The following is a 71,259-nucleotide window of genomic DNA, read 5'->3' on the forward strand; positions in this document are numbered from 1 at the left end:
TCACTTCCATACTATCAGGATTTCCATAGGTTCCCCATGGGTCGCTGAGATACCACAGATATGCCATGAGACAGCAGAGCCTTTCTGGAGGGCAGGTGGCAGCCTGCAGGACACCACAGGGTAACAGCCAGATGATTGTGAGGATTTAAGAGGGAATTTCCTTAAGGGACAGTCAACTCATTTCCCTGTACTGCATTTGCTGGAGCTCCACAGGACAGAATGGGGCTGTGGAGACCTCACTCCTTTGGAAATCCTTCTTTTCCACTACTTGTAGCTTTGGTGCCTGAACTGCAGCTGAATACTCCCAACCACAGGAAGCAGAGAGCAAGAACAGGAGCAGCATGGACAGGAGAAGGATTAAGGGGCAACACCATGACCCTGTTGCCAAGGGAGGCAAGGAGAGGGACAGAGAAGCATTCTGGAAAACCTTCGCTTTACCGGCAGGGTATGGCACCTTGCAGAGGGGGACATTGCAGCACTGCCCCTCTCAGCCCTTTGGTGGGGAGGCACCAAAGAGATGCCCCTCTCCTCTGCCACAGCTCTGGCTGCAGAGTTCAGCCAGAGTCCCATGTCCTGCAGTTCCTTCTCCTTCCATGCCCATCTCTGCTGCCTGGAGCTGTTCCTGCTGGCAGCTCTTTCTCTGTCCCAGTGTCTTGTCCCTGTCACTGCTCAAAGATCCCCTGTCACCCTCTGGGTGCTCAGTTCTGCCCTACAGAAACCTCTGGCAATGTCCAGGGCCAGCTCTGTGGTTGCAGGTTGGAATGAGCAGGTCACATAAAGTCCTGGGATGCTGCAAAGAAGATGCTGATGCTGCCTTTAGGCTAAAGTGGGGATGAAGCAGCTCACTGATGTTTATCACAGACCTTTTAATCTCTCAGAGAGAAGGTTTACGACTCCCAGCTCATTGCCAAAACAGAAAACTTGTTCCTTCATTCTCCCTGTCAAAATTAGGACAGTGAAAGTGCAGAGACCTGAAGGAAAGCTCCTTCTCCTTCAAGCAGCTCTTCTCTTGCTTTTCCTCTTGAAAGGACCCCTCAGACATGTCCTGCGCATGTGCTGGAGCTGTGAGCAGAACCTGACCCCTGCAGCACCCCTCAAAGGCAGAAAGAACCTGCCCTGCCAGGGATCTCTCTTCCCACCCAAAGCTTCTCCCCACAGCACCGCAGGGAGCTCCCTGGAGAGGCTGTGTGCTGACCCTCACAGGTGGCAGAGTCACTGCCCTGGGCAAACAGCACCATGAGGTACAGGGACACTGCTCTGAATCACAGCCCCAGGCAGACCTTGGTGCACTCCCTGCCTTCACAGCCCTACAGCCCTGTGCTCAAGTGACATACCCAAGAGAAGCATACCCTGATCCTCTGACCATGTGTCAGGGAATCGCTGCCCTGAAGCATCTCCTAGTCCTGCTATGTCCTGCTTACCCCAGGAGAGAGACCATTAAAAATCCTATGAGCTGTGGTTTGGCTGGGATGCAGACCCCCTCTAGGAACCTCAGCAGCATTGCCCTGCAGACAGAGACTCACTGTTTCAAGGGCTGGGAAGATTCCCCCACAATGAGCTCTGCTCCCGCTCCACACTGCCGTTCCCCTCTCGCTGCCTTCTCTCCTCCCCTGTCCGCAGCAGCAGGCAGTGCCCGCAGCCCTGCTGCTCTTGGCACAGGAGCTGCTCCTGCACTCGGCTGTCTCTGGGCAGTGCTGCCAGGCTGCCACGAGCTGCCTCCGTCCCAGGAGCCTGGCCCTGCTCAGGAGCAGAGGAACAGCTGAACTCACCAATTTCTCTGTCCCTCGTGCCCCCTCCTCCTGGGAAAAGTGCACTTCAATAAACTAAAAAAATCACCTGTTGTCCTTTGCTAACAAGTGGAGAGAGAGAGATTCTACTATTTCAATTTATTTCATCAGAGAATGAAGATCTATCAAAATTGGAAATGTCTCACTCTGCAAGGCTCATTTCACATCCCTTAACTAGACAGGAGACTGAGGAGTGAACAAGTAGGGAAGTCATTGACACAGGGTTTAGGTGCTGATTCAGAAATATCAATCTGGGCTGTACCTGCTTAGATGTGAGTCGGAAGTCATATTCAGATCCCTCCTGTAAACTTCACAAATACAGAAATGGTGGGATTGCCCTTGCCAAAATTGAAGTGAGCAGAGCACAGAGATCTGCCCACGAAGTCCTCGTCAAAGCTCCACCACAATCACTGGAGATGCAGGGTGAGAGTCAGCAGTTCCCACAGAAACACCTGGTGACAGCAGAAGAGACTGAGGAGGTCCAAGGCGTGTGTCAGTGCCTGCTTGCTCTGATGGAGCTACTAGGAGACCTGCATGATCCTAGAGCACGAGTTGGGGAATTGGCCATCTTGGCCATCTGAAATGACCCCAGATGACAACTACGACAACAGCCACACTCCCCATGAAGCTGAGGTATGGGAAGATTGCAGGATTAACCAACAGCTCTTGTAATTCAATGCAGAGTCTTGATTTGATGTCACAGAAAAGTGCTGGCAGGGTCTTATCTGATGCCTGGGGTGTCCAGCACAACCACACGTCTCTAGCAGATACAGCAGGTCACCTACAGGAAAACCATGTCCCTTGGAGTGATTGCTGGGCAAGTGCCCCAGGGCATCCTGCATTTCCATCCTGTACACAAACAAAGACATTCCAGCACTGGCTGTAGAGAAAGGCCATCCCGTCTACATCCAGGGTGCTGCATAAATGGGAGGCACCCCGGCCCCGCCACGTCTCTGCTCCAGGCCCTGCACTCTCAAACCCTTCTAGCTCTCCTCCCCTGAACTACCCTTCATCCCACCACATGACATGAACAGGCAATGGGCTAATGAGGAACCCTGGGTGGCTGCACCGAAGGCTGTCAAGGCCCATGGACATCTTCAGTGGCACCTTGTTCTTCCTGAACCAGCATCAGCTACAGGAGAGAGTGCCCGTTGGTCTGCTTTGTGCGAGAGGAAATGCCCATGGCCAGGAATAGGTGTTCCCTCACTGGAGAAGCTCCAGCCTGGCTATCTTGGCCCAGGTCTCCTTCCCTACCATCCTCATGCTCTCTGTGCAGGTCCCATCCCTGCTGCCGCCCACCTCTCCCTCCAGCCCCACTGCTCACCTCCCTTGTGCGCTCCTGCACTCCAGGGATCCTGTCCATGGATGAGGAACAGCTGTTCACCTGCTGCTCCTTCTCCATCTCCATCTCCAGGACTCGCTCTGGGGACAGCCCTGCACGGCCAGAGTGTTTCCAGCCTGTCTTCTACACAGACAGACGCGTCCTCACAGCCCATGTCACAGCCCTGTCCTCTGATCAGCTGCTCACACTGAGGGGACCTCACAGGCCCTTGGCTAGGGCTGGTTCTGCTGCTGGACAATCCCGCACGGGGCAGCAGTGACCTCACAATGTGCCCTGGAACCTTCAGCTGGCTCTGGCCTACCAGCAGCAGGGACAGAGGTGACGTCACAAGAAACCTCAGCAACCCAGAGCTTCCTGATAGCATCGCGTCTACAGTGAAGGATGTGACCCCACAGTCACCATCAGAGCCAAATCCATGCTTTTGGCCTATCAGGATCAGGCACAGCAGTGACCTCACTATTAATATCCAGGCCATGTCCCTGCTGCTGGCCTATCAGGGACTGGCACAGCAGTGACCTCACTAACAACATTCAGGCCATGGGCCTGCTGCTGGCCTACCAGGTCCCAAGGCAGAAAGGCCAACACAACCAACATCCAAACCATGGGCGTTTTCTGCCTGGTCTCCACTGGACACTGAGGTGACATCACAACAGCCTGTGGGAGCTAAGAGCCCCCTCTGGCCTATCCAGAGCAATAGGTGTCCTCAGAGTCACAAGTTTGGGTCTATCAGCTACTCAGGCAGAAAGGACCTCGGAGTACAAACAGCAGCCATGGCCCTGCTGCTGGCATGTCACGTTCTCACACAGAAGGGACCCTGTCATTGGTCCCAGGAACATGGGCAAGGTTGTTCTCCAGGGTGTGCTTGCTCCTGCAGTGCTTTCCCAGGAGAGGGTCTAGGGAAGAGCAGTGCCCTGGCCCCAGACACAAGTCACCACCTGTGGAGGTCAGCCTAAGGTCAGTAGCAAAGAATGTCCCCTCGGCATATGGGGGCTGAGCAGGAGAGGCAGGAGCTGCAGCCACCTGGCCAGCACATGATCAAGGAACTCACTGGACAGCCTCACGTGTGGTCAGCGCCTGATCATCTGGTTGATGGGTTGGTTGGGTTTGGGGCTTAACATGCTGCCAGGCAGGGCGGGGGCTGTCTCTGGGGTCAGAAGCTCTATAAATTGTGTTTAAATAAAGGTCTTTGGTTTCACAACACCAAAAACCATGGTTGCTTCAGACACTGCAAATGGTGCCCAAAGTTGGGGCAAGAACACAGAGGAAGCTCACAAAGCCTGAACCCGGCAACACAGCCCAGCTGAACCAGGAACGGAGCAGGAAGAACTCCGGTGTGCACCCATCGCCTAATTAGAGGACAGCAGCCTGGGAACCACGGGAGGCGGAATGTCTCAAGGGCAGAAACGCAGCCTGGATGCGCTGCAGCACATGGTGCACGAAGAGAACCGGCAGGTTTCCAGGAAGGATTTAGTCAGTCTACTAGAGTGGATTCGGGAGAAGGTACCTACTTTCCCGAAGGAAGGCACACTCCAGCGAGAGGTGTAGGAAGAACTCGGAAAGCGCCTTAAGGAGGCAATGGTGGATGGTGATACAGCCGCAGTAAAACATGTGAGCACCTGGTGGCAGATCATGGTCGCCTTGAAAACGGCCTGGGATCTTCAGGGGGACAAAAGCAATCAGCCACGTGCAGCAGCACCATCAGCACCACCATATGCTGAGGCGGCTGATCCTCCATGCAACCATCCGTTTGACCCAGGCCCCAGAGACCCGGAGAAGGAACATGATTTACAGCCCCAGACCCACATAAGGAGGTTACAAAAGGGGATCAAGGGTCGAATCACTGGAAATGGTTAGCAGAGAGGAGGTTCAGCGGGGGAACTTAGAAATATTAACAGTTATGCCGGTCATGTGCGCGTCGGCGGTGCATTTCACTGAGAAAAACCAAATCCCGCCTTAACAGGGAGAGGCATGGAAAGTGTTTTCAATGTGGAGAGAATGGCCATCTCAAGAAAAACTGCCCCAAAGGCCGGGAGGCGGAGGCAAGCCAGCTCCAGCTCGCTTATTCACGTGCCATATGGGTCATTGACAGATCCACTTCGAGTGCTGGAATGGATCTTTTTACCTCATGGACAGTCAAAAAGAAATTATCACCGCAACAGAAGAATATGCACAGTTAATTCAGAAAGCAACAATGCGCTTAAGAATATTAAACAGCAGCGATCCAAGATTCATTTATCTTCCTGCAACCAAGGAAAATTTGCAATGGTTATTAGCAGAACATTTAATCATGCAGGTGGCTTTAGCAGACTTTGCAGGACAGATGAACATTCACTATCCCCTGCATAGGTTATGGTCAGAACTTCCTAACATTCCCTTATTAGCAAGGTGTCTTTGGCAGCATACTCCCCTTTCAGGTATGACTGTCTTCACAGATGGATCAGGACAAACTAAAAAGGCTGCCATTGCCTGGAAAACGTCAGCGGACGCAGAGCGGCAAACTGAGGTTCAAGTACCAGGCTCCACACAGCTGGTGGACTGGTAGCTGCAACCATGGCTTTTTAAAAATTCACAACTCTAAATCTTAATGTTGGAAGAGATTCCTTAAATGTCGAAGGCCTGGTGAAGCGCTTGGAGGGAGCTACACTTTGAGAGATTGCCAATCCTTTGCTGATGGCCCAATTGTGAAATTTATGGACTTTGTTAAATCACTGAGCCAATCCCTGCTTTATTACTCACGCATGGTCACATACTGGGGAGAAAAGTCGGGATGTGTGTAAGCACTGGTTAAAATGTTTTGCGGTCACGGATGTTCCAAAAATGATAAAAACAGACAATGGGCCTGTGTATGTTGCTATGCAAACCCAGGACTTCCTTAAACAATGGGGCGTTCAACATATCTTCGATATTCCTCATTCTCCTACTGGGCAGGCAGTTATTGAACACTCGCACCAGACCCTAAAAAATATGTTCATTAAACAGAGAGGGGGAGCTCAGAGAGATGGCCCCCAAGAAAGATTGGATAAAGCTTTATATGTATTTAATTTTTTAAATCGTAATATAGCAGGTGAGGGCTGAGTTACTCAACACTTCGGCCAACAGTCAGAAAATTTACAGCCAAGATCCCAAGTTACCATAAAAGATCTAGTTACAGGGAAGTGGGAAGGTCCAAAAGACTTAGTAACTTGGGTAAGGGGTTATGCTTTTGTTTTGACACACGGGAAACCAAGACGGGTCCCTTCACGATGTGTACGGCCCTGGCTTTCCTCAGCAGCTGTGCAAACTTTGTCCCAAACTGGGTCAAACAGCCAAGAAACATATGGGTAACGTTAGCCATGTCAACAACAGACAATCCCTTTCAAACATGTTTAATAGGAGTATTTTCTTGGTTAAGACAGTTTGGGCTTTGGAAAAAACAAATTGTAAAGTTTTTGATTATTGGGTTAATTGTATTTTGCTTGCTGTTAATTGTCTACTTTGTCTGTTATCATGTGTACAATGGTTAATTGTATGATCAATCAATCAAGTGATGACCGCTCAAATAAAAACTAAATAAGGAAGGGGGAGATGTGGAGGTCAGCCTAAGGTCAGTAGCAAAGAATGTCCTGTGGGCAGGTGGGGGGCTGAGCAGGAAAGGCGGGAGCTGCAGCCCCATGGCCAGCGCATGATCAAGAAGCTCCTTGGACGGCCTCGTGCATGACCAGTGCATGATCATCTTGTTCATTGGTTTGTGGGGTTTCTGGGCTCCACGTGCTGCCAGGCAGGATGGAGGCTGTCTCGAGGGTCAGGAGCTCGATAAGTTGCATTTAAGTTAAGGTCTTTGGTTTCACAACACCGAAGTCTGTGAATCCTTCATATGCTGCAGATTTTCCATTGTCCATCTTTTCCCTGCTGTCTCCCATGCAATTAATGTGGCTTTCCAGGAAAATCCTGCTGCTCTATGCCCTCCACAAGGTATTTGTGCACAGCATGAAGATCTCTCCTGGCCTTCTCTGGTCTAGGCTGAACAAACATCCCTCTTCCAGCCTCTTCTTACCTGCCTCATTCTCCAGCCCCTGACCAACTTCTCGTCCCTGTGCTGAACTCCCTCCCGTTTGTTCATTTCGTTCCAGAATTGGAGAGCCCAAATGGGATCTGGTATAGAGACATGGTGTCCACTGTGCCAAAAAGAGCGATAGAACACGCATGTGTTCTATCTGGCCGTGCTCTCCCAGATAAATACCCGTGAGAATGACCGAACTATGGCACAGGGACCCAAAAGGCCTCCCCTTGCTGACCACTAAGGCACTGAGATGAGATGTGGGTGCCCTTGGCCACCACCAGGACATACCCCTGGGAGTCCCTATGGCAACGGCCAGGGCTTTGTGATGGGGGTGGCATCATGTCCCCAAGGCCATTGTGATGGGGCGATGCCCATGGCAACCAAGGCTGTGTTGGGCCAGAGCACCACCCTCAGGGTCGCACTCTGAGGAGAGCAGCTCCAGCAGAAGGAGCAGCTCGTGTTGGTCCCCAGAGCAACAAGTCCCTGGGTGCAGCGAGTGCCCTGGAGATGGAGAAGGAGAGGCAGGCGAACGCCTGCTCCCAGCCCAGCAATGGGCGTCCTCCCAGGTGCAAAGCGCACAAGGAAGGTGAGTGCTGGGGCTGGAGGGGGAGGCTGACAGCAGGGATGGGAGCTGCATGGAGAGCACAAGCATGGGGGGCCAAGCCAGTCAGATCTCACCTCCTCTGGCCAGGGGCTGCCTCTTGCTGGCTGTGGGGATTTTCTTGAACACAAAGCATGACTGGGATGCTCCAAAGCTCATATGGATCCTGGGAGCCCTGTGTGGAGAGTCAGAGATCCTCTTTGGACCACGTGTAGCTGGGCTGTTCTTGACCATGAGCTTCCCTTCGACATGGGACTGGGGCTTCCTGTGTCTCAGGGGCTGCTTGTAGCAACACAACCCTCTCCATCAGGTGCCTCCTTCTCCCTGCAGGTGGGCAAGCGGGAGCCGCACGCAGCGAGGCGGCGCAGGTGGACCCTGACTTTGTCCCCACAAAAGGACAGGCGGCCTTTGCTGTCTGACCCCCAGGCCTTTGAAGATGCTGATCAGGCCATCGCAAAGGTACCGAGCTGAGCAGTGAGGTCGGCAAAGGCCCTGCCTGACCGCTGCCCTTCTCAAGACGACTCCTGTGAGGCCCAGGGAGACCCTACCCAGCAAGGCTGGGCTAAGAGCGGAGGTGCCACATCTGCCTCCCAAACCACCGCGCGCTGCCAGGGCAGCCAGCCAGGCACATGGAGGCCTGGAGGCTTCTGCATGTAAAACACCAGGGTCTACAGGGAAAAAGAAGCTGCCTGCTCCAGAAAAGCCTTGCAGAGCTTCTGCCAGGTGCAGGACCAAGGCCATCGATACGGAAGATGTGGCCAGGAGACTGGTGGACATAGTGATGGAGGGATTAGAGACAGTGGCAATAACTTGCAGGGAAGCTGCTGCCAGGGAACCCTCGGGGGCTGCTGGGGGTGCTGTGATGTCTCTGGAGTGCAGGAAGAGACTGGAAGAGTCCATGTCTCTTGATTTGCCTGCCCTTCAAAAAGCCAAGCGAGATGCTGGTGTTCCCCACCGGGCAATTCCAGAGCATGGCCACTGCTTGCCTGAGGCCAGACCTGGGCCTTGTGTGCTGGGAAAAACAAGGATGGTGCCAGAAGTGTGGTGCTTAGCCCAGTGTGTCCTTGATGCAGAGGCAGGTGTAGGCTGAGGACCCTCTGTTTAGGTGTGCAGGTAGTGGCGTGCTGCAGTGCTCTGCTCCAGAGCCCAGCCTACCACCCCAGGGTCCTGCTGGGACAGCAGAGGGAGGACTGTTGTTTTCCCTGTTCTCTCCTTGGAGGATCCTGGTGCGACCCAGGGGTTCTCACAGTTTCATGGTTTCTGTCAGCTGATGTTCAGGCTTGCAGTTTCTGATCATCTTGATGATTATCTGCGTCTTTGAGATTTGAGTCACTCTGGTGGAGTAAGTTATCTTAGAATCATAGAACCATAGAATCATAGAATACTTAGGGTTGGAAGGGACCTCTAGAGATCATCTAGTCCAACCCCCCTGCATACGCAGGGACACCTAGAGCACGTGGCACAGGACTGCATCCAAGCGGGTTTTGAAGATCTCCAGCGAAGGAGACTCCACAACCTCTCTGGGCAGCCTGTTCCAGTGCTCTGTCACCCTCACTGTTAAGAAATTTTTCCTTAAGTTCCTATGGAATTTTTGGTGTTTCAGTTTCCGGCCATTTCCTCAAGTCCTATCAGTGGCCACCACTGAAAAGAGACCATCACCATCCTCTGCACTCCCTCCCTTGAGGTATTTATATACACTGACTAGATCCCCTCTCAGCCTTCTCTTCTCCAGGCTGAACAGGCCCAGCTCCCTCAGCCTCTCCTCATAGGGCAGATGTTCCAGGCCCCTGATCATCCTTGTGGCCCTGCGCTGGACTCTCTGCAGCAGCTCCACATCCCTCTTGTCCTGTGGAGCCCAGAACTGGACACAGTACTCCAGATGCGGCCTCACCAGGGCTGAGTAGAGGGGCAGGATCACCTCCCTCGACCTGCTGGAGACGCTCTTCTTAATGCAGCCCAGGATTCCATTGGCCTTCTTGGCCACGAGGGCACACTGCTGCCTCATGGTCAACTTATCATCCACCATGACACCCAGGTCTTTCTCCGCAGAGCTGCTTTCCAGAAGGTCAGTTCCCAGCCTGTACTGGTGTCTGGGGTTATTCCTCCCCAGGTGCAGAACCTTGCACTTGGCCTTGTTGAATTGCATGAGGTTTTTCACCGCCCAGTTGTCCAGTCTGTCCGGGTCCCTCTGGATGGCAGCGCAGCCCTCTGGGGTATCAGCTACTCCTTCCAGTTTTGTGTCATCAGCAAACTTGCTGAGGGAGCACTCCGTGCCTTCATCCAGGTCATTGATGAATAAATTGAACAGGACTGGACCAAGGACTGGCCCCTGGGGGACCCCGCTAGCTACAGGCCTCCAACTAGACTCTGCACCGCTGATCACCACTCTCTGGGCCCTGCCATCCAGCCAGTTCCTAATCCACCTCACTGTCCACTCATCTATCCCACACTGCCGGAGCTTGCCCAGGAGGATGTTGTGAGGGACTCCTTTTAAGGCTTTCTGTTGAAGCTAGATCCTCATTACATAGAATCATAGAATCATAGAATCATAGAATCATAGAATGCTTAGGGTTGGAAGGGACCTCTAGAGATCATCTAGTCCAACCCCCCTGCATACGCAGGGACACCTAAAGCACGTGGCACAGGACTGCATCCAAGCGGGTTTTGAAGATCTCCAGAGAAGGAGACTCCACAACCTCTCTGGGCAGCCTGTTCCAGTGCTCTGTCACCCTCACTGTTAAGAAATTTTTCCTTAAGTTCCTATGGAATTTTTGATGTTTCAGTTTCCGGCCATTTCCTCTAGTCCTATCAGTGGCCACCACTGAAAAGAGACCATGACCGTCCTCTGCACTCCCTCCCTTGAGGTATTTATATACACTGATTAGATCCCCTCTCAGCCTTCTCTTCTCCAGGCTGAACAGGCCCAGCTCTCTCAGCCTCTCCTCATAGGGCAGATGTTCCAGGCCCCTGATCATCCTTGTAGCCCTGCGCTGGACTCTCTCCAGCAGCTCCACATCCCTCTTGTACTGTGGAGCCCAGAACTGGACACAATACTCCAGATGCGGCCTCACCAGGGCTGAGTAGAGGGGCAGGATCACCTCCCTCGACCTGCTAGAGATGCTCTTCTTAATGCAGCCCAGGATCCCATTGGCCTTCTTGGCCACGAGGGCACACTGCTGCCTCATGGTCAACTTGTCGTCCACCATGACACCCAGGTCTTTCTCCGCAGGGCTGCTCTCCACAAGCTCGGTCCCCAGCCTGTACTGGTGTCTGGGGTTATTCCTCCCCAGGTGCAGGACCTTGCACTTGGCCTTGTTGAATTGCATGAGGTTTTTCACCGCCCAGTTGTCCAGTCTGTCCGGGTCCCTCTGGATGGCAGCACAGCCCTCTGGGGTATCGGCTACTCCTCCCAGTTTGGTATCATCAGCAAACTTGCTGAGGGAGCACTCTGTGCCTTCATCCAGGTCATTGATGAATAAATTGAACAGGACTGGACCAAGGACTGACCCCTGGGGGACCCCGCTAGCTACAGGCCTCCAACTAGACTCTGCACCGCTGATCACCACTCTCTGGGCCCTGCCATCCAGCCAGTTCCTAATCCATCTCACTGTCCACTCATCTATCCCACACTTCTGGAGCTTGCCCAGGAGGATGTTGTGAGGGACGGTGTCAAAAGCCTTGGTGAAGTCGAGATAGACGACATCCACCGCTCTCCCCTCGTCTATCCAGCCGGTCATTTCATCATAGAAGGCTATCAGGTTAGTCAGGCAAGATTTTCCCTTGGTGAATCCATGCTGACTACTCTTGAGCACCTTCTTGTCCTCCATGTGCCTGGAGACAACAGCCAGTATGAGCCGTTCCATCACTTTTCCGGGGACGGAGGTGAGGCTGACTGGCCTGTAGTTGCCTGGGTCCTCCTTCTTGCCTTTTTTGAAGACTGGCGTGACATTGGCCTTCTTCCAGTCTTCCGGCACCTCCCCCGTTCTCCAGGATCTTTCAAAGATGATGGAGAGCGGCTTAGCTATGGCATCTGCCAGCTCCCGCAGCACTCTGGGGTGCATCCCATCAGGGCCCATGGATTTGTGGGTATCGAGGTTCCTTAGGTGCTCTCTGACCCAATCTTCCTCTACCCAGGGCAAGTCTTCCTCTCCACCAGCTTCTTCTCTTGCCTCTAGGGCCTGGGGCTCTAAAGGGCTGCCCCAGGCTGAACAGGCCCAGCTCCCTCAGCCTCTCCTCATAGGGCAGATGTTCCAGGCCCCTGATCATCCTTGTGGCCCTGCGCTGGACTCTCTGCAGCAGCTCCACATCCCTCTTGTCCTGTGGAGCCCAGAACTGGACACAGTACTCCAGATGCGGCCTCACCAGGGCTGAGTAGAGGGGCAGGATCACCTCCCTCGACCTGCTGGAGACGCTCTTCTTAACGCACCCCAGGATCCCATTGGCCTTCTTGGCCACGAGGGCACACTGCTGCCTCATGGTCAACTTATCATCCACCATGACACCCAGGTCTTTCTCCGCAGAGCTGCTTTCCAGAAGGTCAGTTCCCAGCCTGTACTGGTGTCTGGGGTTATTCCTCCCCAGGTGCAGAACCTTGCACTTGGCCTTGTTGAATTGCATGAGGTTTTTCACCGCCCAGTTGTCCAGTCTGTCCGGGTCCCTCTGGATGGCAGCGCAGCCCTCTGGGGTATCAGCTACTCCTTCCAGTTTTGTGTCATCAGCAAACTTCCTGAGGGAGCACTCCGTGCCTTCATCCAGGTCATTGATGAATAAATTGAACAGGACTGGACCAAGGACTGGCCCCTGGGGGACCCCGCTAGCTACAGGCCTCCAACTAGACTCTGCACCGCTGATCACCACTCTCTGGGCCCTGCCATCCAGCCAGTTCCTAATCCACCTCACTCTCCACTCATCTATCCCACACTGCCGGAGCTTGCCCAGGAGGATGTTGTGAGGGACTCCTTTTAAGGCTTTCTGTTGAAGCTAGATCCTCATTACATCTTCCCATCGCAGACCCTAATCCATTGTTATCCCTCATACAAACTGGTAGTTAAACAAAGCAGTCAGAGCCATTTCTGCACTTTGTGGATACGCAGACACTTGCAGACAGAGAGATGCCCCCTCACAAGAATCAGGCCTCTCAGGGTGATGGATGGTTCTGCGATACCTGTTCTTGGTCAGTGGTGGAGGCAGCAGCTTGAAATCCACAGGTCCCTTTGGAAAGAGTCTCCGAATAGCGGATTCCTTGAGCCTGCTTTTAGGGAGCCATCTGGAGGTAGGGATCCAACACCCTGCTGAAGACACTTCCCAGTAGAGGTGTTGTCTTTAGGCCTTTTCCAGAGAAGTTTATATTATCTCTGAGGATAGGAGGATACCTGAGAACCTCTCCGGGTCCTCGTGCCATATTTTGCCCGCGATCCTGGATTTGTATTTGGGAGAACACAACCAGGAGGGCCACTGACACATTCTACCTCTGTTTTTGGCACAGTGGGGACCATGCCTGTACACCAGATCCCATTTGGTCTCTCCAGTTCTGCACAAGCACTAACAAGTGAGAGGGAGTCCAGCACAGGGACAAGAAGATGGCCAGGGGCTGGAGTTTGTGCAGAAAAGGAGATGGTGGGAGATCAAGGGTTGTTCAGCGTAGACCAGAGAAGTCCAAGGAGGATCTTCATGTTGTGCACAACTCCCTTGAGGAGGGCTCAGAGCAGGTGGATATTCCTGGAGAGTGACAATAATGTCAGGTGAGGGAACAGTGAGTGAAAAAAAAGGACAAAGGGGAAATTCTTCTTAGTTGTTAGGAACCAATCTTTTTGTGTATGAGCATGACCAAACTCTGGCACAGGATCTAGAGAGATTCTCAGATCTCCATCCTTGGAGATAACCCAAAGTTCAATGGAAAAAGCCCCAAGGACCTGCCTACTGTGACCTGCCTTCAGTAGGGCACTGGATCCCCTGCTGCAGCCTCAAGGAATCTACTCTTCTGAAAAAGGCTGTACAGGCTCTTTGCTTTTAAAAGTCCTCAGGAGGGTTAATTGGTATGTGGTGAGATAGAGATGATATGTCAGAAAAGAGCAAACATGTCCTTAACATGTGTCTTCCCTCCAGAGGACTTGAGACGGGACGTTGGTTCCTACTAGGTTCCAAAACCATGGGTCAGGCCAAGTGGAAAATCTGAGGAAGTTTCTTCAAACCCTATGAATTTTGCCCAGCTTGCTTTCATCTGACCCCGAGGAAAGCCATTTCTGTTTTGCACCTTAGTTATGCTTTGGGGTTTTCCATTACACCTCCAAGCAGTGTTTCTCCCCTGGGTATAGTTCCTGGCACCTATTTCTCTTTGGGACCTGTAGAGTCCTGGCACCCTTCATCTCCCACACTTTTGATCCTGAGTGTCTCAGGACAGGGCCACACACTGCATCACTGCTGTCCAGGCTCCCATATGGAGCCTGTAAGGCACTGCCGTGCCTCAGGAGCTGATTTTTGACTTGTTCACAAGTCGGTGAGATGACCATCTCCCAGCAGCCCTACTGCTGAAGCTTCCAACAACCAACATGCCTCTTCCTGTAGTGTTTGCACAGTCCTGGAGCAAATCTTGAAGAAGGGGGATGGCATCCCTGTTGGGGCCTTAGTAAGAATATATAAGAAAGTGGAGTTTGTGGGGAACTGGACCGACGCCTAGCAACTGAACACCTGGAGGAGAACCAATCAGCTGGGAGCCTGTAGCCAATGAGTGCTGCTCCTCAGCGCATGCCCACCTGCACCGGTATAAAGCCCTGCTACAGACAACAGCAGAGGGGAGTTGACCTCACTTTGTGTGGAGGTGTTGTTTGCTCTGGCTTGTGGGGAGGGCCCTGGCACTTGGCGCAAGAGTGACCCTCGACATCTGGTGACCCCGACGTGATTGTGCGAGAACGCAAGGGATCTTACTGGAGAAAAGCGGATTGTGACCACGACCTGGTGAGTCAGAATGGGAATTGGCGCATCTAGAGTGAAAGTTGCTGCAACAGCAATGGAACATGATATTGTTGAATGCTTCGTAAGGCTTGCTCAAAAAACTAAGATTGAGGTCTCGAAAACCGAGCTAACTGATTTATTACTATTTTGTAAGAAGAGAAAAATCATAGAAGAAGCTTCCCAAGCATATAAATTTGAATCATGGGAGCGAGTAGGAAGAGAACTATGGGACAGTGTACAATTAGGCTCGGAGGAAGCGTGGCGCCTCACAAAGACATTTCGTCTAATATGGCCTATGTTTGAGCGGTTAGTTGCTATTGCGTTCTGGGAAGCGCTCCATGGAGAAGAAGAGGAAAACGGGTCTGAAAGTTCTGAATGTGCTAACAATACTGAGCCAATTCAGTATAAGAAAATAGATAATAAGAGAAAGGTAACCTCACCTAAACAGGCATGTCCGGTAACTTTGGCCGAACGAGAAGTATGGGGCGGAGTGGATGAGTATCTCCCCCCATGGGAGGGGGAGGAGCGACCACCCCCCACAGCACCTGAATGGGAAAAGCGACCACCTCCCACAGCGCCCGAATGGGAGGGGGAAAAGCGACCAACCCCCACAGCGCCCGAGATGGAAGTGGACCCAGTTAAAGTACCGATCCCAGATGGATCGGACGATGATAATGCCGTGGTTCAAAAAATGCGACAAGAACTTCGGGGACAGGCAGAGAGAATGACAGAATTATTAGAACAAATGCGGCGATTAGACGGTGGGTCCAAGGCCAGAGATGTGAAGGCAGCATATAAGGCTGCCCATAGGGCTATAGTCGAAGGGTTGGAAAATGTAGACAAACAATTGGAGCAGTGGGAGGCACGAAAAGATGCTCCTAAGATTCAAAAGAAAGCAGCTGGAGGAAGTGACCCAGCTGAAGAAGGATTGTTGCCGGAGCTCCCAGCCACTGCAGGTGGAAGTAATGATGAGGGAATGCCACCTGTTGATCCAACATTCAATGCGGGAGCACGGTATAAAGGACTCATAGAGAATGCTCAATTACAAGGAGAATTTGTATTAACACCACTAGCAGCTCCTGTAGTAATGGGAGCCCAGGGCCCCAGGTGGGAACCTCTCGATTGGAAATTTGTTCAAGGCATACAAAAAACAGTAATGCAGTATGGGCATGACAATAAGTTGGTGAGAAATCAGGTCTCCGCTCTGTTTAAATATTCCCATATGGTACCTGCGGATAGCAGAGCGATAATGGAGCTCCTGCTTTCCTCTACCGCTTATATGCTTTGGTTAGCAAAATGGCAGGAGAGATTAGAGGAAAAACAATTGGAGAATCTAAATCGCAGTATGGACGATCCATTAAGGGTTGCCACCCTTGATCAACTGATGGGCAATGGGCGTTACCGGGCAACCGAGGCCCAGGCAGCGCTCCACCCCAGGATACTACAGCAATCAAAAAATGCAGCGCTAGCCACTTTTCTTGCACTACCACAAATAGGAACGCCACAGTTGCCATACACCAAAATAACGCAAAAGCCGAATGAGTCTTTTTTCAACTTTGTTGATCGACTGAAGGAAGCCCTGGATATGGCACCTAATGTGCCTGCGGAAATGAAAGCAATATTGGCAAAGGATCTAGCAGTTCAAAACGCAAACCAAACTTGCAAGCAACTGTTAGCTACTTTGCCACCAGGAGCTTCAATTGTCCAAATGATAGAGACCTGTGCCCGAGCGCCATTGATGGAGGAAGAACAAAAAGCAAAAATACATAGTGCGGCTTTGGCCGCAGCAATTAAAGGAGAAAGAATGTCTAGAAAGGAAGACAAGAGATTTCATGGGACATGTTTCCTATGTGGTCGATTAGGACACATGAGGAGGAAGTGTCCTAACAGATTCAGGATGGAGGATATGGGCCCGAGAGGATTCAATGGGACCTGTGCCAGATGCCAGAGGTTCGGGCATAAGGCAGCGGAGTGCCGATCACGGTTCCGCAAGAACGGCACGCCGATACAGGGAAACGAGAGCCGCCACGTTGCGAGGGACGCGGCGAACAAGTATTCCCCAGACAATGGCTGCCTCCACGAACTCTCCGCCGCAACCCGCGGAAGCACAGGAGTCAACCTCTCTGTGGCAAAATTCACAGTGATTAGAGACTGACGTGCACATATTAGAATTGATGTGCACTGGTCCCCTGGGGAGGAGCTGAGAGCCAGCGACCCCCCCCAGCCGCCGCCCTCTTCTCCTTCTCCCGCCCCCCCCAAGCTGCAGTGTTGCCGGGAGCAGGCCAGGGCGGGCGGACAAACCGGGCAGGATAATGAGCAGCGGATGGAAGAGCAGATTTGTGGTCCTCTCGGAGGTGGCAGTGAGGTGCAACTTAGCACGGGAAAATGAGTGAGCTTGACCAGTTATGCCAGGAGGCCGAGCAACTGAAAAACCAAATCAGGGATGCTAGGAAAGCATGTGCTAACGCCACCTTGACTCGGATCACAGCCAACATTGACCCTGTGGGGAGAATTCAAATGCGTACTAGAAGAACACTCCGGGGACACTTGGCTAAAATTTACGCAATGCACTGGGGGACTAATTCCAGGCTTCTAGTCAGTGCTTCCCAGGATGGCAAGCTTATAATCTGGGACAGCTATGTCTCCTCCTAGCTGGTTATGATGACTTCAACTGCAATGTCTGGGATACACTGAAAGCTGATAGAGCAGGTGTCCTTGCCGGTCATGATAACCGTGTCAGTTGCTTAGGTGTGACTGATGATGGAATGGCAGTGGCAACAGGATCGTGGGACAGCTTCCTCAAGGTCTGGAACTGAAAAGAGCGGCAGACTCCGTGACTGGAAGAACTTTCCAGCGGTTGAAAACTAAAAATGATAGCATATCCAGTCTGACCATACTAACTTGGACCCCCATCCTCCCCAGCTCCAAAGGGCAAGATTTTTTCCTTCCCCTGTTGCTGAAATGAAGAGCACAATTACCTTTCCAAGAAGAATTTCTGTGGTTGTAAGCAAAATGAAATTGTGTATTCCTTTGGGACCATTTTCTTTTGTCTTGGGAATTTAAAAATGAAACATTATCATAAAAGTGTGACCAGAATGATCACACTTGTGTTTGCAACTATGTTGCTTTGTTTTTGTTTATAATATTTTGATGCATGATATTGGCAACTTTTGTTTTTTGTAAAAAGAGGGGAAATGCTGAGGATTACAGCTATGTTAATTTGTTTTTTGTAAATGTTGCAATGTTTATTGCTAATTTTTCTTTTTTGGAAAAAAGAGGGGGAGATGTTGGGGCCTTAGTAAGAATATATAAGAAAGTGGAGTTTGTGGGGAACTGGACTGACGCCTAGCAACCGAACACCTGGAGGAGAACCAATCAGCTGGGAGCCTGTAGCCAATGAGTGCTGCTCCTCAGCGCATGCCCACCTGCACCGGTATAAAGCCCTGCTACAGACAACAGCAGAGGGGAGTTGACCTCACTTTGTGTGGAGGTGTTGTTTGCTCTGGCTTGTGGGGAGGGCCCTGGCACTTGGCGCAAGAGTGACCCTCGACAATCCCTCTTGAAGCTTTCAGATATGTGGCATTCCAGACACTGAAAAGCAAAGCACACCTTTCCTCCTTTCTTTCAGTTGCATATTCAGCCTCTAGCATCCTGTCTTTGGCACAGGAAGGCCCATTCTGGACCCAGGGGTCACTACCCATTCTCTCTGCTGTCTCCTCTGTGTCTGCTCAGTCTGCTCAATGCACTAGGGTCATGGGAAGTATTGGTTTAGGGAGCTCCCCTGAAGCCATGAGAAGCTGCAGAGCTCAAGGCCTGATGGAGGAAGTCTGGGACGTGGCTGTTCCCGCTGCCTGCTCCTGCTCCCATCTTAAGGGTCCAGGAGGGTCCAGTGCTTTTGATGTTGGTGGGTTGGGTTTCCTTTGACAGCCCCAAGTCCTTCTTTGGGTTGCTGTGTGCAGCCAGGAAAATCCTTCTTCTCCAGGGTCTTGCATCAGGGCCTTTTCCCTATTTTTGTAGAGAAGCTAAGGCAGGTCTGGGATCTCCAAAAGCAGCATGGCCCACATCATGACCCAGAACCCCCAGGAGCTGTGTGGCTCTCCCATTCTCACATGTCCTGCTTAAACTGACAATTTCTGACACCATCTTTACAGGATACGAGTTGGCCATTGTAGAACCACAGTATTGTGACTCCCCCGGTTACTCTTTGTTCACTCCGGGACCCAGCTGCTGGTTTGCACTTCAAGGAGTTTAAAGGTTGCTCTGTCTTTCAAGAAGGCTGTTCCTTGTAGCAAGGGAATCTCATTGTTGACATGTTGGACTTAGCCTACACTCAAAGAGCACAATTATTATTTATGAAATTATTTCATGCTTTATTTCTGTTTCTTTGCAATTAAGAAAAATCCTGTGTTTATTTGCAGCTGGTTCTCTAAGGAACTCTCTAAGGAAAGCAGTTGGCAGTTGCAGCAGATGAGCTCTAACTTTCAGTTGCTAATTTCAGTAGAGCAGAGAAGCTTCTAACAAGAGTGATGGAAGTCCCAGGTGGCTGATGTGAGGAATGGCAGGTTGGGGAGGGAAGGAAGAGTGTCCATACAGTGCTTGAGGTCTGGGACACTGGTTCTCCTAGATGTCCAGACTTCATTGGGAGTCATTCTGGATTGATTCCAATTCCAGAATATTGCTGTCGATTACTCTGAAAGCTGGATGTTAATAGTAACAATAAAAACCTGTAAAATCAGAAATCCTTGTATATTATTGATGTCTCCACCTTTCAGCTACAGTCCCCAAACCTCTCCAATTAGTCATGCAAGCCTAGACAAAAATTGCAGGGAGGGACATAGTTTGTGAGAGCTTTTTGCATTTTAATGAGCCCCATGGTATATTTCATGCTGAATCCATGGACCTCAGTTACTGAGAGGAGAATTCAAAGTCAAGATCAACCCCCAACATTTTGTTGAGTTTTAATGGGTCCCACTGATAGAATCATAGAATCATAGAATGCTTAGGGTTGGAAGGGACCTCTAGAGATCATCTAGTCCAACCCCCCTGCATACGCAGGGACACCTAAAGCACGTGGCACAGGACTGCATCCAAGCGGGTTTTGAAGATCTCCAGAGAAGGAGACTCTACAACCTCTCTGGGCAGCTTGTTCCAGGGCTCTGTCACCCTCACTGTTAAGAAATTTTTCCTTAAGTTCCTATGGAATTTTTGGTGTTTCAGTTTCCGGCCATTTCCTCTAGTCCTATCAGTGGCCACCACTGAAAAGAGACCATGACCGTCCTCTGCACTCCCTCCCTTGAGGTACTTATAGACACTGCTCAGGTCCCCTCTCAGCCTTCTCTTCTCCAGGCTGAACAGGCCCAGCTCCCTCAGCCTCTCCTCGTAGGGCAGATGTTCCAGGCCCCTGATCATCCTTGTGGCCCTGCGCTGGACTCTCTCCAGCAGCTCCACATCCCTCTTGTCCTGTGGAGCCCAGAACTGGACACAACACTCCAGATGTGGACACAACACTCCAGATGTGGACACAATACTGCAGATGTGGCCTCACCAGGGCTGAGTGGAGGCACCGTTGACCTCCGCGTCCCGTCTCTGGGCAGATCCGTGAATCCAAGCGACCACTCCAAGTCTATCCATGCCCAGATTCAGACCTTACAGGATCTGACTCATCAAGTGAGAGTTGCTGATGACTGGAATCCATTCAGACAGTGGAAGTGGGGTTGGCCATGGCTACCGAAACTGCTATTAGGGCTATTATTTCTATTTGTTGTATTTCTCTGTGTTATGTACTGTATCCCTTGTGTAATGATGCTGACACAAGGTATGGTTGAAACTGCTATGAAAATGTTATCTCTTTGGGTGCTTTGCTACAATAGATTGACCTCTCCAGATCATGGGGTGGCATGTATGGGAAATTTTTATGATCATTTATGATCTATAAGGTCATAATAGTATTCTGGAAAGAGAATCCGGACCTGGAGAAAGAAGATGTTTGCCCACCTGGGCGGAATGATAAGGGACACGGAGGCAGCTGCTCAGCCACGTTCACAGCCGACTCCCTCTAAAAGCAGCTGAATCATGGAATCATGGAATGCTGAAGGTTGGAAGAGACCTAGGGATCATCTAGCCCAACCCCCTGCACACGCAGGGTCACCTAGAGCACGTGGCACAGGACTGCGTCCAAGCGGGTTTGAAGATCTCCAGCACCGACCGGGACTTGGAGATGTCCCAGTGTCTCTGGCTGACCTGCGTGGGCCTGAGAGCTCTCGCAGGGACCTGTGGGAGAGCAGAGCCCCTCAGAGCTGCAGAGGGAGGCTGGGGACAGGGGACCACGGCACCTGGAATGGCACCAGCTGTGCAGGACTCTGGGACTGCATCCCACCCACTTCTGAAAATCACTTCCCTTTTCAGGAACAAATGATCATGCCAAAGTCTAGTGTACTAAAACACAACAATGAATAAAGGCGGAAAGTATAACAAATGATTTTTTTGTTTTAATTCTTTCTCTTAATTTCTTTCTAGATTAGTTTTTAAACGAATTTTCTAAACCTTTCTGTTACCATCAGGCCTATACCTGGAAGGTTTCCTTGTCCCACTCAGAGCCCAGTGCTCAGAAAAGCCCCCTGCCCACAGCTGTCCCTGCCACCCCTCACTCTCTGCACAGAGCACGTCGCACTCGGAGGTGTCGTCCTCTCTCGACTGGTGCAGGAAGTTGGGGACCAGCTTCAAGGGAATGCTCTGTTTTGGCAGGGCCAACTTTGCACAAACTAAACATATCCCTGTTGAAGTAAGTTTTAAAGATGTCTCAAAAGTATCATCAGTGCAATAATTGAAAAACAAAATCCTCATTTCTAAACTTTCACACAACTTTTGCATGCAGCATCATGTTTGTAAAAACTGCTTGTGACTGGTCACCAGCTGTATTTAACTTCATTCACCATCACTCTCTGGGCCTGGCTATCCAGCCAGTTTTTCACCCAATGAAGAATACACCTGCCTAAGTCATGATCAGCCAGCTTCTCTAGGAGAACACAGTGGGAGACTGTGTCAAAGGCCTTGCTAAAGTCTAAGTAGACCATGCCCACTAGCCTTTCCCTCATCCTCAAATAGAGGATGGAGATTCTCCTTGACCCTCCTCTTCTTGTTAATGTATTTGTAGAAACATTCTTTGTTGTCTTTTGCTACTATGGCCAGATTGAGTTCTGTTCGAGCTTTCAGCTTTCCAATTTCCTCTCTACATACCCTAGTGATGTTCTTGTACTCTTCCCAAGTTGCCTGCCCCCTCTTTCAAAAGTGATAAACACTGCTTTTTTTTCCCAAGTCTCCACGATAGTTCCCTATTCCGCCAGACCTTGCTTCTTCCCCTCCGACTCATATTTTTTGGCATACAGATATAGCCTGCTCCTTCACCTTTAAGTTTTCCTTCTTGAGAAAAGTCCAGCCTATCTGGATCACTTTGCTCTTCAGGACTGTCTCCAAAGGAACTCTCTCAACCAATGGCCTAACCAGTCCAAAGTTTGCCCTCTGTAAGTCTATTGTGGAAGTTTTGCTGATGCCTCTCCTGATTTCACCATTTCACACTATGCCCAAGATGGCTTCTAGCCACTGCATCATCCACTACCATCTCCTCTGTTGCCAAAGAGCAAGCCCACTGGTACCCTACCTCCCCTGGTAGGCTCACTTACCAGCTGTGATAGGAAGTTACCTTCCACGCACTCCACAAACCTCCTAGATTGAACGAGTCTTGATTAAGGAGCTGCCTTTCTCCAGGGCTGCAGAGCTCCGCAGGTGTCAGCCCCTCCACGGGGCACCCTCAGCAAACCCTCTCGTCCCCACCGCTGCTGCTGGCCCCTCACTGCTCTGGCAGCAGCGACCTCAGCGCCAGCACCCGCCGTGAGCCTCCTGCTGACCCAGCAGCTCCTCGGGCAGGGGGACCTCGCTCGCGCACAGCCCAGCGTGGGCTGCTGCCGCCGCGGGCTGCAGGGACACCAGGTTCCTCGGCAGAGCCGCCCCGGCCAGGAAGGGGCTGCTGACGTCACAACCAGCTGCGCGGCCTGGCCTATCAGGGGCTGCGGCAGCAGTGACGTCACCAGCCGACGCCCACGCGTCAGCACAGAGCCAGCCCTGCAGAGAGCAGGGGCCTCCCGGCAGCGTCCCCACAATGGCCTCCGTGTCCCTGCCCGCTGCTGAGACACCCCTGGCCTTACAGGCAGCGCCTGCTGCTGCCCCGGCAGCTCCGCGCACACAAGGGACCTCCCCGCGTGTCTGCACCAGACCCCGCTGCCGGCCGCGCTGCTGCTGGGACAGGAGCGGCCTCAGAGCCCGTCCCCAGCCATGGGCCAGCGCTGGCCTCACAGCTGCTCTGCCAGCAGGGACCTCCCAAGGAACTGCCCAGCCAGGCGCCTCTTGCTGGCCTGCCCGGGACTCAGCAAAGAGCAGAGCTCACGGTCACCCTCACAGACATGGATGGACCTGCTAATGCCTGGTGCTGTCCAGTCAGGAGCACAGACAATGTGACCCCCCTCCCAAGCAGGAGTAGTGCCATGTGCCTGCTGCTGGCCTCCCAGGTGCTTACAAACGCTGACTTGACCATCATCTGACTAGATGATCTCCAAACGTCCCTTGCAACCAGAGAAAGGTGCCTTCTCTCACTCAAGCCCCCTTGAAGCCTGCCTACCCACCTGCAGACTGCTGGCAGAGCAGCCTGAGGCCAAAGGTTGCTGCTAGGCAGAACATGCCCTGAAGATCACAAAGATGCAAACCAGTTCTGTAGAGCAAGACCTGGGGGTCCAGGTGGACTACAGCCTAGCTATGAGCCAGCAATGTGCCTTTGCCACCAAGGAAGCCAATGGTCTCTTGGGATGCAATAGGAAGACTGTTGCCAGGAGGTCAAGGGAGGGGATCCTGCCTCTCTACTAAGCCCTGGAGAGGCCACCGCTTGAGTCCTGTGTCCAGTGCTGGGCTCCCCAGTACAAGAGGGACATGAAGCTACTGGAGAGAGCCCAGTATATGTCTATCTATGTCTAAAGTTGATCAGGGAGCTGGAGCATCTCTCCTACGAGAAGAAGGTGAGAGAACTAAGCCTGTTTTAGCCTGGAGAAGAGAAGGCTGAGGGGGGATCTTGTCAGGGTGTGCAAATACTTGAAGAGGGGATGCCAAGAGCAGAAGAGGATGACCCAGACTCTTTCCAGTAGTGACCAGTGACGGCACAAAAGGCAAACTGTAACACAGGAAGTTCTGCCTGAACTAGAGGAAAAGCATCTTGACTGTGAAGGTGACAGAGCACTGGATTGGGTTGCTCAGAAAGGTTGTGGAGACTCCTTCTGTGGAGACATTCCAGACCTGCTTGGACAGGATCCTGTGCATCGTGCTGTAGGTGAAACTGCTTGATCAAGGGGATTGAACTAAATCATCTGTAAAACTCCTTCCAACCTCAACCATTCTGTGATTCTATAAATGGTCTCCACTGCAATAGATCAGCTTTTTGAGCTGTAGGGATCTGCCTGTCCCTCAGCTTTATTGTGAGTGCTGCTCTAGTAGGATAAAAGGCATCCAGGGACATTAGAGATGACCAAGGAAATTCCTGACCTGGCCTCCCACTGAAGCTCTATCTCCAGTGATTCCATTAGGACCTTTAGGCCAGGAGCTTGCAAGTAGACCATGTGCATGCTTAGCCTGGTAAGGGGAATCCCACCTGCCATGTATTTGTGCAATTCATGAGTTAGCGGAATCCTTCTCCAAACCTGGCGCTTATGAACAGACATGTGGAGTCCCAATAAGCCATCTGAATAAGTCATCTGAATCATATATGCACCATGGATCAACAAGCTCCCTTCTTATCCCTGTCTGGGTGTCCTGCCTAGTTAAGAGATGTGAATCAGGACTTCCCGTGGGACATTTCTAACTTTCGTAGATAATCATTATCTGATGAAATAAATTGCAATGTTGGAATCTGTATCCCTGTACTCTTTAGAGAAGGAAAACAGGTTACTCAATGGAACATATCCCAGAGGGAGGAATCCCAAGGGACAGAGTAATTCATGAATTGAGCTGGGCTACAGCTCGTGGCAGCCTGTCAGCACTGCCCAGAGACAGCCGAGTGCAGGAGCAGCTCCTGTGCCAAGAGCAGCAGGGCTGCGGGCACTGCCTGCTGCTGCGGACAGCAGAGGAGAGAGGACAGAGAGGTGAAAGGCAGCGTGGAGTGGGAGGACAGAGGAGAGCTCACTGAAGGAAGAAATCTTCACAAGCCCTTGCGTGGTAAGTCTCTGTCTGCAGGGCAATGCTGCTGAGGTTCCTGGAAGGATCTTCTGAACGCATCCCACCCCATGACTGATAGGACTTGTCTCTCCTGAAGTATCCAGGGCATGGCAGGAGAAGGAGCTGATTCAGTTCAGGGATTCCCTGATGCACCTTCACAGGGCAGGGCACGCTGCTCCTTTCTTCCAGGTATTGCTGCAGGGGTGTCAAGTGCTGGGTGTGCACACAAGTCTCTCCAGGTTTCTGAATCAGAGCAGCATCCCTGCACCCGAGGGAGCACCCTGGGCAGTAACTCTGCTGCCTGCACGGGTCAGTGCTGCACAGAGAAGCTCTGACAGGGCTGGTCCCAGTCAGCCAGGATCATCTTCCTGTTGACACTGTGCTGCCTTGGTCAAGTCTGCTCACCTTGTTCATGCACAGGACATGTCCCAAGAGTCTTTTCAACAGGAAGATCAAGAGAAGGGCTACTTCCAAGGGCAGGAACTTTCCTCTTCCTGTCTGCACTTTCCATTATCTCCCTAACTGCTGCAGGGAGAAAAGAGGAGTGTGTTCTGTTTTGCCGAAGTAGTGGACACAAACCTTCCCTCTCAGAGATCAATAGGTCTGTGAGAAACTTTATAGAGCCTCTTCCACCCACCTTAGTCTGCAGACAGCATCAGCATCACCTTTGTGCAATTTATTTCACTTGCTCCGTAAAGTGCCTGCACAGCGATGCCCCTGGACAGTGCCCTGTCCCCAGAGGCTTGTGTAGGGCAGAACTGAGCACACAAAAGTGATGTCTCTGTGAGCACAGACTGACAAAAATTGTTGGGACAGAGTAAGGTGCCATCAGGGACTGCTGTGGGCAGCAGAGATGGTCAGGGAAGGAGGGAAGTGCCCACCATGATGGGAGGATGGATTTGGGGAAGTCCTGCTCAGTCCTTCCAATGCAGACACCTTCCTCTGAGCAAGCTCTGCCACGTCTCCTCTGCCACCCAGCAGCCTCTCTGTCCTCACAGCCTTGGGGTCCAGGGTATCAGCCTACTCCTCTACAACCAGATCCCTGGCAAAGGACAGGGGCATCCCTCCTGCTGTGGGCACATTTCCTGCTGCCCAATATAGGGGCTTCAGATGCATGGCCTGCAGTGTCACCATCTGTGAGGTAGCATGCCCACATAGGTGAGGTAAGGGTGTTCCTCAGTGCCCCTCTGCCTGTCTTTCCTTTCTCCCCTTGGCAGAAGGATCACAGGATTGCTCCTTGTTTCCCCTCCTGTTCTTCTCTTGGGCTCCCTGGGGTTGCAGAGTTTCCAGATGCAGTTCAGACACCTACCCTGCAAGCTGTGGAAGAGAGGAATATGCATGGGAGTGAGGCGTCTCCAGTCCCCTCTAACTTGTGCAACTGCAGGAAATGCAGCCCATGGGTTTAGGAACTAAGCTAACTCTCCCTTAAGCAGAGTCCATCTTCAATGTATCTTCATTTGACCCTTTTGCCTGTAATGTCTTAACAGACTTGGAGGTGCCCTCAGGAGGGACATTGCTGCCTCCTGCCATCTCTGTGATGTCCAGGAGACCTCTGAAGAATCTGTTACAGAGACCAAGGGTATGAAAAAAACGGTTTGGAAACTGCATATGGGCAGCTGAAAAGAGCCCTGCATGTTCTTGGCTAGAAGGGAAGCTTGGAGACCTCCCTCAGGTGCCCTGAGAAAGGGAGAGAAGTTGGAGATCTGAGGTTTTGAAACTGGACTTGTCTGCTCTTAGGAGGGGCTGGGTTCTTTCTAGGGCAACTGATTAGGGTGATCATCATGCACCTCAACGAGGTTTGGGCACACAACAGCTGCAATCGAGGCTAATAGGCAGAGGAGCTCTCCTCACTCTGCATAACGTGACTATAAATCCATTTTCTCACGATTCCCAGTAGAAACGCTGAAAATTTCTGCCTCTGAGGAACACTCTGCAGAGGTGAGAGGGGCATCCCAAAGAAAATACATGTCAAAATAAATGTTAAAAATACCCAAATTGTACGCTCAATACACATTCATTAGCAGTAGTGCTGTAGATACTGAAAAGCCCTTTAACAAACCAGGGGGATTTCACCTGAAAAATTGTGAATCTCAGAGCTCATCACCCCTCTTCTCTCCTTCCCACTACTGTAGGGCTGGACAGATTTCTCTGGAGCCCAGGGGAGATGCCCCTGGTCCTCACAGCACATTCAGCCATCTCACACTGAGGCTCAAGGAAGGGAGCTGCAAAAAGATCTCCATGAAGAGAGGCAATATGGGCAGTATATTAGAACTGGAACAAGTCCAGAGATATTTAACCTTAAAACTCTGGGATAACTGCCCAATATCTTTTCTTTTTTGAACAATCCACAGAGCCTGGAGAGAATGAAATGTCCAACAGCAGCTCATTCAACGAGTTCCTCCTCCTGGCATTCGCAGACACACGGGAGCTGCAGCTCTTGCACTTCTCGCTCTTCCTGGCCATCTACCTGGCTGCCCTCCTGGCCAATGGCCTCATCATCACAGCTGTAGCCTGCGACCACCGCCTCCACACCCCCATGTACTTCTTCCTCCTCAACCTCTCCCTCCTCGACCTGGGCTCCATCTCCACAACTGTTCCCAAATCCATGGCCAATTCCCTGTGGAACACCAGGGCCATTTCCTATTTGGAATGTGCTGCCCAGATCTTCTTCTTCTTCTTCTTGTTTTCAGCAGAGTTTTCTCTCCTCACAGTCATGGCCTATGACCGCTACGTTGCCATCTGCAGACCCCTGCACTATGGGACCCTCCTGGGCAGCAGAGCTTGTGTCAAAATGGCAGCAGCTGCCTGGGCCTGTGGTTTCCTCCATGCTCTCATGCACACTGGGAACACATTTTCCCTACCTCTCTGCCAAGGCAATGTGGTGGAGCAGTTCTTCTGTGAGATCCCCCAGATCCTCAAGCTCTCCTGCTCACACTCCTACCTCAGGGAAGTTGGGCTTCTTGTTTTTAGTACCTCTTTACTCTTTGGGTGTTTCACTTTCATTGTGGTGTCCTATGTGCAGATCTTCAGAGCTGTGCTGAGGATCCCCTCTGAGCAGGGCCGGCACAAAGCCCTTTCCATGTGCCTCCCACACCTGACTGTGGTCTCCTTGTTTGTCATTCCTGTATTGTTTGCCTACCTGAAGCCTCCGTCCATCTCCTCCCCACTTCTAGATATGGTTGTGTCCATTCTGTACTCTGTGGTGCCTCCAGCCTTGAATCCCCTCATCTACAGCATGAGGAACAAGGAGCTCAAGGAGGCACTGAAGAAATTCATCCAGTGGGTACAAGGTCAGTGATAACAACTGTTTCATTCACTCATCAGGATATCTGGCATCAAGGCTGTATTTTATCCATTTCTTTCTTTTTTACTTCTCTTTTACATCCATCTTAAAATAATAAATACTAAAATAAAGATGCCTAGTTTTTGTCACATCTGCACAGGAATCTCTCATTTAGCACTTAAACACAGACCATGATAAAGCAGGAAGCCAGGCTTCCCCCTTCACTAGCAGAGAGGGGGATTCTCTGAGCTCCTTCTTTGAGCTCCCTTGGATGTGCCCAGTGCAGGGAGGAGAGTTTCCCTCTGCAGCGTCTTTTCCAGCACTGACACCAAGGGTCCTCTGGGGTACAGAGTCACGGCGGGACAAGGGCAGGTGGGCTGAGACCAGGGGTCCAGTGTTGTTTAGGAGATCTCAGCTTTCGTGGCTATGGTTAGAGTGTGATCTCAAATCTCTCTAATATGAGGGAAATGACAACCAAGTCTCAGCATGGGATTCCATGGTTCCATGCAAAGCTCCAACACACAAAACTGAACATGAGTGAATTGAAGGAAAGTCTAGAGGCAGCCTTCCCGTGGCAGTTCGGGTGGGAGGCAATTGCCTGGTGACACCAGGTGACATCTGAAGAGACAGGGGTGTCCCAGGCACGGGCTAGTGTCTATTGCTCTGATAGAGCAAATGTGATAGTCACATCTTTCTAGAATGCCTGGTCAGGGCCCGGTGGGCATCTTCCTTGGCCATCTGAAATAGCACTAGATGCTCACTAGTGTTAGAGCCACACTCACTAGGAAGCTGAGACACATGGAGATGTTAACAATGTAAACTGTGACTGGAATTCATTTCGGACACTTGATTCAGTGGCACTGAAGTAGGCCTGCAAGGCCATGATACATGCCTGGGATTTCTAGCACATCTGCATGGGCAGGAGCTATGAGGAAACTCTGCCTTTCTTTAGTAGTTGCTAGGAAAAGACCCCAGGTTCTCTCAGGTTTTCCTACTTGTGCCCAGACGTTTGCACAGAGTCTACTGGGGGCCTGGAGCCAGCTGTGTCCCCCAGGGAGTAGTATTGGGTCCAATCCTATTCAACTTCTCCATCAGTAACCTGGAAGAAGGAACAGAGTGCACTCCCAGCAAGTTTTGTGATGATACAAATGCGGGAGGCTTGGCTGATACACCAGAGGGCTGTGCAGCCATGTTCCTGTGTTAGGGAAAGAGGACTGGATTCAACTGCCACTTGTTGGTGCCCAGGCCCCTGGAGAGGGTGAGTGCTCAGGAGGGATCTGCTGAGGACAGTCCCACTCATTACAGAGTTGGGACAGATGCCCATCCTCCTGGAAGGGGCTATGGAGCCACCATGGAGCACAGGAGACATCCAGGGGCAGAACATGCCTGGAGTGGGGGTGAGTGCTGTGCTGGAAGAGCGGATGCCCAGAGGGGCTGCTGAAATGATTAGTGTATTCAAGACATAGAAAATATGGGGCGATCACAGAGATTTCCTCTACAGTCCAATGGAGAGAGCAGAGGACACTAAAAGGCAAGGGCAGATAAATAGTTCTTCACAGCAGATTCAGCAAGTTCCTGAAGATTTCTACTCTTTCATCACTGGAAAACATTCAAAACAGCCCTTCATCTTTGCAGGCAGAGCTCAAGTGTCCGAGCACCAGCACCCAGAGGGACTTGGAGATGTCCCAGTGTCTCTGAGTGACCTGCATGGGCCTGAGAGCTCTCGCAGGGACCTGCGGGAGAGCAGAGCCCCTCAGAGCTGCAGAGGGAGGCTGGGGACAGGGGACCACGGCACCCGGAATGGCACCAGCTGTGCAGGACTCTGGGACTGCATCCCACCCACTTCTGAAAATCACTTCCCTTTTCAAGAAAAAATGATGATACTGAAGTCTAGTGTACTAAAACACAACAATGAATAATGGCGGGAAGTATACCAAATCATTTTTTTTCTTTAATTCTTTCTCTTGATTTCTGTCTAGATTTTTTTTATCAAATTTTCTAAACTTTTCCTTGTCCCACTCAGAGCCCAGCTCTCAGAAAAGCCCCCTGCCCACAGCTGTACCCGCCACCCCTCACTCTCTGTACAGAGCACGTCACTCCTGGAGGGGTCGTCCTCTCTCGACTGGTGCAGAAAGTCAGGGACCAACTTCAAGGAAATGCACTCTTTTCGTGTGGCTGACTTTGCACAAACTAAATCTATCCCAGTTAAAGCAAAGGCCATGGCCAGGAAGAAATGAGCCCTCCCCAGAAGAGCTCCTAACTCTCGCTTCATCCTGGCTCCCCTTCCACACCATCCTTGTGCTCCCCATGTTGGTGCCATCCCCGCTGCCTGCCTCTCCCTTCAGCCCCACTGCCCACCTCACTCCCGCTCTCCTGCAAGCCTGAGAGCCCGTCTGTGGGCTGGGAGCAGGCGTTCGCCTGCCGCTCCTTGTCCATGTTCAGGATCCTCTCGTGGGGACCTGGCAGTGGCACCAAGGGGATCTGTTCCCTCCTGATGGAGCTACTGTCCTCAGAGTGGGGAGCCTGGGGTCTTTGTCCCCAACAAGGGCATGGTCACCATGGGGCCTGTCCCCTCACAGCGGCCTTATGGACATGATGCCACTGCCATCACAAAGCCCTGGTGGTTTCCATGGGGACGTTATTCCGATGCCCTGGTGGAGACCCCTATCACGATGCCTTTGTGGAGACTATGGAGATCCCATCATGATGCCTTGGTGGAGACCATGGAGAAAGACATCATCGCAATGTCTTGGTGAAGTCCATGGGGACCTCATCATTATTGCTTTTTTTGAGATCTATAGCAGAGAGCTTCACAAGGCCGTAGCTGTTGCTCTGCCCACTAATCCTCATACCAACAATCCTGACTGGCTCTCTTTCCATCCCTAAGCCTAGCTCCCTGCATCCCACTGCTCTCTCACCTGCACCCTTCCCTATCATTTCAGGCCATCACCTTCTCTCTCTTGCTGGAGTCTTCTTCTGCACTGACTCACTTGCAATTTAAGGCCCTCCTCACCAGCTTGGCCAGCTGGTTGATGACCATCATGTTGGCAGCTGGGAGGAGTCTCCTTCCAAATAAAATGTCACACCTGGCAGTTTTGCTGCCTTGCTATGGGCTCAGCTCCAGGTCCTCCTCCAAATCCTGCTTAAAAAGAAAAAGTAAAGTAAAAAAAAATCTTTCCTCATTGTCCACTCCATTTTCAGTTTGTAATAAGATGGTATGATTGTACAATAAAGCAATATGAATTGTGATATCTGAAATGCAGAATTAAAACATGAATCCTTAGCATATGTTTCCCCTTGTTGCATGAGTGCATGCCCAGATGTGCAGGGATGCTGCTGCTGGAGGCAGGTTCTGTGCATCACTGTGCCAGAGAAAAGGCCGCCCCAAGGGAATTGACTGAAGACTCCAAAGCCCATGGAGAGATCAGCAGGTTATGAGGAAGCTCCAAAAGTCCCTTTGCCCACTCTGCCTGTTGACAGCACCAGTAGCACCTTTGCTGGGGCTATCTGGCCAATAAGCACAAGAAAGGAGATACTCAAGGGGTGCCAGGCACCCAAAGACCATGCGAGTGCCATAGGGACCAGGGTGTATGTGTGCAGGTGCTGTAGGTGGGGACATGGAGCACTTGTGACTGTCACACCTGCCTAGCCTGAGGGACAGAGCAGGATGGCAGATTTCTTGAAGCAATCTCTAGAAAAGTGAAGGTGCTACTGAAGAAATCTCTGTTCATACAATCTAGCACGGTGAACAGGAATTAAGGGGAGGGGAGCAAGAAGGGTTTGAGAATTCAGAGACTAGAGCACAGAGCTTGGAGTGATGTGCCTCCCCTTTTTGCAGCATTCTGCATGTAGGTGGGACAGTTCTGCATGTAGGTGGGACAGTTTTCCCTACAGCCAGTGTTGGAATGTCTTTGTTTGGGTACAGGACAGATGTTTAGACATTTCTTGGGCTTCACCTTGTTGGTGAAGGTTGACTGAAGCCAAGCAGGGCTGCACTTGCTAGAATCCCAGTCCCATTCAGCCATGAGCCCACATTTTCCTGTTCAAAGTTCCCTGTTTAGTCAAGCTGAGCTCCAGAGATGTTTCCTAATTTTAACAACTGTTTGTATGGAGCATTCTTCTGCTTGACAGATGTTTAATTAATGGCTGCCTTTCCTGAGGTCCTCCACCCTTCAGAGCTACTTGCCTTGGTCCATCCTATGGAAGAGCTCCCTGTATCCAGGCTGTCCATTCTGCTTGGCATCCTCAGCAAGTTTGCTGATGACACGAAACTGGGAGGAGTAGCTGATACCCCAGAGGGCTGCGCTGCCATCCAGAGGGACCTTGTCAGACTGGACAACTGGGCAGTGAAAAACTTCATGAAATTCAACAAGGCCAAGTGCAAGGTCCTGCACCTGGGGAGGAATAACCCCAGACACCAGTACAGGCTGGGGACTGACCTGCTGGAGAGCAGCTCTGCGGAGAAAGACCTGGGTGTCATGGTGGACGACAAGTTGACCATGAGGCAGCAGGGTGCCCTCGTGGCCAAGAAGGCCAATGGAATCCTGGGCTGCATTAAGAAGAGCGTCTCCAACAGGTCGAGGGAGGTGATCCTGCCCCTCTACTCAGCCCTGGTGAGGCCGCATCTGGAGTATTGTGTCCAGTTCTGGGCTCCACAGTACAAGAGAGATGTGGAGCTGCTGGAGAGAGTCCAGCGCAGGGCTACAAGGATGATCAGGGGCCTGGAACATCTGCCCTATGAGGAGAGGCTGAGGGAGCTGGGCCTGTTCAGCCTGGTGAAGAGAAGGCTGAGAGGGGATCTAATCAGTGTATATAAATACCTCAAGGGAGGGAGTGCAGAGGACAGTGATGGTCTCTTTTCAGTGGTGGCCACTGACAGAACTAGAGGTAATGGCCACAAACTGAAACACCAAAAGTTCCACAGGAACTTAAGGAATATTTTTTTAACAGTGAGGGTGACAGAGCACTGGAACAGGCTGCCCAGAGAGGTTGTGGAGTCTCCTTCTCTGGAGATCTTCAAAACCCGCTTGGATGCAGTCCTGTGCCACGTGCTCTAGGTGTCCCTGCGTATGCAGGGGGGTTGGACTAGATGATCTCTAGAGGTCCCTTCCAATCCTAAGCATTCTATGATTCTATGATTCTATGATTCTATGAGACTTAGGAGAAGAAACTTCTTCCTTCTGGCAACAGGGCCTCCTTGCCTGCTTTCCCCCAGGCACACAAGGTGTCCTGGATCAGTGTCCTGCCCTAGGCTTTGAACACTCCCACCCACACACTGCTCCAACCAAAAGCCTTGGGCAAAGCATGGTGGAAAGGATGTCCGTTCTCAGGGAATGGGCACCTCTATTTGGTCATTCTGCTTGTTAACACACATGAAGGGTTGACCTGGCATCAGAGGAACCTGCACGTTGCCTTTTCCTATCTGCAATCACGACTTCCAACTCTCTGCTCTAATCAGCCCCTGGGGAGGCTTTGCTTGGTAATGAACCACAGTGGGACCCATTAAGCCTCCAAGAAACTTGGGGATGTGCTTCTGACTTCAACTTCTTGAGAAGTTTCTTCAGTCTCTTCTCAGCCTCAGAGGTTCGTGGACTCAGCTCCAACTACTCCCAAAGCATCAGTAAAATGCAAAATCCCCCAGGAGACACGATTCTTGCCATAATTTTCTTCAATTTTCAAATCTGCTATAGCTAATTGGGAAGGAGTGTATTAACATTAGACTGATTACAATGAGCACCTGGAAAAGAAAGATAGATATATTTTTTTGCGCTTTCTTTATTTTTCCATGTTCTGAATCAGCCATATGAACTTTCTCCACTTCCTAGAGTGTCTCCCAATGAAGTCTGGACATGTGTGAAAAGCAGTGTTTTTGAGGGGAGACCTGTATGAAGAACCTTCTTGCTCAGCTCCCCAGCCCTGCCACTTCCCTCATCAGCCACTGGGGCCTTGGATCACTCTGGCTAAAATCAAACTGTTTTTCTCACGCCAGTAGCTGAATGTTACAGCTCATGTGCACCAATTCCCACCTGAACTAGCTGCAAACTTTTAAAATATTAAGTATGATAAAACAAAATAACCTGGATCCTATGTCAACAGGAAACAAAATCCAAACCTCAACTGTAGGTTGAATCCCGAGTTGCCTCCAAGGAGCTCCACAGCCTACAAGGAATAACCTTCCTTGAACCTCTTTTCACAAACAGTTAGTAAAGGCTGGATAGACACACGGTGAAGGAGCTGGTTAAGAGACAACAAGAGTCTCCTGAAAGACTCCCTGAACCTCAAAGTAGCAAGGGAAGAGTTGAGAGGTGTCTGAACGATAAAGAGCAAGGAGAGAAGGAATACTCAAACCATGAAAAGTGCAGATGTGCACTTTCAAAGTGAAAAGTGTCAGATCCCATCCATGTAGTTGCCTCTGTCAAATGCGGTTGACTGGAATTCCCTTTCTAGTCAATGGAGGGGAATAAGTGGTCTTAACAGACACTTGATTTCAGCACCACAGGGGAACACAACCGCCCCAGGGAATCTCCAACAGCAGCAGCCTCTCTATGTGGTCAAATTGAATCCAACCCCTAAAGCAGATTTTAGTCATAAGTCAGAACATTCTCATAGAATAACAAAAATTATCCCTTCCAAAACTTCGCGCCATTTTTAACATTACGAAATACATTTTCATTCTTCTTTTTTGGCAGCACCATGTTGGTGCACAACACTGCCCATGGCAATGGAGTAAGGCAGGAAGCAGATTCCTAGATAAAGTTCTCAGGAGGATCTGTGCTAAGGCCACCTCTGCTCTTTTCTGGCCTATCATCTCTATCTTAAGTAGCACAGTGCATGAAACCCTGCTGAGGAAGTGAAGAACAGCGAGCCTGCTTTGGTGCCTCCAGGAGGAAGACTGTCTTCTGCCACAGACTGTCCTCCATCCCACTTCTACCCAAAGAGCAGCCCACAGCAGTTATCATGGAGCTGAGGCTCACCCTCATCTCAGCCTGTGCTCAGACTTTGTGCTCTTTCATCCCACAGGACTTTGATCCTGTCTTACCAAACACCAAACCCTCAAACCAAGCCCCAACCCCAGGCAATCCCACAGGTCTGCCCAGGGCCCACATTGCCAGGGCAGGGAGGGAGAAGTGACCTCTCCAGTTGCCCCTTTCAGACATTTCTCAGGCTTCACCTTGTTGGTGATGGTTGACTGAAGCCAAGCAGGGCTGCACTTGCTAGAATGCCAGTCCCATTCACCCATGAGCCCACATTTTCCTGATTTATTCTTTTACTCTCACTGAAGCAGGAGCAGGGAGATTTGGCTTTCCCCAAACCATCCTTACTTTGCTGGACAATATTTCTGACTTCCTCTTTTGCAGCCTCTCCCTTCTTCCCCTTTCCACATGCTGCGTTACTGACTTGAAGGCCACATGCCAGTTCCCTGTTTAGTCAAGCTGGGCTCCAGCAATGTTTCCTAATTTTAACAACTGTTTGTATGGAGCATTCTTCTTCTTGACAGATGGCTGCCTTTCCTGAGGTCCTCCACCCTTCAGAGCTACTTGTCTTGGTCCATCCTATGGAAGATCACCATGTATCCAAGCTCTCCATTCTAGCATTTCCCCCCTCCTCATCTTCCTTGGTGGTCTCTCCTCCAGAATTCCATGCTGTCATTGAAGGAATGTAGCCATTCAAATGATCTCACTACATCTCCCTCATTCTAATTACAGGGCACACCTCTTGCACATCACTCCTTGAAAGTGATTTCATAGCTTTTTTAGGTAACAGCAGTGTTTGGGCTGTTCTGTGTTTGAGAAGCATATTTCTACACAAATATCTAAATTCATCTCTCTTCTCAACAGACACAAACCCATTTTGTCTAACCCAGTGCCCTTCTGCCAATCTGCCACACACTGGGTCGGAACTGGCCTCCCTAGTAGTAAAACAGGATTGTCTCCTGTGTGCCTGATGACTGGGCTCTTCTTCCAAAGCTGGACATAAGAATGGGATCAAGGAATAGTCCTCAAAAATACCCTCTGGACATGTCTGGGTTTTGCATAGGCCAAAGGCCAACAGCTCCTGTAGTGATGTGTTGGGGAAAGAGGACTGGATTCAGCTGCCACTTGTGGGTGCTCAGGGCCCTGGAGAGGGTGAGTGCTCAGGAGGGATCTGCTGAGGACAGTCCCACTCATTACAGAGCTGGGACAGATGCCCATCCTCCTGGAAGGGGCTATGGAGCCACCATGGAGCACAGGAGACCTCCAGGGGCAGAACATGCCTGGAGTGGGGGTGAGTGCTGTGCTGGGAGAGGGGCTGCCCAGAGGGGCTGCAGAAATGATTAATGTAATCAAGACATAGAAAATATGGGGGCGATCACAGAGATTTCCTCTACAGCCCAATGGAGAGAGCAGTGGACATTAAAAAGCAAGGGCAGATAAATAGTTCTTCACAGCAGATTCAGCAAGTTCCTGAGGATTTCCACTCTTTCATCACTGGAAAACATTCAAAACAGTCCTTCATCTTTGCAGGCAGAGCTCAAGTGTCCGAGCACCAGCACCCAGAGGGACTTGGAGATGTCCCAGTGTCTCTGAGTGACCTGCATGGGCCTGAGAGCTCTTGCAGGCACTTGCGGGAGAGCAGAGCCCCTCAGAGCGGCAGAGGGAGGCTGGGGACAGGGGACCACGGCACCTGGAATGGCACCAGCTGTGCAGGACTCTGGGACTGCAGCCCACCCACTTCTGAAAATCACTTCCCTTTTCAAGAACAAATGATCATGCCCAAGTCTAGTGTGCTAAAACACAACAATGAATAAAGGTGGAAGCTAAAACAAAGCATTTATTTGCTTTAATTCTTTCTCTTAATTTCTTTCTAGATTTGTTTTGAAAGACATTTTCTAAACATTTCTGTTGTATTCAGGCCTATACCACTAAGCAGGAGGTTTCTTTGTGCCACTCTGAGCCCAGCATTCAGAAAAGCCCCCCTGTCCACTGCTGTCCCTGCCACCCCTCACTCTCTGCACACAGTCCGTCACTCCTGGAGGTGTCGTCCTCTTTCAACTGGTGTGGAACGTCGGGGGAGCAGCTTCAAGGAAATGCTCTGTTTTGGCATGGTCAACCTTGCACAAACTAAATATATATCCCTGTTTAAGTAAGTTTTAACGATGTCTCTAAAGTGTCATCAGTGCAATAATTGAAAAACAAAATCCTCATTTTTAAACTTGCACACAATTTTTGCATGCAGCATCATGTTTGTATGCTACAGTCAGCATTTCTACCTAGCACAGCAAGAGCCATCGCCCCCAAATAAAGCCCTCGAGACAATGTGTTGAAGGGCATATTGGCTCCTTTCTGATGTCTCGTCTTTATCTTGAGCACCACAGTCTGAGAAACCCCTCTGAGGAGTTTTGTAAAAAGAGATTGTCCAGTGGTGCCTCGAGGACAAAGGCTGTGTCCTGTCCTGTCCAGTCCTCCATCCTTCTGCTACTGAAAGAGCCACCGACCGTAGATATAAGTTTTGAGGCTCCTCAAAGCATCTCAACGTGCAGCCACACTTTGTGCTGTTACAGACCACAGGACATTGATCCTGCCCTGGATCACTCTCAAGTCCTAGATTCCCACACTGGACTGCCCAGAGAAGAGACCTGATGGTGCAGGGGTGCAGAAGGCACCTCTCCAAGGCTCTCTTTGAGACATTTCACAGCCTTCGGCACCATCTGGAGATGTTCCTGAAAGAATGGTTTTGGGAAATCCCTGTGGGGTAAGGAGAGGACTGTTTTCCAGGACATGAGGGGAAATCTCTCCTCCTCCTGGCTCTGCGATGTGGCTCCAAAGAGCGGCATTGGGGAGCACATGAGCAGCGTCCGTCAGAGCCTGGGCCCTGCAGGACAACTCCAAGGACAAGGGCAGAAGCTCCCTGACAGGAGCAGGAGGCCCTGCAATGAGGCTGATCCCTCTCTTTCTCCCTTGTTCCCAGCAGATCCACTCCCTGGCTGCCTCCAGGCCCTCCAGGCCCACCCTGCTGCCCAGCACAGCATGAGAGCCCTGGCCCTGCCACAACTGCTGCTTGTCAGGGTGGGAAAGAGACTCAGTGGGACTTCAAAATGCCTAAGAGTCAGATTGAAATGAGAGATTCCTGAGGACAAGTGACATGAACCAGAACATTCATTTTCCTTTACAGGAATGCTACAGGGAAAAACAAAAAAAAAGTAAGAAATAAATAATGGCACAACATGAACCCTTGATGCAAATTTTCTGGGTAGAGGTATTGATGTTGAGGTTAGACCCACTGGATGAGTTTCCTCAGGACTTCCTTGAGCTCATTATTCCTCATGCTGTAGATGAAGGGGTTCAATGATGGAGGCACAACCGAATACAGAACAGTCACTACCAGATCCAGAACTGGGGAAGAGATGGAGGGGGGCTTCAGGTAGGCAAATGCTGCCGTGCTGATCAGGAGGGAGACCACAGCCAGATGTGGGAGGCACGTGGAAAAGGCTTTGTGCTGGCCCTGCTCTGAGGGGATCCTCAGCACAGCAGCAAAGATCTGCATGTAGGACACCACAATGAAAATGAAACATCCGAAGGCTAAACAGCCAGTAACCACAAGAAGCCCAACTTCCGTGAGGTAGGAGTCTGAGCAGGAGAGCTTGAGGATCTGGGGGATCTCACAGAAGAACTGCTCCACCACATTGCCTTGGCAGAGGGGTAGGGAAAATGTGTTCCCAGTGTGCAGGAGAGCATGGAGAAACCCACTGGCCCAGGCAGCTGCTGCCATTTTGACACAAGCTCTGCTGCCCAGGAGGGTCCCATAGTGCAGGGGTCTGCAAATGGCAACGTAGCGGTCATAGGCCATGACACTGAGGAGAAAATACTCTGCTGCTACTAAAAAAAAAGAAGAAAAAGACCTGGGCAGCACACCCCAAATAGGAAATGTCTGTTGAATCCCTCAGGGAATTGGCCATGGATGTGGGCATGGTTATGGAGATAGAGCCTAGGTCAAGGACAGACAGGTTGAGGAGGAAGAAGTACATGGGGGTGTGGAGGTGGTGGTCGCAGGCTACGGCTGTGATGATGAGGCCGTTGGCCAGGAGGGCAGCCAGGTAGATGGCCAGGAAGAGCGAGAAGTGCAAGAGCTGCAGCTCCCGCATGTCTGCAAATGACCGGAGGAGGAATTCGTTGAAGAAGCTGCTGTTGGACATTAGCTCCCTGCAGTTATGTGGGCCTGTCTAAGGAACAGAAAACAATGAAAACTTAGGAGGGACTTTACAAGAAATAAAATTCCAAAGTCATTTCCTTTATGACCCTGCCCACCACTGCCTCTCTTTAGTAAGAGTGTCTTAGTGCAGTTCCTTTGCTTGACCTCCATTTTCACTGGTTGAGTGTGCTGTGAGGAGCAGAGACCTCAACTCGAGAGCTGTCTGTGCTGAACAGTAGTGGGAAGTGGGGAACGGAGGCCACACTTTTGGATGTTTTACCTTTTCTGACAGGTGAGATCCATTCAAGATGTGGATGAGCTTTTCAGCATCTTTACTCCCAAGAGTAAGCAAAGAGGTTTGAGGAACAGTAATTTTTAGTCTGTTTGAGATGTCCTTGTCGTTCCTTGGGCGTATTCCCCAACGGACAAATCCTTCACATTTCAACTCTGAGTCCTTAGAGGAATGCATCCACAGTCACTTATGTGCAGAGTCGGGACATCTCGTTTGTCTGTTAAGTTTCGTTCCCAGATGTCCTGTGCACCGGTCTCCTTGAGCTAGAGTGTCATTGTGCTCATATGGTGCCCTAAAAGGAGACAGGCCCTGCTGAGAGCAGAGCTGTGCAGTTTCTAAGTGCCCATCTCCACCTTTCTCACCCTGTCTCCATACACCTAAGGGAGGGCTCCACACCCCTGGCCAAACACGCACAGGGCTCATTTCAGCTGCTCCTGGACAGCCTCCCACCACCACCTCCATACCCTCAGCATCTCTACAGCTTCCTCACGGGTCACCCAGGTATCACAGAACGGCCATGAGACAGCAGAGCCTTTCTGGAGGGAAGCGGACAGCCTGGCAGGACACTACAGGGCAAGAGCCAAAGGACTGGCAATGCTGAAGACGGGCTCTCCTTAAGGGAGAGTCAGCTCAATTCCCAGACCCAGGGACTGCTTTTCCTGCAGCTCTACAGGGTAGGCTTGGGAAGAACCTCATTCCCATTCAGACCCCTCTGTTCCACACCTTGCAGCATCCATGTCTGAAGTGCAGCTGAAAACACTCAACCACGGAAAGCTGAGAGCAAGAACAGGAGCAGCATGGACAGGAGAAGAATTAAGGAGCAAGACCTTCAATGTGCTGGATGGAGGAAGGGAGAGGGACAGGGAGGCATTCTGGAAAACCTTCACCTTATCAGATGGGTATGTCACCTCACAGAGGGGGACACCTTAGTCCCTTGGTGGGGAGGCTGGAGATGGTCCCATGGCAGGAGAGATTGCCCAGGTCTGGCTGCAGAGGAGGCAGCTCCTGCCCTGCACTTCCTGCCCCTGCACTGCCCATCTCTGCTGCCTGCAGCTGTCCCTGCCAGCAGCCCTTCCTCTGTCCCTGGCTCTTGTCCCTGCTCACAGATCCCATACGACCCTATCTGTGCTCAGCTCTGCCCTGCAGAAACCTCTAGGCAATTTCCAAAGGCAGCTGTGCAGTTGCAGGTCCTAAGAAGTAGGTTATAGAAAGTCCTAGGAGGCCACAAAGATGATATTGATGCTGCCTCTAGGCTAAGATGGGGATTAAGCAGCTTGTTGAGGTTTCTCACAGAACTATTAATTCTCTCTTAATCTTTCAGACTGAAGGTTTAGGACTTTCAGTTTCTTATCAAAGTAGAAAACTTCTTCTACCTTCTCCCAGCCATAATAAGGAGGTTGAAAGAGCAGAGACCTGAAGGAAAGCTCCTTCCCTTTCAAGTAGCCCTTCTCTTGCTCTTCTCCAAGAAAGGACCCCTCGTGCATGTGGCAGGGAATCCCTGCTCTGAAGCCTCTCCTCCTCCTGCTAAACCCTGCATGTTCCAGGAGAGAGACGTTTAAAATTCCAATCCTTAATTGCATGCACTGAGTTCAGAAGAACCCTCCAGGAACCTCAGCAGCTTTGCCCTGCAGCTAGAAACTCACCGTGTCAAGGGCTGGAAAGGTTTCTCCCACAACAAGCTCTCCTCTCTCCTTCGCACTGCCGTTCCCTTCTCGCTGCCTTCTCTCCTCTGCTGTCCGCAGCAGCAGGCAGTGCCCGCAGCCCTGCTGCTCTTGGCACAGGAGCTGCTCCTGCACTCGGCTGTCTCTGGGCAGTGCTGCCAGGCTGCCACGAGCTGCCTCCGTCCCAGGAGCCTGGCCCCGCTCAGGAGCAGAGGCCCAGCTGAACTCACCAATTTTTCTGTCCCTTGTGTCCCCTCCTTTTGGGAAATGTGCATGAAGTAACCTCAAAGAATCACACTTGTTGTCCGTTCCTAATGAATGGAGAAAAAAGGATTCCAAAATTGCCATCTGTTTCATCAGAGGATGAGTATCTATGAAAGTTGGAAGTGGGCCTCTGGAAGGCCCTAGTTATGAAGCCCCTAATAGGCAGGACACCCAGAAAGGGGCAAGAAGGGGGCACTACGTGAGCACCATTCAGTATAATGTAGAGACTCTGGCGGATCGTTACAGTGCAAAAAGTTAATAAAATTCAGTGCAGACATTTAATTCAGTGACATAGAAGTAGGCTGCAGGGCCAAGATAGATGTCTGGCTTGTCCAGCATAACCAGATGTCTCCTCTAGGAGGCACAGCCTGGGATCTATGGCAAACCATGTCCAATCTGTCTTACAGCTGAGTGTGGGAGTGTGGGAGAGTGGGAGAGGCACCTCACACCAAGGGGTCTGCTCTGGTCTCTGCTCTCTTAAAAGCTTCTCGCTTTGTTCCCACACAACCTCTTTGCACCCTGGAAAACATGATGGGGCTAGTGATGACCCCAGGATTGGTAGATCACAGTTGGCTCAAGCCCAAGGACATCTTCAGGGGCACCTTCTCCTGCCTGGACATGGGCTCACCTCTGTCCCAGGCCCCAAGGTGCTACAAATCAGCTTGGGCAACAAAACCCTCTCCTGTCGCTCCCTCACAGCCCAGCTCTGTTTCTCCCTGGTCTTGGGCACTGCAGCCTTGTCTCTCTTAGTGGGAACCTCCTCTCACCATTGCATTGACCCCTGCTCTCCATGCCAGCATGGCTCTGCTCTCAAGTGGGGCCATTGCACACAGTGTCTTTGGCTCTTGGTAACAGGTTTCACCAGGACCAGTCTGTCCTCTGTGCCACATCCTGATGATCTGCAGCCTAAATATATGCAAATGCCTGTAGCCTGGCATAGAGACAGAAGCACAAGCTGTCACAGGACCTCAACATCATTGCAATAACTGAGATGCATTATCACCACTCACACAACTGGAGGCCTGCGCTGCTGGGGTAAAAGCTCTTCAGGGGAGGCTGTGAGGGAAGAGGAGGAGGGGGCAGGTCCTTTGTGTGGAGGGGCAACTCGGATGGACAAAGAGCTTCCATGGCATGGACAAGGTTTGGGTATGTGCTTGTAGGTGAGCATCAGATGAAGGGTGACATCATGCTGGGAGCTACAGACCATGCAGTCAGGCTGATGGCGTGGATGACATCTTTAAGCAACATGACAAAGTCCGTGGATCATAGGCCCTGGTTCTTACTGGCAGAACAGGTTGGAAGGCTCTTGAATCCCCCTAACATTCCCTGGAAAGGCAAAGACCAGAGTGTAAACAGGCTGTGAGGTTTCTGGAGTGTGGACACCAGATGCAACAGAGAAGTCTCAGTGAAGGTGGAAGATATGCAACAGTTTGGGTAGCAACAGGATATAAAATACTACTACTGTTAATAAAAATGAAGTGAAAAAATATTAAAAATGTAATATAAATATTAGGAAAAATAGTGAAGAAACAATGTTCAGCATTGGTATGGGATGCTGAGGGAGTCATTTTTAGAGAGCAATGACAATTTCCCTAGGCTGAAAAATATCCGTGAAATTATTTTCCTTAGCCTCCTTGAGCGCCTTGTTCCTTGTGTCGTAGATGAGGGGGCTTCACTGTTGGAGGCACCACCGTGTACAGAACAACCACTACCAGATCCAGAGCAGGGGAGGAGACATAGGGGACCTCAGGTAGGCAAACATGACAGTGCTAAAGGCAGACAGCGGGCAGGTGCGGGAGACACATGGAAAAGGCTCTGTGCTGGCCCTGCTCTCAGCACAACAGCAAAGATCTGTTCATAGGATAACATTGTGACAATGAAACAATCAAACATTAAACTGGCACTAATAATAAGATGCCTAACATGGCTGAGGTAGGAGTGTGAGCAGGAGAGCTTGAGGGTCTGAAGGATTTCACACAAGAACTGTCTACAGAGTTCTCTCTACAGAAAGAAAACAGGAAAGCGTTAGCAGTGGGGACAGGAACAGGTACAGTAGGGCACCTGTAGGAAAACCATGTCCCACTGCAGTGCTTGCTGGGCAAGTGCCCCAGGATATGATGGGTTTCCTACCTCTACGCTAATAAATGAATTCCAACACTGACTGTAGGGAAAATCCATCCCGCCTGCACGCAGCGTGCTGCAAAAATAGGAGACACATCACACTGAGCTCTGTGCTCTGGTCTCTGAACTCTCACACCCTTCTAGCTCTCCTGCCCTGAATTTCTGTTCACTCTGCCAGATGATTTGAACAGGGACTGGGCTAATGAGGTCCTCAGTGTGGATGGACCGCTGGCTACCCAGTCCTAGGGACTTCTGCAGTAGCACGTGTGCTTTCCCAGAGATTGCTTCAAGAAATCTGCCATCCTGCCCTGTCCCGCAGGCTAGGCAGCTGTGATAGTCACAAGTGGCCCCTGTGCCCACCTACAACCCCTGCACACGCACACCCGTGGTCCCTATGGCACTGGCATGGCCCTTGGGTGCCTGGGATCCCTTCGTTATCTCCTTAACCCTGCTTTGTGGACTTAGAGGGCCAGCAAAGGGGCTGCTGGTGCTGTACATGGGCCAGAGTGGGCAAAGGCACTTCTGGAGCTTCCTCACAACCTGCTGGTCTCTCCATGGGCTTTGGAGTCTTCAGTCATTGGAGTCTTCAGCCAGTGTCCTTGGGGTGGCCTTTGCTCTGGCACAGTGATGCACAGAACATGCCTCCAGCAGCAGCATCCCTGCACATCTGGGCATGCACTGATGCAAGAAGGAGAAACATGTCCTAAGGATTCACAGTTTAATTCTGCATTTCAGATACCCTAATTCATATTGTTTACATGTACCCTCATACCGGTTTATTGCAAGATGAAACTGGAGAGGATAAATAGCATGGGTCTTTCCCGCTCTCTCCCCGTTTTTTTTCTCTTCTTTTTCAGTTTATTTTTTCAGTAGGAGCTGGAGGAGGACCTGGAGCTGAGCCCACAGCAGGGCACCAAGACTGCAGGTTGCCACATATCCTTTGGATGGAGGCTCTTCCCATCTGCTGGCCTGATGGTCATCAACCAGGTGGCCAAGACGGTGATGAGAGCCTTAAACTGGGAGTGACTCAGGGGAGAAGACTCCAGCAAGAGTGAGGAATTGATGGCCTGGGATGGCAGGGAAAGGTGCAAGTGATGTGGACAAAGGAACCTCTGGAGAGAGCAGTGGGATGCAGGGAGCTCTGCTTAGGGACAGACAGAGAGCCAGTCAGGATTGTAGGGATGAGGATTAGTGGGCAGAGGAACAGAGCTGGCCTTGTGTAGATCTCTACTATGGACCTCTAGAAAGACATCATGATGGGATCCCCATGGTTTTCACCAAAACATTGTGATGGCGTCTTTCACCAAGGTCTCCACCAAGGAACCATGATGAGACCTCCATAGTCCCCACAAAGGCATCATGATGGGGTCTGCCATGGTGTCCAGCAGGGCATGATGATACGGTCCCCATGGAAACCACCAGGGCTTTGTGATGGCAGTGGTAGCCTGCCCATAAGGCCATTGTGAGCGGGTGGTCCCCACGGTGACCATGTTCTTGTTGGGGGCTAAGGCCCCAGGTTCCCCACTCTGAGGAGAGCAGCTCCAAGCAGCTCTGAAGGGTGGAGGACCTCAGGAAAGGCAGCCATTAAGTAGGCATCTGTTAAGAAGAAGAATGCTCCATACAAACAGTTGGTAAAATTAGGAAACATCGCTGGAGCCCAGCTTGACTAAAGAGGGAACTGGCATGTGGCCTTCAAGTCAGTAAGGCAGCATGTGGAAAGGGGAAGAAGGGAGGGGCTGCAAAGGAGGAAGTCAGAAATATTGTCCGGTAAAGTAAGGATGGTTTGGGGAAAGCCAAATCTCCCTGCTCCTGCTTCAGTGAGAGTAAAAGAATGAAGAAGGAAAATGTGGGCTCATGGCTGAATGGGACTGGCATTCTAGCAAGTGCAGCCCTGCTTGGCTTCAGTCAACCTTCACCAACAAGGTGAAGCCTGAGAAATGTCTGAAAGGGGCAACAGGAGAGGTCACTTCTCTGTCCTTGCCCCGGCAAGTGTGTGCCCTGGGCAGAGCTATAGGATTGCCTGAGCTTGGGGCTTGGTTTGGGGTTTGGCATTTGGCAAGAGAGGATCAAATTCCTGTGGGATGAAAGAGCACGAAGTCTGAGCACAGGCTGAGATGAGGGTGAGCCTCAGCTCCATGATAACTGCTGTTTGCTGCTCTTTGGGTAGAAGCGGGATGGAGGACAGTCTGTGGCAGAAGACAGTCTTCCTCCTGGAGGCACCAAAGCAGGTTCGCTGTTCTTCACTTCCTCAGCAGAGTTTCATGCACTGTGCTACTTAAGATAGAGATGATAGGCCAGAAAAGAGGAGCCCTTAACACAGATCCTCCTGAGAACTTTATTTAGGCCTCTGCTTCCTGCCTTACTTCATGGCCATGGTGAAAGTAGTGCACGAACATGGTGCTGCCAAATTAGAAGAATGAAAATGTATTTCATAATGTTAAAAACTGCCTGAAGTTTTGGAAAAGGCAATCTTTGTTATTCTTTGGGAATTATCTCACTTATGACTATAATCTGCTTTAGGGGATGGATTCCATTTGATCACATAGAGAGGCCGGTGCTGCTGGAGATGCTCTGTGTTCGTTGTATTCCCCTGCAGTGCTGAAAATTTTGGAGGCAGTTCCTGCAGGCCCTTAGCTTGTCATTGGGAAATATATCTGAAATTAAAAGTCTGTTAAGAGCACTTATTTTCCTCCTTTGACTAGAAAGGAAAGTCCAGATAACTGGATTTGACAGAGACATCTGTCCGGATGGGGTCTGACATCGGGCAGAGTCTCCCTCCTCGTATACACCCTTTCACCAATCCCTCACATATCTCTACAAGCCTGATTAAGCTGAACTTTTTGAAAGACAGCTTTGATTCAGATGATCTGCACATCTGCACTTTCCGTTTTTTTTTTTTTTTTTAAGTCTTCCTCCTCCCCTTGCTCTTTATCATTCAGACACCTCTCAACTCTTCCCTTGCTGCTTTGAGCTTCAGGAAGTCTTTCAGGAGACTCTTGTTGTCTCTTAACCAGTTCCTTTACCATGTGTCTATCCAGCCTTTTCTATCTAGTTGTGAAAAACAGTTCAAGGAAGGTTATTCCTTGTAGGCTGTGGAGCTCCTTGGAAGCAATCAGGACTCAACTAGCAGTTGAGAAGTGTGTTTTGTTTCCTATTGACACAGGATCCAGGTTATTTTGTTTCATCACACTTAACATTTCTACCGGTTTGCCACTAGTTCAGGTGGGAATTTGGTGCACATGAGCTATAACATTCAGTTCCTGGAATGGAAAAACAGTTTGATTTTAAGCAGAGTGATCCGAGTCCCCAGTGGCTGATGAGGGAACTGGCAGGGCTGGGGAGCTGGGCAGGAACCTTCTGCATACAGGTCTCCCCTCAGAAATACTGCTTTTCACACGTGTCCAGACTTCATTGGGAGGCACTCTAGGAAGCGGAGGAAGTGCATGCCTGATTCAGAACATGGAAAAAAATAAGAAAGCTGAAAAAAAAACCCAGCTATCTTTCTTTTTCAGGTGCTCAGTGAGATCTGCCTATTTTTAATACACTCCATTCCAATTAGGTAGAACAGAGTTGAAGATTAAAGAAAATTATAGGAAGAATCATGGCTCCTGAGGGGTTTTGCATTTCACTGACCCCTTGGGAGTAGTTGGAGCTGAGTCCATGAACCTCTGATGCTGAGAGGAGACTGAAGAAACTTCTCAAGAAGTTCAAGTCAGAAGCACATCCTTAAGTTTCTTGGAGGGTTAATGGGTCCCACGGTGGTTCATTACCAAGGAAAGCCTCCCCAGGGGCTGATTAGAGCAGAGAGTTGGAAGTCATGATTGCAGATAGGAAAAGGCAACGTGCAGGTGCCTCTGATGCCAGGTCAACCCTTCATGTGTGTTAACAAGCAGAATGACCAAACAGAGGTGCCCAGTCCCTGAGTACGGACATCCTTTCCACCATGCTTTGCCCAAGGCTTTTGGTTGGAGCAGTGTGTGGGTGGGAGTGTTCAAGGCCTAGGTCAGGACACTGATCCAGGACCTCTTGTGTGCCTGGGGGAAAGCAGGCAAGGAGGCCCTGTTGCCGGAAGGAAGAAGTTTCTTCTTCTAGGCCTCAATGGCAGACACACCAGCCATGGCCAAGAGGACATAGACCTAGTTCTTGAGGAGGTTTTTGGCACTACCCTTGGCTGTCTCCCCCTTTGGCTCTCCTACACTTTCCCATGCCTGTGCCTGTTTCCCTGCAGCCTGTAGACACCCAGGCTGCTTCCCCACCTTGTTCTCACCCCAGCATCTCTCCAGGTTTTCCCATATTTCTCTGTCCTTGGTGACTCTTCTTTGAAACAATAAGGCATGAGTTGATCTCAGGTCCCCTCCAGCTCACCTCTTGCACCACAGAACTGCTCTTAAATGACATTTCTCCTTTCTTCAAATCAAGTCTGTACCTTAATAAGCAGTTTGTGGCTCTTTCTCATTCGCAATTTCTTTCCCACTACCAGAAAAACTTCCATCGTTTCTGAAACCACCCTGCAGGCAGTCACAGGCTCCTGCTCTCTTCCCATTAGCTGTAGCACTTCAGCAGGCTAAAGAAGCTCATGGTCCTCAGCTTCTCCATGCAGGCCATGTGCTGACCAGGCCTGTAAAAGCAACCTCACCCCAGCAGAAGGGCCTGACTCTGGGGAGGCCATGTCAGGTACTGACCCATAGGCAAAAAAGAAAAATAAAGGAAAAAAAAAAAAAACATCGGTAGAAGACTTAACTTCTTTGCACTGAAAAAACACAAACTCCCTCCTCACAGGGGGGCAAGTGATACGCGTGCCCCCAGCCACCTTGGAGACCTGACACTGAACTCACTTCATGTGACGAGAACAGTTCTTCTACAGAGAGCCCCAACTGGATGCAGTATCTAGAGGTACTCTAATGAGTAAAGAGTAGGGGGACTCCTGTTCATGCAGTCCAGGACACCGTGGCCTCCAGAGCATGTTGCTGGCTCACGTGCAGCTTGCTGCCCACCAGGGTCCTTCTCCAAAGAGCTGCTGCCCAGCCGGACATTTCCCAGTCCATATCACTGCAAGGGCTGGTCTATCCCAAGGGCAGGATCTGGTTTTTGTCCTTATTGGAACACCATCCCTACAAAGTAGACAATACTATCCTGCGTAGCCAAGCTGATCTCCCAAGGTGTCTTCTAGTTTTAATGAGTATCGGGATAGACCATCCTTGGGCTGGCTGGCTGTGCTCCTTAAAGACCTGCAGGCTTTCCTAAGCTCCACCACCCTTCAGAAGGCAGGATTCCCCCAGCAGGAGGGAGCCTACGCAAGCTCTCCCCCAGATATTGATCCATCCCATGCAAGAGCTCCTTCCATCTGAGCTGTCCCTTCACATCAAGGACATCCACCCCATCCTGCTCTTCCCCCTCAACCTTTCTTCCTGAGGAGCTTGTCCTCTGCCATCACAGCCCTCTTGCCATGTGAGTGGTCTCAAAGCATCTCCATTATTCCAACCGTGTTTCTGTGCAGTGACAGCTTGTGCCTCTCCATCTGCCCTCCTCTGTGCCCCAGCCTGCATGCACTTGTGTGGGATATTGAGGTTGGAGAGCCTCAACTGTGGCACAAAGAAGAGATCTGCAATAGAGAAACCTGTTACCACGAACCAAGGACACCATGTGTGCAATGGCCCCACTTGACAGCAGTGACTCGCTCGTGTAGAGAGCGGTTGTCAGGGCTATGCTGAAAGGAGGTTCCCACAAAGAGAGAAAAGTCTGGAATGACCAAGGCCAGGGAGAAACAGGAGAGGGATTTGCCTCCTAGGGGCAATTAATGGCAACTTGGGCCTGTGACAGAAGTGAACCCTCTCCAGGAAGGACAAGGTGCCACTGAAGAAGCCCCTGGACCTGGGCATGCTGTGATTTACCACATGGAGGTCATCGTTAGCCCATTTCCTTCATGTAAGTGTGTGAAGAGTTTCTGGAGAAGGAGAGCTACAAGATTTTAAGGATGAGGCTACCAGAGAAGAGATCCCTTTTCACCACTGGATGACAGGAGCAAGGACAACGTTAGTGATGTTCACAGGGTGACTGGATGGCAGTCCAAGCCAGGACCTCCTTCACTGGTGCATTGTCCTTCAGGGAGATCAGTTCAGCTCTGTCCCAGACGCCAAGGTGCTGCAGAGGGAGCTCAGGCAGCAAAACCTTCTCATTCCAGGGCTTGGCAACCCAGCTCTGTTTCCCCCTGACCCTGGGCTCTGCAGACTTTGCTCTCTTAGTGGGACCCCTCTCTGACCATCACGTTGCCACCTGCTCTCCATGACAGCATGCTCGTGCTCTGAAGTGCAGCCACCAGAAATGCTGTGTCCTGGCCCTTGGTAGAACAAGTTTCACCATCACCAACCTGTTTCTGCGCCATAGCTGAAGCTCTGCAATGAAAACATGCACAAGTGCATAAAACTTGGGGCAGAGAGAGGAGCAGATGGAGGTGCCCATCTGACTGAGCAATATTGCTGAGGTGGGGTGGAATCTCACACAGGATTCTTCATCTCATACAGTAGCAGGGTAGGAGATCTTCAGGAGTGAGCAGAGGAAGATGAGCAAAGGGGCTGCCCTTAGTGTGAAGGGGCAGCTCAGACGTGTGGAGCTCTTTGAACATGAGGACTAGGGCCCGAGTTCAAGCTTGTAGGTGACAAGGGTGAGACCACAGTGGGAGTGACCAAGCACCCAGTCAGGGTGAGGAGGTGGGTACAGTCCCCTTTAAGCAATGTGAGCAAGACTGCGGCTCAAAGGGCACCCCACGTGCACACAGCCTGCCAGCACTGGCTGCAAAGCTGTGGGAATAGTTGTTCTCCAGGACTGGCTGGCTCCTGCAATGAGCTCCCAGGAGCTGGGAGAGGGCCGAGGAGGCAGCAGTGCCCTGGTCTCCGCCACATGTCAGCGCCTTCACCTCGCAAACCACAGGAGGACTCACGTCCTTCCTCCCCGCACTCCTCCCAGCGGACAACTCCTCCCCAACAGGCTGAGGGAGCCTGAGGCCTCCTTGTCCACCCAGAGGACATGTCCCTAATGGACTCCCATCAACACTGCCAGCTGCTTGTTCCCAAGTGCCTGTCCCAGGAAACATTCTCTGGAGGGGACTGCTCACTTGTGACAGTCACAGGCAGTGCAGGGCCAAGAGGATGGTGACAACCTGTTCTTCCAACATTGCCTTGAACAAGCGGCTTGTGAGGAGCAGGAATGGCCAGGCCCCATGGGTGGTGTCCCTGCACCAGCTGTAGGGAGCAGCCTGGGGACGTGGTTGAGTTCAGCACCGAGAAACTGTGGGTGCAGCAGCAGGGCTGGTCATCACTGGTGCTGATGGAGCAGGGGTGGGAGAGCTCCTGGCAGGTTCCCTTCTCCCAAGGGGAACATGGGCGCTTCCATGTGTGCCCATCCCTGCACCCACACATGGCTCCCTGGCTCCACTGTGCAAACAGCACCCAGGGCAGGGTGCTCAGCCCTGGGGAAATGTCCCTCTGACATGGTCCCCATGACAGCCCGCACTGCCCTGTCCCCCCACAAACCCTGCTGGGCCCAACCTTGTACCACGTTGGGGTTGGTGCAGAGCCATCCTTGGCCTCTGAGCTGGGAGGGAGGCTGGGCAGGGCCGGCTGGTCCTCTGGCTACAGGCACCGAGGCCGGCAGGAAGGAGCTGCCCAGGCAGCCAAACACTGACACTGAAGGTGACCTCAATGACTCTCTGGGCTCCCTGCCCTGGGCCTCCTGGGTCCACACTGCCTCTTGCAGCACTGCAGAGCTCTCCCTAGCCTGCACATTCATTGCTTTAGCCCTTTCCATTTGGGGCTCCCCTTGAGTTTCTGACGCTCCATTCACTGCTAGGAACATGGTGCCCTTGGAGATGCCCTGTGCTCTCCTGGAGGCTCCATATCCATCTTCAGCCCTGTCACATGGAAGATAGTGCTTGACCATTCACCATCTGGAGGAGCTCTGAGCACTCACAGTGAGAACTGAATCCAACCCTCCTTCCCTAACACATCATCTATGAGATCATTGCTGGAGGTCCTGGAAAGCCCTGAGTAAAAAACAAATACTTTGATGGTGAAAGTCCCTGAGCACATTTTAGAATCTGACTTTGGAAGGAGAGGCCAACCTTCAAGTACTGCAGTGAGGAAATCCACTTTTATTTGAGCAAAGCCAGGATTGACACAGAAACGCAAGGACAGACATATTTACAGCAGGTATGGCAATTACACAGAGTGGGTTCATGCTTCTGGCAAAGGAGGATGCATTCAAAAACTTATGTAAAAAAAAATCATTATAAACACAGAGAGAATGCTCAAAGCACAGAACTATCCAAGATGCATTAGGAACCACTTGTTAGGAAGGACAGGGAGCTTATTTCCAGCACCGAGCCAGTTTCATTAGGGCATTCTTGAGATCCTTGTTCCTCATGCTGTAGATGAGGGGGTTCAGGGCTGGAGGCACCACTGCATACAGAACAGCCACCACCAGATCCAGAGCTGGTGAGGAGATGGAAGGGGGCTTCAGGTAGGCAAACGTGCCACTGCTGACAAACAGGGAGACCACGGTCAGGTGCGGGATGCACATGGAAAAGGCTTTGTGCCGGCCCTGCTCTGACGGGATCCTCAGCACAGCTCTGAAGATCTGCACGTAGGACACCACAATGAAAATGAAACATGCAAAGAATAAACAAATGCTAAACACAAGAAGCCCAACTTCCCTGAGGTAGGAGTGTGAGCAGGAGAGCTTGAGGATCTGGGGGATCTCACAGAAGAACTGCTCCACCACATTGCCTTGGCAGAGGGGTAAGGAAAATGTGTTCCCAGTGTGCAGGAGAGCATGGAGGAAACCAGTCGCCCAGGCAGCTGCTGCCATTCTGACACAAGCTCTGCTGCCCAGGAGGGTCCCATAGTGGTCTGCACTATAGGGTCTGCAGATGGCAACGTAGCGGTCATAGGCCATGACTGTGAGGAGACAATACTCTGCTGATACTGAAAAAGAGAAGAAAAAGACCTGCCCAGCACATTCCAAGTATGAAATGACCCTGATGTTCCACAGAGAATTGTGCATGGATTTGGGGATAGTTGTTGAGATGGAGCCCAGGTCGAGGAGGGAGAGGTTGAGGAGGAAGAAGTACATGGGGGTGTGGAGGTGGTGGTCGCAGGCTATGGCTGTGATGATGAGGCCGTTGGCCAGGAGGGCAGCCAGGTAGATGGCCAGGAAGAGCGAGAAGTGCAAGAGCTGCAGCTCCCGCCTGTCTGAGAATGGCAGGAGGAGGAACTCGTTGAAGGAGCTGCTGTTGGACATTAGCTCCTTTGGGAGTCCTGTCCAAGGAAGGAAAGAAAGCAGAAATTTAGAGCAGACTTGTCTGAGCTAAACCATTTCAGTTTCTCAAAAATCCCCCATATTTCCTCTCTCCCTTAATTCAGCCCCATTTCAGGTGATCCACATTGAAATGGCTGTATTCTCTGCAGCAGGGACCCGCTTCCCATGGCTCCAAAGAGTTGTTTCTGCTGTGCTGCAGGTGTAACTGGATGTGTCAAACTACTCTTTGATTAGTATTTCTGGAGATGCCTGGGAATGGCGTCTTGCATTGCTTGGAAGGGACTTGTCCTGGAAAACCCGCTGGGAATATTCTCCATTCACGAGCATGAGAGCTGAATACAGCACTCACACCGATTGTGTCTGAAGGAGAAGAGCTTTGTGAAGGATTTGTCCCCATCGATCTTGCCCTCCTCAACAGAGATATTTGTATCTTAATCTGTCACACCAGATCTGACTCCAGCCAGGGAGGAGAACAGTCAAATGGAGGCAAGGAAAGACCTTACCTCTTTCTAGATGTCGAGATGTCTAGAGACAGTACTTGTCCTCATGCCACTTCACCATCTGCGCCTGTATTTCAGAAACTTCAGAGAGAAGGAGTAGCTTTGCTGCACAAAATCTGCAGGAGTCGATGGCCTCCCCTTCCACGGCAGGGCTCTTCAATATGCGGAAATCAAGTGTTCTCCGCAAAAAGATCACTGCAGGAGTCTGTTGATATAGAAATGTGCGTATATATAATATATATAATGGTGCACACACAAACACACAAAGGTGCTTCCTCAATGTGGGAGCATTCTTAGATAGAACGGAAATCTTTGGCATTTCAATCACTCTCAGCATGAACCCTTGTGCATTCCAACAGCAGAAAAAGGACTTTGTCACAGGACCTGCTTCATCACTGAGCCTTGCCCCTCGCTGTCATGTACTTGCACCTCACTCACATGAAGGACAACGACACTCACAAGTGAGCCCAGTTCTCCCTGCAAAAACCTCCCAGGAGCAGGAGACTGTCCAGGGGCACCCCCGTGTTTGCAGGTGCTAAGGAGCAGCTCAGATAAACCCTGATGCAGCAGCCCAGGAGAAGCTGGTGCTGCCTATGAACTAAGGGGTGGCTGAGGGGACATTCAGATGTCCCTGGCAGACTCTTTGGCTGTTCCTTGAATCTCTTAATGAGTATCAGTTTCTTGTCCAAATCTGACCATTTCATTTCCATTTTCCTCTTACCAAGTGGAAGGACCATCTAAGCACCATCTCATTGGCTTCTCCTTCAGGAAATGCCTGCCCTGCCTTTCCTTTTGCAAAGTGCCCCCTGAAATGTGCTCACAGCTAGACCTGTGAGCAGACCTGACCCCCGCAGCACCTCCCAGCAGGAGAAGGAGCCTGTCCTGGTAGAGGATAATCCTCCCACCCAGAACTTCTCCCCTCAGTGCTGTGGGGAGCTCCCTGGGCAGACTAAGTGCTGACCTTCACAGGCGACACAGTCACTGCTGCGGGCACACAGCACCTTTGGGTGCAGGGACCCTGCTCTGAAGTGCAGACCTCTCACCCTGTCTGCACACCCCAGCTTCACATCACTGCTGTTTCTGTTGGGGAAGGCAGCAGGATGCCCTGCTCATAGGTGGTATGTTAGAGAATCCCTGCTCTCAAGCAGCTCCTCTTCCTCTGCACTGGAAAAGTCATGAGAAAGAAGCAAAAAATGCTGCCAGCCATGGGATGTGATGGGTTCTTATGTCCTCTTCAAGAAGCTCCGTAGCATTGTCCTGTAAGCACAAACTCACCATGTCAAGAGCTGTGAAGGTCTCCTGTGTGCTCCCGCTCCACACTGCCATTCCCCTCTCGCTGCCTTCTCTCCTCTGCTGTCCGCAGCAGCAGGCAGTGCCCGCAGCCCTGCTGCTCTTGGCACAGGAGCTGCTCCTGCACTCGGCTGTCTCTGGGCAGTGCTGCCAGGCTGCCACGAGATGCCTCTGTCCCAGGAGCCTGGCCCCGCTCAGGAGCAGAGGCCCAGCTGAACTCACCAATTTCTCTGTCCCTTGTGCTCCCTCCTCCTGGGGAATGTTCACTGCAATAGACTGAAGTAATCACCTGTTGTCTCTTCCCATTGAGTGGAGAGCAACTCTTTCAAACCTTGCAAATTCTTTCATCAGAGGATCACTACCTATGACAGATGGAAATGTGCTCCTGTGGAACACCCAATTCTCATCTCTGACCTAGGCAGGACACCTAGTTAGGACAAGAAGGGAGCTCCTTGACACATGGTTCAGGGATTGACTCAAATGTGTCAGTCTGGGCATCTCTTGCTGGTCTAGAAGACCCTGACATGAAGTGGGATTCAGAAAAATCCTACAAGCTCCACAGGCAGCTCAAGTGATTTCCCTTTCAAAACTGAAGTGAGCTCAACATAGAGGTCTGCAAGAGAGTTCCTTGTCTAAGCTGCAATTGCAGTCACTGGAGATGGAGGATGGGAACCAGTTGCTCTCACACAAACACCTGGGGACAGCAGAGAAAACTGAGGAGGTCCAAGGCATGTGCCAGGGCCCACTTGCTCTGATGCAGCTCCTTGGAGACCTGCATCATCCCAGAGCATCAGGGTGGCGGCCTCAGGAGAATTGCATTGCCCAGCTGAAATGACCCCAGACGCCAAATACAATGGCAGCCCCAGGAACTATGAAGATGAGGCTTAGAAAGATATAGCACTAAGCAGCAGCTCTGGTAATTCAGTGTGGATACTTGATTTGATGGCATAGAAAAGTGCTGACAGGGCCTTGTCAGATGCTTGGGGTGTCCAGCACAACCACGTGTCTCTAGCAAATGCAGCAGGGCACCTGCAGGAAAATCATGTCCTTTGGCAAGGGCTCCAGGGCACCCTGCGTTTCCATCCTGTATGCAAACAAAGACATTCCAGCACTGGCTGTAGGGAAAGCCCATCCCGTCTACATCCAGGGTGCTGCATAAATGGGAGACACCCCAGCCCCACTATGTCTCTGCTCCAGTCTCTGCCCTCTCAAACCCTTCTAGCTCTCCTCTCCTGAACTTTTCTGCTCCCCCTGCCAGAGGATATGAACAAGGATTGGGCTAATGAGGGCCTCAGAGTGGATGGAGCACTGGCTACCAAGGCCTAGGGACTTCTTCAGCAGCACTTTGCTTTCCTAGAGATTGCTTCAAGAAATCTGCCATCCTGCCCTATCCCTTAGGTTAGGCAGGTGTGACAGTCACAAATGGTTCATGTGCCCACCTACAGCACCTGCACACACACACACCCATGGTCCCTAAGGCACTGGCACGGCCTTTGGGTGCCTGGCACTCCCTGGGTATCCCCCTTCCCCTGCCTGGTGGCCTGATGGAGCCAGTAAAGGTGCTACTGGTGCCGTGAACAGGCAGAGTGAGCAAAGGCACTTTTGGAGCTTCCTCACAACCTGCTGGTCTGTCCATGGGCTTTGGAGTCTTCAGCCAGTGCCATTGTGGTGGCCTTTGCTCTGGAACAGAGCAGTGATGCACAGAACATGCCTCCAGCAGCAGCATCCCTGCACATCTGGGCATGCACTGATGGAAGAAGGAGAATGTGTCCTAAATATTCATGATTTAATTCTGCATTTCATATACTATAATTCATATTGCTTTCAGGTACCCTCATGCCAGCTTATTACAAGATGAAATTGGAGAGGATAAATAGCATGGGTCTTTCCTGCTCTCCCTCGTTTTTTTTTTCTTCTTTTTCAGTTTATTTTTTCAGTAGGATTTGGAGGAGGACCTGGAGCTGAGCCCACAGCAGGGCACCAAGACTGCAGCTTGTCACATATCCTTTGGATGGAGGCTCTTCCCATCTGCTGGCCTGATGGTCATCAACCAGGTGGCCAAGACGGTGATGACAGCCTTAAACTGGGAGTGACTCAGGGGAGAAGACTCCAGCAAGAGTGAGGAATTGATGGCCTGGGATGGCAGGGAAAGGTGCAAGTGATGTGGACAAAGGAACCTCTGGAGAGAGCAGTGGGATGCAGGGAGCTCTGCATAGGGATGGACAGAGAGCCTGTCAGGATTGTAGGGATGAGGATTAGCGAGCAGAGCAACAGAGCTGGCCTTGTGTAGATCTCTACTATGGATCTCTGGAAAGGCATCATGATGGGATCCCCGTGGTTTTCACCAAGACATTGTGATGGCGTCTTTCTCCATGGTCTCCACCAAGGCATCATGATGGGACCTCCATAGTCCCCACAAAGGCATCATGATGGGGTCTGCCATGGTGTCCAGCAGGGCATGATGATACGGTCCCCATGGAAACCACCAGGGCTTTGTGATGGCAGTGGTAGCCTGCCCATAAGGCCATTGTGAGCGGGTGGTCCCCATGGTGACCATGTTCTTGTTGGGGGCCAAGGCCCCAGGTTCCCCACTCTGAGGAGAGCAGCTCCAAGCAGCTCTGAAGGGTGGAGGACCTCAGGAAAGGCCGCCATTAAGTAAGCATCTGTCAAGAAGAAGAATGCTCCATACAAACAGTTGTTAAAATTAGGAAACATTGCTGGAGCCCAGCTAGCCTAAAGAGGGAACTGGCATGTGGCCTTCAAGTCAATAAGGCAGCATGTGGAAAGGGGAAGAAGGGAGGGGCTGCAAAGGAGGAAGTCAGAAATATTGTCCGGTAAAGTAAGGATGGTTTGGGGAAAGCCAAATCTCCCTGCTCCTGCTTCAGTGAGAGTAAAAGAATGAAGAAGGAAAATGTGGGCTCATGGCTGAATGGGACTGGCATTCTAGCAAGCGCAGCCATGCTTGGCTTCAGTCAACCTTCACCAACAAGGTGAAGCCTGAGAAATGTCTGAAAGGGGCAACTGGAGAGGTCACTTCTCTGTCCCTGCCCTGGCAAGTGTGTGCCCTGGGCAGACCTGTTGGATTGCCTGGGGTTGGGGCTTGGCTTGGGGGTTTGGCGTTTGGCAAGACAAGATCAAAGTCCTGTGGGATGAAAGAGCACAAAGTCTGAGCACAGGCTGAGATGAGGGTGAGCCTCAGCTCCATGATAACTGCTGTGGGCTGCTCTTTGGGTAGAAGTGGGATGGAGGACAGTCTGTGGCAGAAGACAGTCCTCCTCCTGGAGGCACCAAAGCAGGCTTGCTGTTCTTCAGTTCCTCAGCAGGGTTTCATGCACTGTGCTACTTAGGATAGAGATGATATTCCAGAAAAGAGCAAAGGTGCCCTTAGCACAAATCCTCCTGAGAACTTTATCTAGGGCTCTGCTTCCTGGATTACTTCATTGCCATGTTCAGTGTTGTGCACCAACATGGTGCTGCCAAAAAAGAAGAATGAAAATGTATTTCATAATGTTAAAAATGGCGTGAAGTTTTAGAAGGGTTAATTTTTGTTATTCTATGAGAATGTTCTGACTTATGACTAAAATCTGCTGTAGGGGTTGGATTCAATTTGATCACACAGAGAGGCTGGTGCTGCTGGAGATTCCCTGGGGCGGTTGTGTTCCCCTGTGGTGCCGAAATCAAGTGTCTGTTAAGACCACTTATTCCCCTCCATCGATTAGAAAGGGAATTCCAGACAACCGCATTTGACAGAAGCAACTACATGGATGGGGTCTGACACTTATCACTTTGAAAGTGCACATCTGCACTTTTCATGGTTTGAGTATTCCTTCTCCCCTTGCTCTTTATCGTTCAGACACCTCTCAACTCTTCCCTTGCTGCTTTGAGCTTCAGGGAGTCTTTCAGGAGGTTATTCCTTGTAGGCTGTAACATTCAGCTACTGGAGTGGAAAAACAGTTTGATTTTAGCCAGAGTGATCCAGGGCCCCAGTGGCTGATGAGAGAAGTGGCAGAGCTGGGGAGCTGAGCAAGAAGGTTCTTCATACAGGTCTCCCCTCAAAAACACTGCTTTTCACACATGTCCAGACTTCATTGGAGACATTCTAGGAAGTGGAGAAAGTGCATATGGCTTATTCAGAAAATGGAAGAATAAAGAAAGCTCAAAAAAAAAAAAATAGCCATGTTTCTTTCCCAGGTGCTCATTGTAATCAGTCTAATGTTAAGACACTCCTTTCCAATTAGCTAGAGAAGATTTGAAAACTGAAGAAAATTATGGCAAGAATCATGGCTACTGAGGGGTTTTGCATTTGACTGACCTTTTGGGAGTAGTTGATGCTGAGCCCATGAAACACCAATGCTGAGAGGAGACTGAAGAAACTTCTCCAGAAGTTCAAGTCAGAAGCACATCCCCAAGTTTCTTGGAGGGTTAATGGGTTCCACTGTGGTTCATTACCAAGCAAAGCCTCCCCAGGGGCTGATTAGAGCAGAGAGTTGGAAGCCATGATTAAACGTAGGAAAATGCAAAGTGACGCTGCCTCTGATGCCATCTCAACCCTTCATGTGTGTTTTCAAGCAGATTGACCAAATAGAGAACCAGGCCCTAAGTAGGGGGATCCTTTCCATCATGCTTTGCCCAAGGCTTTTGGTTGGAGCAGTGTGTAGGTGGGGGTGTCTAAGGCCTAGGGCAGGACACTGATCCAGGACCTCTTGTGTCCCTGGGGGAAAGCAGGCAAGGAGGCCCTGTTGCCAGAAGGAAGAAGTTTCTTCTTCTAGGCCTCAATGGCAGACACACCAGCCATGGCCAAGAGGACATAGTCCTAGTTCTTGAGGAGGTTTTGGCACCACCCTCAGCTGTCTCTCCCTTGGGCTCTCCTACACTTTCCCATGCCTGTGCCTGTTTCCCTGCAGCCTGTAGACACCCAGGCTTCTTCCCCACCATGTTCTCACTTCAGCATCTCTTTATCTTTTCCCATGTCTCTCTGTCCTTGGTGACTGTTCTTTGAAGGCATGGCTTGATCTCAGGTCCAATCCAGGTGACCTGTTGCACCACAGTACTGCTCTTAAGTGACATTTCTCTTTTATTCAAGCCAAGTCGGTACCTCAAGCTGCAGTTGGTGATTCTTTCCCCTTCTCAAACTCTTTCCCACTACCAGAACAACTTCCATCATCCCTGAAACCACCCTGCAGCCAGTCACAGGCTCCTACTCTCTTCCCATTAGCTGTGGCACTTGAGCAGGCTAAAGCAGCTCATGGCCCTTATCTTCTCTATGCAGGCCATGTGCTTACCAGGCCTGAAAAGCAACCTCACAACAATAGAAGGGCCTGACTCTGGGGAGGCCATGTCAGGTGCTGACCCACAGAAAAAAAGAAAAAAAAAAAAAGATTTTTTTCTGCAGAACCCTTAACTTCTTTGCACTGAATAAACCCGAATCCTCTCCGCACAGGCTGGGCAAGTGATGCTCCAGCCCCCAACCTTCTTGGAGGCCTGAGACTGAACTCACTTCACGTGATGAGCAGAGAGCCCCAATTGGATGCAGTAGCTAGAGGCACTCTAATCAGTACAGAGCAGAGGGACTCCTGTTCATGCAGTCCAGGACACTCTGGCCTCCAGAGCATGTTGCTGGCTCACATGGCCTCCAGAGAATGTTGCTGGCTCACATGCAGCTCACTGCCCACAAAGGTCCTCCAAAGAGCTGCTGCCCAGCTAGACATTCCTCAGCCCACATCACTGGGAGGGTTGATCTGTCCTAAGACAGGACCTGTTTTTTGTCCTTATTGTAACACCATCCCTTCAAAGTAGACAATAATATCCTGTGTAGCCAAGCTGATTTCCCAAGGTGTCTTGTAGTTTTAATGAGCATCGGGATGGACCATCCTTGTGCTGGGTGGCTGTGGTCCTTAAAGACCTTCTAGTTTTCCTAAGCTCCATTGCCCTTCAGATTGTCACATTCCCTCACCCGGAGGGAGCCTACACAAGCTCTCACCCAGACCGTGATCCACCCCATGCAAGAGCTCCTTCCATCTGAGCTGTCCCATCCCATCAAGGACATCCACCCCATCCTGCTCTTCCCCCTCAACCTTCCTGCCTGCGGAGCTTGTCCTCTGCCTTCACAGTCCTCTAGTCATGTGAGTGGTCTCAAAGCAACTCCATTATTCCAACCATGGTTCAGTGCAGTGACAGCTTGTGCCTCTCCATCTGCTCTCCTCTGTGCCCCAGGCTGCATGCACTTGTGTGGGATATTGGGGTTGGAAAGCCTCAGCTGTGGCACAGAGATCTGCAATGGTGCTACCTGTTACCAAGAGTCAAGGACACTCTGTGTGCAACTGCCAACTTGGCAGCAGGGACATGCTTGTGTAGCTAGCAGTTGTCAGGGTTATGCTGAAAGGAGATTCCCAGAAAGTGAGCAAAATCTGTAATGCCCAAGGCCAGGGAGAAACAGGAGAGGGATTTGCCTCCTGCGGGTAATTAATGGCACCTTGGGCCTGTGACAGAGGTGAACCCCTCTCCAGAAGGACAAGGTGCCACTGAAGAAGTACCCGGATCTGGGCAGCCTGTGATTTGCCACACTGAGGTCATCATTAGCCCATTTCCCTCATCTAAGTGTGGGAAGAGTTTCCACCGAGGGAGAGCTATAAGGGTGCGGCAACTAGAGTAGAGACCTTGATGTGATGTGGCTCTCCCGTTTGTGAAGCATGCTTGGCTGGAGATAAGGAGGACTTGGCCTTAGGCAATGGTGGCATCCTGTTGATTGGATACTGGTAAGAAACATGAGTCACTGTAGGCCTCTTGCCAGCAACCACGCCAAAGGGACATGGCTTTACTAAAGGTCCCATGCTGTATCTGCTAGAACCAGGTGGTTGTGCAGGACATCCCAGACACCCCACATGTCCCTGCAGGTCTCTGTCTGTGTCACTGAACCAACTGCCTGCTCTGAATAACATTAACTGTTTGCAGGGTGTGCGTGAGTGTCAGCTGCCTGGTGAGAGGAATTTGGTGGCGGTGGGCCTCTGTATCATATCAGGTAATCCCTGGAAACGAAGGGTGGGAATGAGGTGGCCACACAGAAACACATGGTGACATGGGATGAGACAGAGGTGGTGCAAGGCATGTGCTAGTGTCTGCTGGCTCTGATGGAGCAGCTGGGAGACCCATATCTTTCTAGATCATGAGTTGGGGGCCAAGTGGGGAATTTCCATGGCCATCAGAAATTACCCCAGATGACCAATACTGCTAGAGCAGCATCCACTATGAAGCTGGGACACAAGTAGGTCCTTATGATGCAAGACCATAATGCCATCTGTCAGACTCTTCATCCAATGACATAAAAATAGACTTGAAGGGCCATGTCAGATGCCTGGGACATCCTGCACAACTGCATGTTTCTGGCAGATAGAGCCTGGTACTCCCAGGAAAGTCATGTCCTTTTGCAGTGGTGCTGGTCACGTGCCCTAGGGTGTCCCTCATTGTCCCACCTGTGCCCAAACAAATGAGTCCCACCTCTGCCTTTAGGCACAGTCTGCACTGTCCACATGCAAGCATGATGCTCTAATGGGATGCATATCACACAAAGGTCTTCTCTCGTGTCCCTGGGCTCTTGAAACCTTCTAATACTCTTCTCTGTCACCCTCTTTTCAGAACAAGGACAGTGTTAATGATGTCCATATGGTCACTGCAATACAGCCCAAGCCAGGACCTTCTTCACTGTTGCATTATCCTTTCTGGACATCAAATCAGCTCTGTCCCAGGCCCCAGCGGGCTTCAGAGGGAGCTCAGGGAGCAAAACCCTCTCTTGCCAGGCCTGGGCGGTCCAACTCTGTTTCCCCCTACCCTGGACTCTGCAGGCTTTGCTATCTTAGTGGGAATCTCTTCTCACCATCACATGGACACCTGCTCTACATGACAGCATGCCCGTGCTCTGAAGTGCAGGCACCAGAAACGCTGTGTCCTTGGCCCTTGGTAGAACAATTTTCACCATCACCAACCTGTTCTCTGTGCCACAGCGAAGGCTCTGCAACTGAAAGCTGCACAAGTGCATAAAGCCTGGGATTGAGAAAGGAGCAAATGGAGGTGCTCATCTGACTGAGACATTGTTGCTGGAATAGCTGGGATGTGGTGGAATCTCACTCATGATTATAGAGCCTGTACAGTGGCAGGGTCTGAGATCTTCAGGATGGACTGCAGGAAGATGAGCAAGGGAGCTGCCCTTGGTGTGAATGAGCAGCTCAGATGTGTGGAGCTCTTTGAACATGAGGGCTAGGGCTTGGGTGTGAACGTGTAGGTGACAAGGGTGAGATCACAGTGAGAGTGACCAAACGCCCAAGCGGGGTGGGAGAGCTCTTGGCAGTTTGCCTTCTCCCAAGTGGAACATGGGGACTTCCATGTGTGCCCATCCCTGCACCCGCACATGGCTCCCTGGCTCCACTGTGCAGACTGCACCCAGGGCAGGGTGCTCAGCCCTGGGGAAATGTCCCTCTGACATGGTCCCCATGACAGCCCGCACTGCCCTGTCCCCCCACAAACCCTGCTGGCCCCAGCCTTGTACCACGTTGGGGTTGGTGCAGAGCCGTCCTTGGCCTCTGAGCTGGGAGGGAGGCTGGGCAGGGCCGGCTGGTCCTCTGGCTACAGGCACCGAGGCCGGCAGGAAGGAGCTGCCCAGGCAGCCAAACACTGACACTGAAGGTGACCTCAGTGACTCTCCAGGCTCCCTTCCCTGGGCCTCCCGGGTCCCCACTGCCTCTTGCAGCACTGCAGAGCTCTCCCTAGCGTAGACATTCATTGTTTTTGCCCTTTCCATTTGGGTGGCTTCCCTTGAGTTTCTGAAGCTCCATTCACTGCTAGGAACATGGTGCCCTTGGAGATGCCCTGTGCTCTCCTGGAGGCTCCATATCCATCTTCAGCCCTGTCACATGGAAGATAATGCTTGACCATTCACCATCTGGAGGAGCTCTGAGCACCCACAGTGAGAACTGAAACGAACCCTCCTTCCCTAACACATCATATATGAGATCATTGCTGGAGGTCCTGGAAAGCCCTGAGTAAAAAACAGATACTTTGATGGCGAAAGTCCCTGAGCACATTTTAGAATCTGACTTTGGAAGGAGAGGCAAACCTTCAAGTACTGCAGTGAGGAAATCCACTTTTATTTGAGCAAAGCCATAACTGACACAGAAACGCAAGGACAGACATATTTACAGCAGGTATGGCAATTACACAGAGTGGGGTCATGCTTCTGGCAAAGCAGGATGCATTCAAAAACTTATGTAAAAAAATCATTATAAACACAGAGAGAATGCTCAAAGCACAGAACTATCTGAGATGCATTAGGAACCACTTGTTAGAAAGGACAGGGAGCTTATTTCTAGGACCGACTGAGCCAGTTTCATTAGGGCGTTCTTCAGATCCTTGTTCCTCATGCTGTAGATGAGCGGGTTGACCGTTGGAGGCACCACTGCATACAGAACAGCCACCACCAGATCCAGAGATGGGAAGGAGATGGTTGGGGGCTTCCCGTAGGCAAACGTGCAACTGCTGAGAAACAGGGAGACCACGACCATGTGCGGGATGCACATGGAAAAGGCTTTGTGCTGGCCCTGCTCAGAGGGGATCCTCAGCACAGCTCTGAAGATCTGCACGTAGGACACCACAATGAAAACGAAACATGCAAAGAATAAACAAATACTAAACACAAAAAGCCCAACTTGCCTGAGGTAGGAATCGGAGCAGGAGAGCTTGAGGATCTGAGGGATCTCACAGAAGAACTGCTGCACCACATTGCCTTGGCAGAGGGGTAGGGAAAATGTGTTCCCAGTGTGCAGGAGAGCATAGAGAAAGCCACTGGCCCAGGCAGCTGCTGCCATTCTGACACAAGCTCTGCTGCCCAGGAGGGTCCCATAGTGCAGGGGTCTGCAGATGGCAATGTAGCGGTCGTAGGCCATGACTGTGAGGAGAAAAAACTCTGCTGAAAACAAGAATGCTACCAGGAAGACCTGGGTAGCACATCCTGAGTAGGAAATGATCCTGTTGTTCCTCAGGGAATTGGCCATGGATTTGGGGAGAATGGTGGAGATGCAGCCAAGGTCACGGAGGGAGAGGTTGAGGAGGAAGAAGTACATGGGGGTGTGGAGGCGGTGGTCGCAGGCTATGGCTGTGATGATGAGGCCGCTGGCCAGGAGGGCAGCCAGGTAGATGGCCAGGAAGAGCGAGAAGTGCAAGAGCTGCAGCTCTCGTGTGTCTGCGAAAGGCAACAGGAGGAGGAACTCATTGAATGAGCTGCTGTTGCACATTAGCTCCTTTGGGAGTCCTGTCCAAGGAAGGAAAGAAAGCAAAAATTTAGAGCGGACTTGTCTTCAGTTTCTCAAAAATCCCTCATATTTCCTCTCTCCCTTAATTCAGCCCCATTTCAGCTGATCCACATTGAAATGGCTGTATTCTCTGCAGCAGGGACCCGCTTCCCATGGCTCCAAAGAGTTGTTTCTGCTGTGCTGCAGGTGCAATTTGATTAGTATTTCTGGAGATGCCTAGGAATGGCGTCTTGCATTGCTTGGAAGGGACTTGGCCTGGAAAACCCACTGGGAATATTTTCCATTCACCAGCATGAGAGCTGAATACAGCGCTCACACCAGTTGTGTCTGCAGGAGAAGAGCTTTGTGAAGGATTTGTCCCCATCAACCTTGCCCTTCTCAGCAGAGATATTTGTGTCTGAATCTGTCACACCAGATCTGACTCCAGCCAGCGAGAGAGAGGAGAACAGTCAAATGGAAGCAAGGAAAGACCTTACCTCTTTTTAGATGTCGAGATGTCTAGAGACAGTACTTGTCCTCATGCCACTTCACCATCTGCACCTGTATTCCAGAAACTTCAGAGAGAAGGAGCAGCTTTGCTGCACAAAATCTGCAGGAGTCGATGGCCTCCCCTTCTATGGCAGGGCTCTTCAATATGCGGAAATCAAGTCTTCTCTGCAAAGGGGTCACCGCAGGAGTCTGTTGATATAGAAATGTGCGTGTATATAATACATATGATGGTGCACACAGAAACACACAAAGGTGCCTCCTCAGTGTGGGAGCATTCTTAGATAGAACAGAAATCTTTGGCATTTCAATCACTCTCAGGAGAAAAAGACTTTGTCATGGGACCTGCTTCATCACTGAGCCTTGCCCCTCACTGTCATGTACTTGCCCCTCACTCACATGAAGGACAACGACACTCACAAGTGAGCCCAGTTCTCCCTGCAGAAACCTCCCAGGAGCAGGGGACTGTCCAGGGGCACCCCCATGTTTCCAGGTGCTAAGGAGCAGCTTAGATAGACCCTGATGCAGCAGCCCAGGAGAAGCTGGTGCTGTCTATGCACTAAGGGATGAGTGAGGGGACATTCAGATGTCCCTGGCAGACTCTTTGGCTGCTCCTTGAATCTCTTAATGAGTCTCAGTCTCTTGTCCAAATCTGACACTTTTGTTTCCATTTTCCTCTTATCAAGTGGAAGGAAATTCTAAGCACCATCTCAATGCCTGCCTTGCCTTTCCTTTTGCGAAGTGCCCCCTGAAATGTGCTCACAGCTAGACCTGTGAGCAGACCTGACCCCCGCAGCACCCTCCCAGCAGGAGAAGGAGCCTGTCCTGGTAGAGGATAATCCTCCCACCCAGAACTTCTCCCCTCAGTGCTGTGGGGAGCTCCCTGGGCAGGCTGAGTGCTGACCTTCACAGGCGACACAGTCACTGCTGCGGGCACACAGCACCTTTGGGTGCAGGGACCCTGCTCTGAAGCGCAGACCTCTCACCCTGTCTGCACACCCCAGCTTCACATCACTGCTGTTTCTGTTGGGGAAGGCAGCAGGATGCCCTGCCCTTAGGTGGTATGTTAGAGAATCCCTGCTCTGAAGCAGCTCCTCTTCCTCTGCACTGCAAAAGCCAGAAAAAAGAAGAGAAAAATGCTGCCAGCCATGGGGTGTGATGGGTTCTTATGTCCCCTTCAAGAAGCTCAGTAGCATTGTCCTGTAAGCAAAAACTCACCGTGTCAAGAGCTGTGAAGGTCTCCTCTGTGCTCCCGCTCCACACTGCTGTTCCCCTCTCGCTGCCTTCCCTCCTCCCCTGTCCGCAGCAGCAGGCAGTGCCCGCAGCCCTGCTGCTCTTGGCACAGGAGCTGCTCCTGCACTCGGCTGTCTCTGGGCAGTGCTGACAGGTTGCCACGAGCTGCCTCCATCCCAGGAGCCTGGCCCTGCTCAGGAGCAGAGGAACAGCTGAACTCACCAATTTCTCTGTCCCTCGTGCTCCCTCCTCCTGGGAAATGTTCACTGGAATAGACTGAAGTAATCACCTGTTGTCTCTTCCCATTGAATGGAGAGCAACTACTTCCAACATTGCAAGTTCTATCATCAGAGGATCGCTACCTAAGAGAGATAAAAATGTGCTCCTGTGGAACCCCCGATTCTCATCTCTGACCTAGGCAGGACACCTAGTTAGGACAAGAAGGGAGTTCCTTGACACATGTTTCAGGGATTGACTCAGGTATGTCAGTCTGGGCATCTCATGCTGGTCTAGAAGTCCCTGGCATGAAGCGGGATTCGTAAAACTCCTGTGAGCTCCACAGGCAGGTCAAGTGATTCCCCTTGCCACAACTGAAGTGAGCACAACACAGAGGTCTGCAAGAGAGCTCTCTGTCTAAGCTGCAATTGCAGTCACTGGAGATGCAGGATGAGAGTCAGTTGATCACACACAAAAACTGCCTGATGACAGTCCAAAAGACTGAGGAGGTCCAAGGCATGTGCCAGTGCCCACCTGCTCTCACGCGGCTCCTGGGAGACCTGCATCATCCTAGAGGATCAGGGTGGGGGCCTCTGGGGAATTGCCTTGCCCATCTGAAATGATCCCAGATGCCAAATACAACGGCAGCCCTAGGAACTATGAAGATGAGGCTTAGAAATATATAGCACTAAGCAGCAGCTCTGCTAATTCAGTGTGGATACTTGATTTGATGGCATAGAAAAGTGCTGGCAGGGCCTTGTCAGATGCTTGGGGTGTCCCGCTCAAGCACGTGTCTCTAGCAAATGCAGCAGGGCACCTGCAGGAAAATCATGTCCCTTGGCAAGGGCTCCAGGGCATCCTGTGTTTCCGTCCCGTACCCAAACAAAGACATTCCAGCACTGGCTGTAGGGAAAGTCCATCCCGTCTACATCCATGGTGCTGCATAAATGGGAGGCATCCTCACCTCGCCGTGTCTCTGCTCCAGTCTCTGCCCTCTCAAACCCTTCTAGCTCTCCTCTCCTGCCAGATGTTATGAACAAGGCCTGGGCTAATGAGGGCCTCAGAGTGGATGGAGCACTGGCTACCAAGGCCTAGGGACTTCTTCAGCAGCACCTTCGCTTTCCTAGAGATTGCTTCAAGAAATCTGCCATCCTGCCCTATCCCTTAGGTTAGGCAGGTGTGACAGTCACAAATGGTCCATGTGCCCACCTACAGCACCTGCACACACACACACCCGTGGTCCCTACGGCGCTGGCACGGCCTTTGGGTGCCTGGCACTCCCTGGATATCCCCCTTCCCCTGCCTGGTGGCCTGATGGAGCCAGCAAAGGTGCTGCTGGTGCCGTCAACAGGCAGAGTGGGCAAAGGCACTTTTGGAGCTTCCTCACAACCTGTTGGTCTGTCCATGGGCTTTGGAGTCTTCAGCCAGTGCCATTGTGGTGGCCTTTGCTCTGGAACAGAGCAGTGATGCACAGATCATGCCTCCAGCAGCAGCATCCCTGCACATCCGGGCATGCACTGATGCAAGAAGGAGAACGTGTCCTAAATATTAATGATTTAATTCTGCATTTCATATACTATAATTCATATTGCTTTCAGGTACCCTCATACAAGCTTATTACAAGACAAAACTGGAGAGGACAAATAGCAAGGGTCTTTCTCGCCCTCCTCCCCTTTTTTTTCTCTTCTTTTTCATTTTATTTTTTCAGTAGAAGTTGGAGGAGGACCTGGAGCTGAGCCCACAGCAGGGCAGCAAGACTGCAGGTTGTCACATTTCCTTTGGATGGAGGCTTTTCCCATCTGCCGTCCTGATGGCCATCAGCCAGGTGGTCAAGACGGTGAGGAGAGCCTTAAACTGGGAGTGACTCAGGGGAGAAGAAGACTCCAGCAAGAGTGAGGAAGTGATGGCCTGGGATGGCAGGGAAATGTGCAAGTGATGTGAACAAAGGAACCCCTGGAGAGAGCAGTGGGATGCAGGGAGCTCTGCTTAGGGACGGACAGAGAGCCTGTCAGGATTGTAGGGGGTGAGGATTAGTGGGCAGAGCAACAGAGGTGGCCTTGTGTAGATCTCTACTATGGATCTCTAGAAAGGCATCATGATGGGATCCCCATAGTTTTCACCAAGACATTGTGATGACGTCTTTCTCCATAGTCTCCACCAAGGAATCATGATGGGACCTCCATAGTCCCCCCAAAGGCAACATGATGGGGTCTGCCATGGTGTGCAGCAGGGTATGATGATAGGGTCCCCATGGAAACCACCAGGGCTTTGTGATGGCAGTGGTAGCATGCCCATAAGGCCATTGTGAACGGGTGGTCCCCATGGTGACCATGTCCTTGTTGGGGACCAAGGCCCCAGGTTCCCCACTCTGAGGACAGCAGCTCCACCAGGAGGGAACAGCTCCCCTTGGTGCCACTGTCACGTCCCCACCAGAGGATCCTGAACATGGACAAGGAGCGGCAGGCGAACGCCTGCTCCCAGCGCACAGATGGGCTCTCAGGCTTGCAGGAGAGCAGGAGCGAGGTGAGCAGTGGGGGCTGAAGGGAGAGACAGGCAGCGGGGATGGCACCAACACAGGGAGCACAAGGATGGTGTCGAAGGGGAGCTGGGATGAGGCAGGAGTTAGGAGCTCTTCTAGGGAGGGCTCATTTATTCCTGGTCCTGAAAGTTACTTTAACTGGAGTAGATTTAGTTTGTGCAAAACTGGCCCTGCTAGAGCAGAGCATTCCCTTGAAGCTGGTCTCCTGCCTTTCTGCATCAGGCGAGAGAGGACAACACCTCTGAGTGCAACGTGCTCTGTGCAGAGAGTGAGGGGTGGCAGGGCCAGCTTTGGGCAGAGGGTCTTTTCTGAGTGCTGCGCTCTGAGTGGGACAAGGAAACTTCCTATTTAGTGCTATAGGCCTGATAATAATGGAAATGTTTAGAAAATGGTTTCAAAAACAAAGCTAAAAAGAAATTAAGAGAAATAAATAAAGCAAATAAATGCTTTGATTTAGCTTCCACCTTTATTCATTCTTCTGTTTTAGCACACTAGACTTTGGCATGATCTTTTTTTCTTGAAAAGGAAAGCGATTTTCAGAAGTGGGTGGGATGCAGTCCCAGAGTCCTGCACAGCTGGTGCCATTCCAGGTGCCGTGGGCCCCTGTCCCCAGCCTCCCTCTGCAGCTCTGAGGGGCTCTGCTCTCCCGCAGGTCCCTGCGAGAGCTCTCAGGCCCACGCAGGTCACTCAGAGACACTGGGACATCTCCAAGTCCCTCTGGATACTGGTGCTCGGACACTTGAGCTCTGCCTGCAAAGATGAAGGACTGTTTTCAATGTCTTCCAGTGATGAAAGAGTGGAAATCTTCAGGAACTTGCTGAATCTGCTGTGAAAAAATATTTATCTGCCCTTGCCTTTTAGTGTCTACTGCTCTCTCCATTGGACTGTAGAGGAAATCTCTGTGATCGCCCCCATATTTTCTATGTCTTGAATACATGAATCATTCCTGCAGCCCCTCTGGGCAGCCCCTCTCCCAGCACAGCACTCACCCCCACTCCAGGCATGTTCTGCCCCTGGAGGTCTCCTGTGCTCCATGGTGGCTCCATAGCCCCTTCCAGGAGGATGGGCATCTGTCCCAGCTCTGTAATGAGTGGGACTGTCCTCAGTAGATCCCTCCTGAGCACTCGCCCTCTCCAGGGGCCTGGGCATCAACAAGCAGGAGCTGAATCCAGTCCTCTTTCCCTAACTCAGGAACATGGCTGCACAGCCCTCTGGTGTATCAGCCAAGCCTCCCGCATTTGTATCATCACAAAATTTGCTGGGAGTGCACTCTGTTCCTTCATTCAGGTTACTGATGGAGAAGTTGAATAGGATTGGACCCAATACTACTCCCTGGGGGACACAGCTGGCTCCAGGCCCCCAGTAGACTCTGTGCAAATGTCTGGGCACAAGTAGGAAAACCTGAGAGAACCTGGGGTCTTTTCCTAGCAACTACTAAAGAAAGGCAGAGTTTCCTCATAGCTCCTGCCCATGCAGATGTGCTAGAAATCCCAGCCATGTATCATGGCCTTGCAGGCCTACTTCAGTGCCACTGAATCAAGTGTCCGAAATGAATTACAGTTACAGTTTACATTGTTAACATCTCCATGTGTCTCAGCTTCCTAGTGAGTGTGGCTCTAACACT

The 71,259-nt window shown here is 51.2% G+C and overlaps 1 protein-coding gene across 1 annotated transcript; it reads right to left on the reverse strand.

Annotated features, from left to right (window-relative positions):
- Positions 1 to 38,505: 38,505 nt before the first annotated feature.
- On the reverse strand, positions 38,506 to 39,427 carry LOC148595390 (olfactory receptor 14J1-like). The gene has a single exon (XM_088520938.1). The coding sequence runs from the start codon at positions 39,079 to 39,081 to the stop codon at positions 38,506 to 38,508; it is 576 nt and encodes a 191-aa protein (XP_088377064.1). The 5' UTR covers positions 39,082 to 39,427.
- Between the last annotated feature and the right edge of the window lie 31,832 nt (positions 39,428 to 71,259).

Source organism: Tinamus guttatus, unplaced genomic scaffold (assembly GCF_059628265.1).
Source record: "Tinamus guttatus ecotype Peru unplaced genomic scaffold, ASM5962826v1 Tinamus_guttatus_pri_ptg000106l, whole genome shotgun sequence".
NCBI classification, from domain to species: domain Eukaryota; kingdom Metazoa; phylum Chordata; class Aves; order Tinamiformes; family Tinamidae; genus Tinamus; species Tinamus guttatus.

What these genes read in the sequence shown, in the direction of transcription:
- LOC148595390 (XM_088520938.1), bottom strand. Translation starts at nt 39,081, where the DNA reads ATGGCCTATGACCGCTACGTTGCCATTTGCAGACCCCTGCACTATGGG.